Genomic DNA, 72089 nt, shown 5'->3' with positions numbered 1-72089 from the left:
AAAAACAAGTTAGGCCAGTGTTGCATTCAGCCATCGCCATGTGTGTAATGATATTTTATAAAGGATTTGAAGCATATTCAGAAGAAAAAATGTTTCATGTAGGCACTGGACCTGTGATGTGAAATAATTGTGTCATAAAGTTTACAGCCTGGTATTTTAATTTGACATCTAGACAAAATACTAAATAACAATCACTATATTACTAGCCAAAAGGCAATATGAACAACTGCTGGGTCATTTATTATTGTTAACATTATAACCAGTGGGTTCCTTTATCATAAACTGTGACAGTATATCAGAAAAGAGGAGAAATGAAATGAATAGCATTTCAGGGGGCTTTATGGGTCTTTCACCTTTGAATAATTTACGTATATGGTCAACATTGTCAATATTTACCGCATGCTAAAGGCGCTAATGATGCACTTAGAGTTTCTGTATTAAAGTATAATTAAGAATCATATTGTGAACCCTTCAAATGTACAAGTGGTGATTACAGACTAGTGTGCCTCTGTCATAGAACCAGACCAAGCTGTACATACGTAGTCTGCTTGCTCAATTCAATTCTTATTTCAGAATTTTAATACTGAGTAAACATTTGTCAAGGAACTCAGACCACTGAGGTTGAAATGCCTAAAAACATTTAATTTGAAAATCTTATATTGATCAACTGTGACATTAAAACAGAAAAAAATACGATATTCTTGAAAAAGTATTTATTTAGGAGGAAGCAAATTATCTGGAATTTTGCACACAAGTTTCTGTTATAGACTAACTTCAAATGGTATGAGAATTCTAAAAGTCAGGTGTAAAAATGTCAAAGTGGTATAAAAATCTAAAAGTGGTATAAAAATCTAAAAGTGGTACAAAATGTAATTGTGGTATAAAAATCTAAAAGTAGTATAAAAATGTAATCGTGGTATAAAAAAACCTCAGTGGAGTCCCTTTAATTTAAACCAAAAAATTGAATGTTTCATAAATGTTAACCTTAATTCAAAAAGAAAAAAACATATCTTAGATTATTTTTGATTTTATATACAGCATACAGAGGAGAAAATAAAGAAGAAGAAGAAAGATACGTTCAGTGTAAATATACAGCTAGATGTGGTTCAAGTTGGGCTGTTTCTTGCTGCATTGTTCACACGCACATGGCAGCTAGGATCTCCTAAATCTGTTGTGTAAGTTATAATTCCACGTGTGACTGCTAAACTTGTCTGTTCTCCCACGAATTTCACTTGTTGAAGTCTTTTTTTGTAACTTTGTTAACTAAAGCTGGTATTTAAATTGTATTTTAACATGAACTTAAAGTCAGAAAGTTATTTATTTGTTATAAATGGTCTTTATAATAATAAACACAATTAGAATAGACTTTGAATTAATTTCTAACTTTTGAATTTCTTTTGACGCTATCAAACACTAGGTTTAATAACATTCAATGAGCCGTACTGACCTGCGCTAACTTTCAGAATGCAAGATATAAAAAATGACATCGTTATACCAAAAGGAAGGCATAATGGGCATTATAGAGTTGAACAATCAATTTTACGTTAAATTTGAAGATTTGTTGTATTTTGTATTATTTATGTTTGTAGATTTGATGAGTTACATTTTGCTAAGTATGTTTCCTTATACATGAAACAAATCTTCTTCTTTGATGTTCATCCGCCACTGGGCAAGCTCATTCTAGCATTTATAGGTAAATATTTACATTCTATTTATAGAGTGATCTGAAAATTTGATTGATGTATATCTGTTTGAAGATGTATTATGATGATCCTTGTGTGATTAAATTTTTTATATGAGAACTGATGGTTTTATGTGGAGGTACTTAAGTCTCAAAATTAATATTTGTGATATAGTTACTCTGTGATACCCTTGTGTATTAATCTGGCCGGAAGTTATAAAACCTTTTTTTCTGAGTGTTGTCTCAAATCACAGGATTTTCATTGGTCAATGTACATTCTGTGGAAGTTTCTGACCAATCAGATACTGGAGATATGAGCTTGAGCTTAGAGATTTTTATAATCTCTGATCCTGGTATCAAAAACTAAGATAAAAATTCAGATTATAATAGATATTCTTCAAGCATGACATATAAAGTCAGCATTTCTTTTTAAGGTTTGCACTTTCTTTTTACTGTTTTTTTAACAAAGACTAATGACACAGTTCTGTATGTGAATTCAACAATCCTGTGTTATTAAACGAATTTGTCATATGTTTTAGCATATAATTCCTAATTAAGATTCATAATGGTAAATTTTAATTGTAAAATCTAATATTTCTTTAAGGTACTGGCCCTTTTAGATCTTTTTATATTGCCATGTAATCAGGTGAATCTGTACCAAGAAAATGAAACATAACAATGGAGCCATAGAAATTTTTTTTATATATTGTATAAATAAAAAGATCATACATTGTTTGCATCTGGTATAATGTTTCATCATGTACAGGTAGTTATCAAGGGTTTGAGGGTCATCTGGGATTTGAGAGAATAGGCGCAGGTAAGTTGTTATTTTAACAAATTGTTTTATTTAACTTAATATATACTTGCCTATAAAAGGAAATAGAGGATATTAATTGAGTGTAGATTTAATACTAAATTTATTGAGCAAGTTTGATAAAATCATATTATGCAAGCCTCTGGTGGGCACAATATTGTTTTATTCAATGAGTTTAATCAATTTTGTATTGAATTTACATGAATATAATATTCTTTTTATCATATATATAAAATTAGAACAGTAAACTGTCAAAAAGAGTCATTTTTGTGTCGCCTCTACGGAGTAGTGGCGACATATAGGGATCACTTCTCCGTCGTCTGTCCGTCCGTCTGTCTGTCCGTCCCTCCGTCACAAAACTTGTCCGGACTACTCCTCATAAACTACTGGTGCAATTTCATCCAAACTTTACAAGAATGATAAGTACCAAGTCTAGTTGTGCATATTGTCAGCATTTTCCGGTTCAATGATTTTGGTCAGAGTTATGGCCCTTTAATAATTTTTATACGCCCGTTTGAAAAACGGGACGTATTATGGGAACGCCCCTGGCGGGCGGGCGGTCGGGCGGGCGGGCGGGCGGCGTCCAATTTTGTCCGGAGCATATCTCCTACATGTATGGAGGGATTTTAATGAAACTTCATATAAATGTTCACCACTATAAGGAGCAGTGTCGCGCACATGAACCAGGTCTCTAGGTCAAAGGTCAAGGTCACACTTAGAGCTCATTGAAAAATGCTTGTCCGGAGCAAAACTTCCACATGTATAGAGGGATTTCAATATTACTTGGCACAAATGTTCACCATTGTGAGGCGGAGTGTCGCGTGCAAGATTCAGGTCCTTGCGGCCAAGGTCAAGGTCACACATAGAGGTCAAAGTTCAGATAAAAATATGAAGATGTGTATATGGACCATTTAGTCATCATTTATTGAGGGATTGTAACACAAATGGTCATTATCAAGACTATGGCTGTGATACATATAATTTAGGTCAATATATACAAGGTCAAGGTCACTAAAGATGATGAAATATCCAGATTTTGTAAATAGAATTTAATCAAAGGGAGACAACAAAGTTATTACTTTGTTCATAAATGACTTACACAATTACTCCCCTTGATCTATTTTCACTTTCAATTCTAAAAATAGAATTTAATCAAAGGGCATGAAATAATCCTCTTTCTTGGACTTGAGTATGTTCTAAAGAATGTAACATTTATTTACACATGTTTCATTCATTGGTCAAGATTCTTAACTGTGATAACTATGGTGTTCTGTAGACTTGGTATTTGTTCATAAAGATCATACAGTAATTACCTTATCAAATGTAAATACTTTCTCATAGAAATTTAATTATATTTTAATTTTCAAGTAAATATCAGTTCAGCTCATTCAAAGATTAAGAATTGTAATGAAATGTATTTCCCTAGAATAAAATCTTAAATCAGAATTTTTTAGTTATTAAATTACATGTACTTTTTATACGCCCGTTTAAAAAAAGATAAAAATATGAAGATGTGTATAGGGACGATTTAATCATCATTTATTGAGGGATTGTAACACAAATGGTCATTATAATGACTACGGCTGTGACACATGTACTTTAGGTCAATATATGCAAGGTCAAGGTCACTAAAGATGGTGAAATATCCAGATTTTGTCTGGAGCATATCTCCTACATGTATGGAAGAATTTTTATAATACTTTATGGAAATGTTCACCACCATGATATGTATTGCTCCATGCATGATCCAGGTCTCCAGGTCAAAGGTCAAGGTCACACTTAGAGCTCATTGAAAAACGCTTGTCCGGAGCAAAACTTCTACATTCATAGGGTTTTTCAATATAACTTGGCACAAATGTTCACCATTGTGAGGCTGAGTGTCGCATGCAAAATTCAGATCCCTGCGACCAAAGTCAAGGTTACACATAGAGGTCAAAGTTCAGATAAAAATTTGAAGATGGTTATAGGGACCATTTAGTCATCATTTATTGATGGATTGTAGCACAAATGGTAACTATCATGACTACAGGTGTTACACATTTAATTTAGGTTAATATTTGCAAGGTCAAGGTCACTGGAGATGATTAAATATCCAGATGTTGTCCGGAGCATATTTTCTACATGCATGGAGGAATTTTAATGTTACTTTTATAGAATTGTTCACCACCATGAGACGTAGTGCCCTGCACATAAACCAAGTCTCCAGGTCAAAGGTGAAGGTCACAGTTAGAGCTCATAGAAAAACACTTGTCTGGAGCAAAACTTCTACATGCATAGAGGGATTTCAATATAATTTGGCACAAATGTTCATCATTGTGAGGCTGAGTGCCGTGCATAAAATTCAGGTCCCTGCGACCAAGGTCAAGGTCACACATTCTGTGCATATCTTCCCTATTGATTTGTTTTAAGGTTCATTTAACAACACAGTGCCAAGAATAAAAACTTGCTTGCTAGATAACACTTATCCATAATGCCCCCATCTCCATCTAAAGCTTTTTCGTAAACGGGCGTATTTTGTGACTATGGCACCCTTGTTAATTTTAAAGTTTGTCCGGACTACTTCTCTTATACCACTAATGCAATTTCAATGAAACTTTACAGGATTGATCTGTAGCTCAAGTCCTTGTGCATATTGCACGAGTTTTCTGGTTGAATGATTTTTGGCCGAGTTATGGCCCTTTGATAAAAAGGTGTTTTTTTCTGTGTGTTGCCAGATACGCAAAAGCTTGTCCGGACTACTCCTCATAAACTACTGGTTCAATTTCATCCAAACTTTACAGGAATGATCAGTATCAAGTCTAGTTGTGCATATTGTCAGCATTTTCCGGTTCAATGATTTTTGTCAGAGTTATGGCCCTTTAATAATTTTTATTTTTAAAGTTTGTCCCGACTACTTCTATTATATCACTAATGCAATTTCAATGAAACTTTACAGGATTTGATCGGTAGCTCAAGTACTTGAGCACTTTACACGGGTTTTATGGTTGAATGATTTTTGGTCGAGTTATGGCCCTTTGATAAAAAGGTGTTTTTTCTGTGTGTTGCCAGATACGCAAAAGCTTGTCCGGACTAACTCCTCATAAAAACTACTGGCGTGCAATTTTATCCAAAATTTACAGGAATGATCAGTACCAAGTCTAGTTGTGCACTGTCCGTCTGTCTGTTCGTCTGTCACAAAATTTGTCCCAACATGAAATTGGCCATCATGAGGCGACACATGTGATTACTGATCGCTCTTGTTCATTGACACGCCTATAGTGTAGCGCAAATACTAGCGCGCTTTAACGCTTTGTTTATATGAAACGCAAATGACATCATGTCAAAGTGTTATTACACTAGTGTAATATTGTTTTTATCCATTGGCGTTATTACACTCCTGCACCATGGTTTATGTGATAAAGGGTGTCATGTGGGGCAGATATATATGGGTCAGTAGACTCTTGCTTTTTGTTGTACTGGTCAAATATTAAACATCACCTTGGTCTGGTGAATGGTTGCATGGATATATTCTGTCACTGCCAGCATGGTAACTGCAGTTAAGCTTGATAATCATTACATACTGGTTATACAATGAATATGTAAATGATTTTTGTTAAAATTGCTCATGCCGTTATCATTCATAGAAATTTTCTTTCAAACTTTCTAAATTTCACGATCATTTTAGGTTACAGGTGTCAAACTTTTACTGCATTTATTTCTGTGCTGTTAGACACAAATTTTATGAAAGTATTTGCATGAAAAAGAATAATTCAATTATCTAATCATTATCTATTGGATGAAGAAATTATCAATTATCTATTTATTGATGAAGAAATTGTCAATTATCTCTTTATCAAAGAGATTATCAAATATGATTATTTATTGATGATTATCAATTATGATAATGAAATTATCAATTATCTATTTTTTGATGAAAAAATTATCATTTATCTACCGGTATATTATGTTTATTGAAAGAAGAAAAAAACAAAACAATTATCTATTGATTTATTGAGAAATTATCAGTAATCTATTCATTGAAAAAGTAACAAATATTTATTTGTTGATGAAGACATCATTAATTATTGTTAATACTAAAATTCTCAATTTTCTGTTAAAGAAATTATCTATTTTCTGTTTATTGAAGGAATTATCTACATGTATTATGTATTGATTTATTACAGATTATCCCAGTGATTTCCCGTTGAAAAGTTTACGTTTAATACCAGCATTATGTGGCAGTCTGATAGTACCGATGGTATATCAAATAGCTGTAGAACTTGGCTTCACCAGATGGTCCGCACTATTAGCTGGTGCTTTTCTATTACTAGGTTTGCTATTTTATTGTATTTTATTGTATTTAATCAAGTAAACCCAAAGACGAAAAAAGGGCTATTAGATTGGTGTATGTCAGCAAGCGGGCGGCTTGAAAGGGAATAAGCAATTTTTTTTTGTGCTATGATTTGCGTCTTAATAACTCTGGGGATATTTAGTAACTTTCATAGAAATAAAGTCACAAAGTGCCTTAATGCATATTGTTGGAGTTTGTGTGATTTGATCATTTTTGTAAGAGTTTGTACCTTTTTTTTCACACATGTGTTTTGACCTCATGTAAATTCCTAAATTAAATTGTGATAATGTTTTGTACATTAATATAATTATTCACTGTTCGTTTGTTGTAAATATGATGTTATTATGATTATGTCATCAGAGGCTTATAGGCATTATTTGATTGAAATGAATTTTCTGTCTATCTGTTATTGGCAGAAAAATTTGTTTTGACACAATGTCTTGTCACTTGTCTTCTATATTTTTAGCTTGACTATTCGATAAGAATAAGTAGAGCTATTGTAGTCACCCGAGCGTCGGCGTAACCACTTATGTTAAAGTTTTTGTAATAGTTCAAATATTTTCAAAGTCAATTGACATATGGTTTTGAAACTTTGCACACTTGTTCACCATCATTACCCCAACCAGTAAACAGGAGGAGGTAACTGTATCAAGCATTTTGACAGAATTATGCCCCTTTTTCGACTTAGAATTTACGTTAAAGTTTTTGTAATAGTTCAAATATTTTCAAAGTCCATTGAAATATGGCTTTGAAACTTTGCACACTTGTTCACCATCATGACCCCAACCTGTAGACAGGAGGAGGCAACTCTATCAAGCATTTTGACAGAATTATGCCCCTTTTTCGACTTAGAATTTATGTTAAAGTTTTTGTAATAGTTCAAATATTTTCAAAGTCCATTGAAATATGGCTTTGAAACTTGGCACACTTGTTCACCATCATGACCCCAACCCGTAGACAGGAGGAGGTAATTCTATCAAGCATTCTGACAGAATTATGCCCCTTTTTCCACTTAGAATTTACGTTAAAGTTTTTGTAATAGTTCAAATATTTTCAAAGTCCATTGACATATGGCTTTGAAACTTTGCACACTTGTTCACCATCATGACCCCAACCTGTAAACAGGAGGAGGTAACTGTATCAAGCATTTTTTTTACTATCAAGCACTAAGAATAGTCGAGCGTTGCTGTCCTACTGACAGCTCTTGTTTGTTGTGTTAACAACTAACCTCCATATTTTATAGCTTAATTCCTCATTTGGTGCCATTTAGTGCGCCCTGTGTGTTGGAATAATGTAGGGGAAAGTCGCTTTCCTTGCTGATCGTAAGTCCACGAGAAACACTGTCTGTTAATTGTGTAAAATAATGTAATTAGTCTGTATGGCAGTGTTATTTTTGTGTATAATAGTGTAATTATTGTGTATGATAATAATGATAGTGTACTTAGTGTGTATTATAGTAAAATTATTGTGTATTACAGTGAAATCATTGTGTATTATAGTGAAATTATTGTGTATTATAGTGAAATTATTGTGTATTACAGTGAAATCATTGTGTATTATAGTGAAATTATTGTGTATTATAGTGAAATTATTGTGTATTATAGTGAAATTATTGTGTATTATAGTGAAATTATTGTGTATAATAGTGAAATAATTGTGTATTATATTGAAATTATTGTGTATTATAGTGAAATTATTGTGTATTACAGTGAAATTATTGTGTATTACAGTGAAATTATTGTGTATTACAGTGAAATTATTGTGTTTTATAGTGAAATTATTGTGTATTATAGTGAAATTATTGTGTTTTATAGTGAAATTATTGCGTATAATAGTGAAATCATTGTGTATTATAGTGAAATTATTGCGTATAATAGTGAAATCATTGTGTATTATAGTGAAATTATCGTGTATTTATTATAGTGACATTATTGTGTATAATACTGAAATTATTGTGTACTATAGTAAAATTATTACGTATAATAGTGAAATCATTGTGTATAATAATAAAATTATTGTGTATTATAGTGAAATTATCGTGTATAATAATAAAATTATTGTGTATTATAGTGAAATTATCGTGTCTTATAGTGAAATTATTGTGTAATATAATGTAAGTGTTGTGTATATTAGTGAAAGAACCATTAACATCTCTCTTGGTAAAGTCAATATTATGACGCAATTGAAAATAGATATTTTTCTTTCCATTACAGACAATGCTCTATTGGTGCAATGCAGATTTATACTGATGGAAGGGATGTTGCTGTTTTTCATGTGCCTTTCTTTATTAAGTTACCTCAAATTTAGATCACTATGTCATAGGTAAGAAATAAAAGTTTTACTATCAGCCATGCAGCCATTGTTTACTTTTACAACTTGTACATATTTGTTATTAATTTTGTAGAAAAAAAAGCCAGAAACAAAAAAAAACATTTTTTGTGTGTTTGTGTAAAGATGGGTAGGAGTTGTTTTGAATTAATATTATCTTATTTCTATGGATACTGATTGCGTTTGAAAAAACAACAAGAAACACAAATCTAAATTTTAATCATTTACCACTACATATTTATTTCTTATATATCTTAACTCAGATATTTTAAAGTATTAAATTTGATTGCTAATTTAATTTTTAACAACCTAATGATTATATATTGTGGGTCTATTTTATGTAAGATAAGATAATGTGTGTATAGAAAAAGGAGACAGTTTAATTTTCAGGGATTTAATTTCATTAATCAACAAATTTTGATTAAAATAAGTTAATGCTTACAATAACATATCAAAAGATATTTTTTTCTGTTCTTAGGTCATTTTCTCTACAGTGGTTTTTCTGGTTGTCATTGACCGGTGTGTCTTTTACTTGTACCCTCAGGTCAGTACTTACAGTTCTCATATTTATCTAGCTTAGCACTTAACATGCTTGAATCTGTAAATGGTGAGCTTTTGCCAACTTATATACCAACTTGTACTTTTGAACAGTTAAATACATTGAAACAAGAGGTTTTGAAAATATTTTACTTTGTTAGGTTAAGGAAAGATTTTATGTCATATGCTCAAATATTCATAAGTCAGCTATTTTGCAAATGTTGGGCCTTTGTGGCAGAGTGGTTTAGGTCACTGAATCCAAACCACTTGCAATTTAAACATTGTGAGTTTGAATCCTGCCACTTACATTAAACTTTATCATGTTTGCAAAGTATGCAGCTATCCTTGTTACTGGCTCTACTTGGGTAGGCGCGTCCATGGCCCAAGTGATTAAGGTCATTGACTTCAAACCAATTGTCCCTCACTGCTGTGGAGTTGGAATTCCGCCAAGGGCTTTGAATTCTTTCTTGTGAGGAAACTATGCAACAATCTTACAGAGGGTCCGTGGTTTTACTTATGTGCCTTTTTATGCCTAAAATATTTGGCAGAGGGGACCTGAGGTCTTCCTCCACCAGTAAAGCTGGAAAGTTGCCATATGACCTATACTGTGTTGATGCAATATAACTCCACTAAAAAAATATATGTAAAGCGAATAAATGTATAGGAAAAAATGGATTGAAAATTATGGATTTAGTGGTGTACATGTATACATTTTAATTTACAGTGTCAAATATGTTGGGCTGTTCACTGCAATATTAGTTCTGTATCTGATTTGGAGGGATTACTGGAAATTACTGTCGGACTTCACAAAATCTGATGTAAGTGTTACATTTCTATTTACATGTAGCTTATATAATGATCAGACTAACAATCTAATTGATATGAAAAGAAGCTGGAAATTTTTCGGATATTTTTTTTATTTGACTATTTATTATTACTATTGTATGCAGACTAGTGATGATAGATAGATACAGGTGAAAAAAAGGCGCCACCTCTTAGATAAGAAGAGTCCTATAGATATATTTAAATCAAGTTACCATAAATATTTTACTTTAACCCTTTCCCTGCTTATTTGATGGAAAAGACTTGTCCCATTTTGATTTTATATTATATCCATGGTGATTTTGTATGGTTATGATAAAGGGATAAAGGGATCAGTACTGGTCAAACTTCACAAATAGCCTGACATGAATATCCAGCACAAGGGTAACTGTACAAGGCAGTAATTAAGCTCTGACCAGCAACCTCTAATAGAACTAAACGTTCTTATCTATACCAGCACCTAATGTTTGATGCTTGCTTGCAAATTAAATATATACTGTATCATAGATGAAAATGAAATAAAGGAAAAAAATTTCCTTCACCATCGTTTTCTTGAATGTATTTAGTTGGAAAAGAATAAACAAGAATTTCTGCTTAGCTTCATTTTTTATATGAATATACAGCCTCAGATATAAATGGGGGAATGTCATTATTCCAAACATACAACTCACTTAAAGGAGTATTTGCTGGCATTTTCCTAAACCACTGAAAATGCAAGGATATTTAGTAAGCTCTTGGATAGTCTTCACTAGTACTGGGGTATACTTTATTTTTCTGGCAAATTATAAAAAAGGTCTTAATGTATCATACTGCTATGTATCCAAATAAGCAAAATTTTGAATAACTTTGGTATCATCCTTGAGTAGGTTCAAACCAGGATGAGTATTGCATGCTTAAGGAAGAAAGCATCCATAGATTTCCCTCATACATTGTATTTTGTTTTACATTGTTTTCCTCTACAGTTATGTTTACTGTATCACATGGTGGCAAGAGGTGTCTTCCTTTTGGTGGTTCCAGCAGTCCTGTATGTGTACATATTCTATATACATCTTAGTGTACTCACCAAGGCTGGACCTCATGACAATATTATGACTAGTGCATTCCAAGCTAGCCTAGAGGTAAGACATAATATACAATCAAGGCAAATAAAGAAGACACATATAATTTTATATCTATAGTGATGAGAGCTAAAACTTACTTAAACCATTCACAAAATGCAAAATGTGAGAACTGGTGTCATAAGAGAAAACATGAACATGTAGGCCTCACAATACTTTCATTTACAATCAAGAATCATATCTTAATCACTAGGCCATCTCTCCAAAGGATCAAGCTTTCTTTATGACAGTTGATGTTAGATATTGAGTCTTATTGAAGTTATTGTCGTTTCTATCTAGTCACTGATTCCACAATCACATGAGATTGTTTGTCCATTACTTGCAGAGAAATTGTTAATTACTGGTTAGTTATTCAGGAAAGCTGGTGAAGTGGACTGACCAGTGTTATATGACCAAAAACTATGTTTAAATCTGTGTAAAAAAAACAACTCGACAAACATTTGAGCCCCGTCATGACAAAACCAACATAATGGGTTTGCGACCAGCATGGATCCAGACCAGCCTGCGCATCCGTGCAGTCTGATCAGGATGCATGCTGTTCGCTTACAAACCATATTACAAGTAGAGAAACTGATAGCGAATAGCATGGATCCTGATCAGACTGCGCGGATGCGCAGGCTGGTCTGGATCCATGCTGGTCGCAAACCCATTATATTGGTTTTGTCGTGACGGGGCTCATCTCTCCTGTAAATGAAGATATATTGACCTTTAGGAAGTGAGTGACATGTCATAACTGTTAAAGGAAGCCATATATATACGTTGGCATGGTAACCAGAAGAAAATTAGACAATTCTTATAATACTTGAATATTCTTGTAAATAATACTACTCATGGCCTTATATTTCCATGGAAAAATTTAGATACTGTTGGCTACTCAAGTTTAGTTCTGTTTTTTATCAAAATCCCTTCAATTTGTAATGAACAGTAACTGCTCCAAAGAAGAAGTAAATCAAATTCATTATTTTCCAAAAGTAAGCAGGGCAATAGTGATATCTAATTATAGAGCAAATACATTTGATAATTACAGGGTGGATTAGCAACTCTGACAAAAGGCCAGCCTTTACACATTGCATATGGTTCCCAGATTACACTAAAGCACACATACGACCCGGCACCAGGTCATCCTTGCTGGCTCCACTCTCACGCCACGCCTTACCCAGTCAAGTACAAGGACGGACGGGGATCCAGTCATCAGCAACAAGTCACTTGTTACTCCTATAAAGATGTTAACAACTGGTGGATAGTGAAACGTCCAAATCAGTGAGTATCTCTTAAAAAAAAAAAAAAATTAAATATAAATGATATCAAGTCAGTAGTTGAATAAAAATGATACTGGTCAATAATTGCTTAAAATAATAAAAGATATAACTAGAATGTAATTGAAAAAAATGTATACATACATACAGTTATTATATGAATAAATGATATGAAGTAGAAATTATATTAAAAACACTATCTAGTTTGTTATTACAATATTAATAATTAATTAGTTATAAAAATGGTATGTTTCAGGCTCTGTTTTATTAGGCTGTGGTAAATTCAAGCTTATGTCAACACTCCTGGTACAGGTGTCTGTGACTGAGTGGTTAAAGTCAACGACTTCAAAAAAAGACTTCAAACCACATGCCCTACAACAGATGCCCCAACAGTCAGGGTTCGAATCCTGACATGGACTTTTGATTGTGTCATGTGAGAAATCTATCCAGCTAGCTTACAAAACGTTGGTGGCTCTACTCAGGTGCCAGTTTATGGCTAAAATAATGCACGGGAGGGGCACCTGACGTCTTCCTCCATCAGTGAAGCTGGAAAGTTGCCATATGACCTGTACTGTGTTAGTGTGACAAAAAAAACAACAAAAAAAACCCAGGCACTGGCTTACACAAATTTCAATATTCAAATTATGTTTGCCAATGAGTGATATAATTGATATTTAACTGTTTAAATCTTTTTATGGAAAAGTATATATTTTATTTAATGGGGATATTATTACAGGGACTCTATGCTGGTTGATGACCCACCAGAGGCTGTGAAGAATGGGGACATTATACAGTTAGTACATGGTATAACAGGCAGAGCACTTAACAGGTTTGTCAGTGTTGGTCTTAACTGTTACTCAAATATTTATGATACCATTTCACAGAAGTGATTCTTGAAATCAAGATCAGTCTGATATGAAGTAAGTTTAAAAGATTTTTTGACAGGTTATATGGTAGAGTAGCAACAGTTATAGGAAAGAGTTATAAAATATATAGGAAAATATAGTATACAAATCTCGGGGGTGGGGGGTGGGGGGGAAGTGATCCATGGAAGCATTAAAATCGACAAATTACATGAAAATTGCAACTCAAGTTTGATTGAGGAATAATTAATGAAAAAGTGCAACATTCCTCACGCCCCTAAGTACGGGCTTGAGTGGTACTCAATTTTCAACACTTTCAAGGCCATTTAACCTGTCAAAAGTCATTTTAACAAATTTATAATAAGTATTTTTGTAATTAGAGTAAAAAATAACAAAAATAAGGTCATTACAAATATCCTGAGCTATCTCACAAATTTAATCATCACAAATGAAAATTTACATTTCAGATCAGCAATATTGTAAATGTTCATAGAAATACGGCTTCATGTTTCTGGAAAGGCATTATTTCCTGAAAAATCTTCCATAAAAAATCTTCTACTTAATTTTTGCCTTCAAAGATTGCAAGAATTCTTTGAAAAATTTACTGGAAACCTACTCCTGAACCCTCTTCTCAACCCACTTAAAAAAAATATGAAATTAAAAAGAAATACAGTAAAATCTCTGAAAACCGGACCCTCCAAAAATCGGAATCCTCTGAAAACCGGACCATTTCAAAAGTCCCGTATTTTCTCCTTATATGTTCATTGAAAAAAATCCTCTAAATACCGGAACCTCTGAATTCCGAAAACCGGACGCTTTTCCGTGGCTTCTAATGCTAAACATGCATAAAAAATCCTCTGGAATCCGGACAGCAATTTTAAGTGTCAACTTTCTGTGTATTTTAAAGTATATTAAAACATAATCTCAACAGGTGACATGTTCAATTACCAGTTAATGATCACCATTTTTATCTATGCAGGTGTGAAAACACTTGTTAGTGTGTGTTAATTTCTTATTGGCAATTAAATTGAGCTCTTTCATTATAATTGTGCCTTTCCCTGTATAGGTATGATTTTTCTAAATGTTTTTAATTTGTTGTGTGTTTTTTTCTTCTTTAAATATAAAATGTCTAAAAGAATAAGAAACTTTTGTAAAATGATTCCTGTTTTGCTAAAAATTTTGATCTTTGTTTGGATATTTATTACATGCAAAAATAGTTATACTAAGTTCCATTAATTACATATTTCAAAAGCCAATTAAAAAGATAAATTTCAGACAATGTGTTGTTTTAATTTCTGATTATCTGAATTATATTCATGGATTTGCATAATAAAATTACTTAAGACATTAATGCTAAAAGAAATTAAAATATGACTTAGTCAAAAATGTTAAAAAGTAAATACAAAATGTTTTAACAAAGTCAATGTTCAAACACATTATAATTATCAATAAATGTATAAAACCTCTGAAATCTGGAATCCTCTGAAAACCGGACTTTTGGTCAAGTCCGGAGAGGGTCCGGTTTTCAGAGTTTTTACTGTATATATATAAAGAAAGAAATGATTAAAAATTATAATATCTTGACATTAAAAAAAAATGTTAAAAAAGTTTGAATATTGTATTTTTTTCATGCTTATTTCAGTCATGATGTTGCGGCACCTGTGAGTCCTCAGCACCAGGAAGTCTCCTGCTATATTGATTATAATGTTTCAATGCCAGCACAAAGTCTCTGGAAACTCGTAAGTATAAAAAAAATGAGCTGCGTCATGACAAAACCAACATAGTGGGTATGCGACCAGCATGGATCCAGACCAGCCTGCGCCTCCGCGCAGTCTGATCAGGATCCATGCTGTTCGCTTTCTGTTTCTCTACTTGTTATAGGGTTTGTAAGCGAACAGCATGGATCCTGATCAGGCTGGTCTGGCTCAAATGTGTTTCATTCAACTTGTCTGATATGAATGGCTGACTAACACATAGTTTTTACCACTATCTGATTGTTTAATTTCCTTGGATTTAAACAATTATTTGATCAAGACTGACTTACTTCACATTGATTGTTACAGGATTATGTTACTAACTTGTGAAACTGCCAACTCAGGGATTTTTTTTGGCGTATTTTATAGCTAATATTCGGTCATCTTTCCAATTAAAAAAAGGATATTATTTTCCCAATCCACAGGAAAAAATTCCCAATTGAAAGTTACAAAATGAAAATATTGAATAACAAATTCTAAAATCTTGGAAAATAAGGGCTTCTTCAATGCTATGGTGCCAAAGTGTTTGAAGATGTTTTCCTAGACAGTGACTTTGCATTCATTTAATCCCTGCAAAATTTAAGTCATGCATTTTTCCCAATTTTTCACAAAACAGCACTGAAATTCCCAATTCAATGGGTAAGGGTCATGTTGAACAAAACCCTGTTTGAACTTCTCTGCAAAGATTTTTGAAGACAATCTTTGGCATTAAACATTCTTTTTTCTATCAATAAATATAGATTAATCATTCATGTGTGATATTGTATTTTCTATATTTAGGATATTTTGAATAATGGTGTGTATGGTGGTGAGAAGTGGGAAACTATAAATAGCCAAGTTCGTCTAGTGCACGTCAACACCTCACAAGCTGTCAAGGTAAACTCTAAGCATCGTGGGATACTTTTATGTCTATAAATAAACATGATAAGGTGTAGGTAAACAGTGCTGTAATAAACAAAAGTTGAATAAGGAAATAATGTTAAAATATAAGATCTAAAAGCTTGTTGGGATATTTTTTAGGACAGAGGTGGGGCATAGAAATTACCCCTTGTCCATCTGTTCCGCTGTCGTAGGGACTGTCTGTAGAATGACAAAACAGTGAAATGGGGCGTGTGTGTCCTATGAAAACATTGCTAGTTTTGTCTAAAAATAAACATGGTTAAATAAAGGAAAATGGTATTGTAAGGAACAGTTTAATATTTTTAAGATGATGTTTAAAAAGTGAAAACAACACAATAATTAAAGGATGAAGAACTTGTTTCATAAGCAAAGGTGGCTGGATCAATTATCAGATAAACCACTAGCAATCAGAAAGCCAAGCTTACAGAGTTTTGACAGTATTGTGTTAAAGTCTCTAGCTATATGTATGACCTGTTTCAGATAACTGGTAAATTTTTACCAGAGTGGGGATTTAACCAGTTAGAAGTGGCCACAGACAGAGTTGTACAGCAAGAGGCAACCATCTGGAATGTTGAGGAGCACAGATATACCAAAAGTATGAGTATATAGTTTAGTTTATCACATAGAGGTTATTGAATGTGTGCATGATCAATACTAAATTTATTGAATTAGTTGAATAAAACTTTCTTATTCGAGTCTTTGTCAATTTTTAAATTATTTCATTCCATGAGTTGAATAAATTCTGTAATACATAAGCTCCACAAATATAGTTTTCTATTTATCACATAACCAAAATAGGAATTTTATACAGTAAAAAAGTGTCACTATCTTGTTAAAGTGTGTGAGTAGCAAAATCTGTGTTTGCCTTTTCTCAGAGATAAAAATATTCATTTTTCATGGTAGGGAATGTGTCACAGTGTTGTGCTTTTGGGCTCAATGCTAACTATATTTTTTCTCATCCACTTAATACAAAAAGAGTTTATTTCTCAGTTATTAACACATCATTTTAATATCCAGGCGATAATGCGCAGGAAGAAGTAGGTCGTCATGAAATGATCCCGTTAAATCCCACATATCTCTCGTTCTGGCAGAAATTCTCTGAGCTTCAGTACCGGATGATTATGATGGGACAGGACAAGGATATGGAACATAAATACAGTTCTAGTCCACTCGACTGGCCATTTATGAAGAAGAACGTGGCCTACTGGCTCAGCGATAATAGTAATGTAAGTACAATTGAATTCATTTTTACGAAAGACCGGTGGGGACATTTCATATCCATGAATTCCCGATTTTATCGTATTGAATTTACAATTTTAACTTCATGAATTCACGTTTTCAACTTCACAAATTCACGATTTCAACTTCACGAATTCACGATTTCAACTTCACGAATTCACGATTTCAACTACATGAATTCAAGATTATTTTTTTGCCTTATTTGTTTTATAACATTAGTTTATATGTCATTGACAGGCCCAGATCCATCTGGTAGGAAATGTTGTAGTTTGGTTCACTGGTACTATATCTATTATATCATACAGCGGACTTCTGGTTTTCTATCTGTTGAGGAGGAGACGAGAATGCTACGATCTTACCCAAGGTAAACATCTGTGATTCTCTTCATGCTTAATGTAATTGATGTAAATAATGACAAATATTAAGATGGTCCTAATTTGATCTTGATGATGCGGTTGTCATAAATTTTCAATCTCATTACCTTAAACTGAAAATAAGAACAATTGTTTATATGGAATTCCATAAACTATGAATAACCAAGAATAAAATGAAAAAGATTAGCCAAAAGTTAAAATAAGATTCTTTCAGGCTTATTGTTTAGTTATCTGCCCTTGAACTAACAGAAATCTAGCATAAATAAAACTCATTGGCTTATAACTCAAAAACAAGACCCTGATTTTTTTTTGCTTAACCCTTTACCTCACATAGACGTGATTTTACACACTTTTGACCCCATCCCCCTATTGAGGCCTCAAATAGTGTAAAAATGTCATATTTAGACCCCACTTGTTTTCGTTTGAGAAATGTTGTTTCAAAAAGTGATCACTTTTTTCGGCGCCGCCTCCTATCTGAAAGATACATAGGGTGTGACAGAGGGGGGGTTGTGCCCTCTTTTGCTAGGGGGTAAGGTGTAACCAACACAGAAAAGCCTTTGACTCTATCTCAATCCAAAGAGAAGTTGCAGCACTTTAAAATCAGTTTTAATGGGGGAAAAAAACATTGCAAAATGGTAATTTTGGCAATTTTGAGATGTCTACTTGTGGCCATGGTAACAGGAAATTTACGACTGAGCATGTCTTAACAAAGGCAATAGTCCAGTCAGCATTTGTGCCAGGTTTGATCAGTATTAAAGCATTTTGTATAGTTTCATAGCAATTTGAACTTGTAACAGTAGGCTTTTCAATGAAAACAGCCATTTTTCACAATATGCTCATGGAGTAATGGGTTAAAATGATTTGTTGTTTTCAAAGATTCAAATAGATACTCTTTAATAGCTTTATTCTGCCTGAATATTCTTGGTGGCCATGAAACTGTGGTCTTTATATACATGTGTATAGTATTCTAGTTTCCTGTGTAAAAGTGGTTCTCATGAAAACTTATATATTTGTAGATGATTGGACACACTTCCTCTTTGTGTTTGATATTGTTGTCGTGGGATATTTCATACATTACATTCCACATTTCCTGACGGACAAAACGTTATTTCTACACCACTACCTTCCTTGTGTAATCTTCAAAGTACTAGCGCTATCTGCTGTAGTAAACCATATAGATATGTGGCTATCACAGTAAGTGTTTTCATTTGAGCCGCGCCATGACAAAACCAACATAATGGGTTTGCGACCAGCATGGATCCAGACCAGCAATGCGCATCCGCGCAGTCTATTCAGGATCCATGCTGTTCGCTTACAAACCCTATTACAAGTAGAGAAACTGATAGTGAACAGCATGGATCCTGATCAGACTGTGCAGAGGCGCAGGCTGGTCTGGATCCATGTTGGTTGCAAACGCACGATGTTAGTTTTGTTATGGCGCAACTCAATTATGTTTTAATTATGTTGATGGATTTAACTCATTACAATTTTGCAGCAGTACCTATACATGCTTGACAGAAATCTTGATCACAAAATAGAAAACTATGGCTTTTTTTTCAGCGATTCTTACATTTTCATTCATAATTGTTACGGTATATAAAGGGGTGTGACGAGATGAATTAGCTGTCTTAAAGTGTGTTTTTGCAGGTGAAAAGGCAAGATTTTAGCGTTTCATAATCTGGTATATACCAGAATATGGTAGTTAGTGTGCTGCTCCAACACTTTGTTTTAGTCTCGCTCAATGTTGATATACTATCAATGAATAAGTTGATATTGTAGAATCAAATTATTCTGGAATAGTAAAAAAACCAACAATTTTAGAGAATTACGGTACTTGTAAATGAACAAATTTTAGCAGTCATTGATAAAAGTTAAACATTTTATTTCAGGATACGTTATGGGACAAAGATTATGACCAATGTGATAGTTATATTGATAGCTGCGGCATTATGGGTATTCCAAGAACTGCTAATTGTTACCTATGGCAACACAAACCTAAACGCTGAGCAAGTGGAAAAACTGACCTGGATGGAATCCTGGGACTTTCTCCTCCATAAATAGCACTATTCTAGAATTTTTCTACAAATACTTTATTAGTCCCCTACCGGTTTACCGGAGGGGACTTTAGGTTTACCCTCCGTCCGTCTGTCCGTCCGTCCGTACGAACCCAGAGGTACTTGTGTGACTTGGAGAACAATGGGTAACAGTAAATTCTCTTTGATCCTATTCATTCCGTTTTACTTGTGTGTCTTTTTTTTTAAGGCTTGTGTGACCAAAAATGGCCAAAAAGATCAAAGGAAAAGTCACACAAGTACCATTTTGTGAGTCCGGGCGTCCGTCCGTCCGTCTGTCCGTCCGTCCGTCAGTCCACAAAACTGGATCCCGCAATAACGCAAAAAGTACTGAAAATATTTTAATGAAACTTGATATATGGATAGATGGCAGTATGGAGATTATGCACATCTTTTTCTTTTCTTCCTATGTTGAAAATTCTGGTTGCTATGGCAACAAATAGACTGAAAATATGGCAAATTTTACACATAACCTGGATCCAGTGATAACACAAAAAGTACTGAAAATATGTTTATGAAACTTGAAATATGGGTAGATGGCAGTATGGAGATTATGCACATCTTTTTCTTTTCTTCCTATGTTGAAAATTCTGGTTGCTATGGCAACAAATAGACTGAAAATATGACAAATTTTACACATAAACTGGATCCCGTGATAACGCAAAAACTACTGAAAATATTTTTATGAAACTTGATATATGGATAGATGGCAGTATGGAGATTATGCACATCTTTTTCTTTTCTTCCTATGTTGAAAATTCTGGTTGCTATGGCAACAAATAGACTGAAAATATGGCAAATTTTACACATAACCTGGATCCAGTGATAACACAAAAAGTACTGAAAATATGTTTATGAAAACTTGACATATGGGTAGATGGCAGTATGGAAATTATTCACATCCTTTTCTTATCTTCCTATGTTGAAAATTCTGGTTGCTATGGCAACAAATAGACTGAATTTCAAGATTTCTGATTCTAGTTTTTAAGTTTTTTTCACTATAAGTTCTTTATTTCTTAAGGTATTTTCTTCAAACTTTAAATATAAGTTGCTTGTCATCAACCACACATCATATGTGACAAGGTTTACAACTCTAGCACAAAATTTATCAGAATAACCTCCCTTGAACTTGAAATTTTCATGGAAAAAACATTGTTTTTTTTAATAACTTCTTTTTCTGAATGTATCTACTTCAAACTTCATATAAATGTTTCTTATTGTCACTCAACATTTGTGAGTGTTCAATACTCTAGCAAGACTATTTCCAGAATTATGCCCCTTTTGAACTTAGACTTTTTTTTGAGAAATTGGTAATTTTTACTCCAACTTCTTCAATCATGATAGGATTTTAAAAATGTTATATTTTGATAACAGGGATCTTTAAAAAATAACTTTAGAGTGTCTTTCAGTCTGTCTGTACATAAAAACTATTTCCTGTGATCACTTTTAAAGAACTTTTTCAACAAATTTACTTTAAATAGGAACCTAAGTGAATGGCCAATGGCCCATAGAATGTTGCTTGGGCTCTTACCGGTAGGGGACTTATGGATTGCTTGCAATACTATGATAATTGCTTGTTATTATTATTTTTTACATAATATATACTGTATATATTTTATATGAAAACCATCGTGCCAATATATGTATCATTTTGTGAGACTCAAAAAACAGAACTTGTGGTTTTATGTTGCTGTTATGTGTAACATTGCCGAAGTGACATGTTAATGAATGATTCTGTGGAAGTATATAAATTCTGTAGAAAATCTTAGCCTGCTTTGATCTATTTGACAAATAAAAGTGTCGAGTCTGAAATGAACAGAAGCCTGTGAAATGCTTAATACTATTTTTATTGTGTCTTGTATTGCTTAAAAATAGTGTTCAAACAAACTGTATTGTACATAATCATTTTACATATAAATCATCATTGCCTTTGCAAGATGTTTTATCTGATTGTATTTTTGCCCCTGAATTGATTAAAAATAGCATTTATTTAGAAAATAACATTTATGTAGAAGAAAGATATGAAATTATAAAATTTGCTCGTCTCATAATTGATTTGTAACTCTCTGATTTTTTTTTCAAAACTGTCCATAATCAATATGAGGGATTTATAGATGAAACTTTCGTCAGATAACATTGTATAGGTTTGCCAGACTGCACAGAAATGCGGACCTGGTCTGACTCTATACCAATGTCAAAGGCTAATTGATTTCATTACTAGGAGTTTAAGTGTTAACGATTTGTTGTCATTTTATGAGATTCAAAAAAAGTTTTTACTTGATGATGGTTATTTGTCTCTGACAACTGAATCAGTTGTCAGAGACAAATAACCATCATCAAGTAAAAACTTACGCTATAGAAAAAAATGTACTTCTACGCACAATAAGGTATACACTGGTTTGTGTAAAACTTAAAAATTCTTTGAAATCATTTAATACATGTATTTATTTCCTTGATGTTTTTTTTTATCATTTATGCAACAGCTTGATCTTTGTATTCAAGAATTGTTTTTATATATATATTATAATAGGATTAATTGATTATTGAATCTCAAATTTGTTCCTATGTTAATGTTTTGTTTGAATTGCTATGTCAAAATTTAAGTTTACTTTTTCATTTTTCATTTTAAGTTTGCTATGTCATGTATGTCAAAACTTATTCATTGCAATGTCAAAGTATTTAGTTTGCTAAGTCAAAACTTGTTTGTTATTATGTCAAATTATTTACTGTGCTATGTCAATTTATTCAAAATGTGTTTATATTCATAATTATATTATATGTTCAAGTTTGCTTATATCAGTAAGTGAATATTAAATGAGCAGCGCCATAACAAAACCAACATAGTAGAGAAACTGATAGCGACCAGCATGGATCCTGATCAGACTGTGTGGATGCTCAGGCTGGTCTGGATCCATGCTGGTCGCAAACGCACTATATTGGTTTTGTCATGATGTGGCTTAAATGTTTTATTTATGCAGGTTTATAAGTAATACATGCAGACCTTTAAAGAATTGATCGATATTTATGGTATCCCACTTGTCCACAATTACTATTTATAGAAATTCTGTTTCAATTTGAGTTCTTCAAACTTCTTCTTTGAATATAGGTTCACATTGAATTTGAGCCGCGTCATGACAAAACCAACATAATAGGTTTGCGACCAGCATGGATCAAGACCAGCCTGCCCATCCGCGCAGTCTGGTCAGGATCCATGCTGTTCGCTATCAGTTTCTCTACTTGTAATAGGGTTTGTAAGCGAACAGCATGGATCCTGATCAGACTGCGCGGATGCGCAGGCTGGTCTGGATCCATGCTGGTCACAAAGGCACTATGTTGGTTTTGTCGTGACGCGGCTCATTTGATGTATTTTGAGAAAGAGTACCAAGAAAAGGTCGTGTTTTAATTTGTTTTGAAGTTTCTGAAAATCTGCTGGTCTGATTTGGACAGGACTTCATACAAATTCCCACAACCAAAATTTTTTATATGTTTATTCTTAAGTGCTCTGTTATAAAATTTTATAGAAAATCAGTTGCTTTATTTTGAAAAGTAGACAAGAATCTGCATTTATAAAGATTGGTATTGTTTTTTTGGGTTTTTTTTTTTTAAGAGTGTACTTGCTGACAATAGCAAAAAATACAGTAAATTTGAGATATTGTTTGTTTGTGAAAGTCTATGAACAAATTGTTCTATACTATACATTTATACATGAATTAATAAAGGGCTATGGTTGCTAGTTCTTATCTTTTTGTTATATTTTATTTCCCCCCAAGCACCCCCCCCCCCAGAACTAAGTAAGTAAGTACATCACAGTAAAAAATTTACACAAATGGAAGGCTAGCTATGTCTTGGCTAAGTATTAACCCTTAAACTTCTGGAACCAAAAGTGATTAGCCTTTGCCACCAGTATAGAGCCAGGCCAGCCTACACCAAGTGCAGTCTGACCAGGCTCTATACTGGTGGCAGCTCAATTTTTGGGTATTTTAATATTGAAATCCCTTGAGCATGTTGAACTTTGAATGGACTGTTTCAAATTCAAAACTGGACAGATCCATTATAGAAATATAGCAGGTTAAAGGTTAATAAAGTGAAGTGAAAAAAGAATGTATATAACTCCTCATTCATGAAAGAATGCTGTCTACAGATTTTGTAACTAAATCTGCTGAATTTTAGTAATAGATTTGCCCTGATTTGAGGGATTTAAAAATCAAAATACGAAAAACTGCCAAGTGTATAATGCCAGGTAAAACTACATGGACGCTCTTTACTGGTGACAAAGCCTGATCACTTTCTGTTCTAACAGGTCAATTACGGGTTCAAACTGGTAATTTACATTAAGACAAGATTTAGAATAAAAATAACAGAGTTTCTTAAGTATAAGCTTTTATTAAGATCTGTTAGCTGTCTCCAGAAAAGAGTATAATTACTAAGAAACATTATAGTAAACTAGAGATTGTCTGCAGTACAGATATTTTTCTATACCTCTAACTTAAGGTTTTCAATCAATGCATGGTTCATATTCTGAATTCAACTTATCATTTATCTTCAAAGTTTGCATATGTTTGGAATGTTGAGTGTCATATTAAAGGAGGATTTTATCCTGGTTATATCACTACTGACCTTGTCTAGGGGTGCAATGATACAGCAAAACCCATATTGCGATAAAGTCATATTGTATTACAATACAAATATTATGATATAAAAAACATTAGAAAACCAAAGCTGCTTTTATTCTAGAAAATAATTATAAAAGCTCAATAAACTTCATGAAAAGCTTTTATATTCAAATATGGAAATAGTTATATCAAACTATTGAACAAATTTAAAATAAACACCAACCTTGTGACCAGATCATTTGATATAGAGTTTGTCTCAAGGAAGAGACTGATTGATACTGTAATTTGCAGTGCAATTTCATAAAGGTGTCAACATACGGAAATATCGCAGTACGATGGGTATGTCCAGGGTTACAAAGTGCCTAACGCTGCATAGCAGCATACCGGAAAATCATTGCACCTCTACCTGTCAAGGACAGCAACAATCTGTTTTGAAATAATCTGAATTTCTGATGGAAATAGCACCATTAAACTTAAGATAAGATCATATACATAAAGCTGCTATTATGTAGACGGTATTTGTAAAGTATTTGCATTCATAGCATTGCATTGGCATATACTGTAAAATTCCTATTTAACACCCCCCTGGGGGCCTAACATTTTCCAAAGATGGGGTGTTTTTCCTAAATGTAAATATGTTTGGTATTGGACAAGTTTTCGTAATAACATTAAAAAGTTTAAATGAAACATTTTTGTGAGAACTGTAAAATAAAATAGATTCTGAAGGATTTGGATCAAATTACGGCTTTATTGAGTTCAGCATTTTGTGACTAGATTTTTCCTTTGGGGCCTTTATAAAGGGAGGGATGTTTAATAGGAATTTTATGGTAATTATGCAAGGGTTGCACATGTAGAACTGATTATATAGCAGAATGAAAACAGTATAATAGAATGTACTCCATAATCTTATATGATTATAGAAAGTTACAAACGAAAATCAATTAGGTCTTTGACCAACCTCTTTTCGAGTTATTATTCTGCTTTGGAAATTTTAAATTTTGCTGATCTAAACATCATGCAAAGTTAAAAAAAATAAAAAAAATTATATTTTTTCATCCTGCTATGTCAACTAAAAGTCTAAGCCTTAGCATACACCATAAAGAAATATTGAGTTTTATAAACCAGAGAAAAGACTCAATTTATACCTTTTTTTATTACAAAATAACACATTAAATTTTCTGTGTAACGGCGACAACGACGCCACCGTAATTATCATAATAACTACACTTTTACTTCGAAAAACAGATGAGCTAATATCGGAAGCATCACCGTCTAAAAAACTATATTAATAAGTAAACTTAACTCCCCGTCAATGCTACAGATTAATTTCTAAAAAAAGATTACCTACACTCTAGTGTCATAACAAATAGCATTCATAGTATGAGCGAGACTATGATGTCATTATTTATATCAATATAAAATAACATAATCCAGTAACAATATTTCCCGTAGTAATCGTCTAATCGTTATTATTATAATTTACAAATTATTTACATTTTCTTCCACCCAAAACCTTCTAAATTTCTAATATAAGACTTTTCCAGCTCCCATTATCAATTGATGAAAATTTAAAGCCTATAAAATAGAGGCTGGTCCATAGCCTTGAGATGGCAAAAAAGTTTTTTTATCGACTACCCTTTGTGACCGACCACCCGCTGTGAGTTTTATAATTTTTTATCTATAACACGCACACTTATCAATTATTTAAAAATCTACTGGCAAAAGGTCTTTTTTAAAAATAGATATATCTACTGTGTACATATAAAGTAGTAATTTATATACACAGTGCAGTAAATATATCAATTTTTGCAGAACAATTATAATTCATGGTTCAGCCTTGTAATTAATAATACAGGCCTTCTGTCAGTTCTGAACTGCTGAATGTCTGAACACGAATCGCCCATTGTTTTAGAAATCACTCAAAATTGATAACTATTTATTTAAGAACAGTATAATGTAATGTAAGTAAATTACTGGCTACATCATCAACTTCATACAGAATACCACAGGTTGAGGTGTATACGTAAAATCAAAGTGTATGAGGGATGATCCAAATTTTTAACTACGTAGACTTTTGCTGTAACCATTATTGTTTACAAAATATCATCAACATGATTGCGAATAATTATTTCATAAACAAGAGGGCCATGATGGCCCTAGATCGCTCACCTGACTTATCAAACTCATCCAAACAATTACCTAGACAAGCATTCTGACCAAGTCTCATGACAGGTGAGTCAAAAATGTGACCACTACAGTGTTAACAAGGATAATCCATATTTGAGCAGTGCGACCTAGTTTTTTACCCAGGTGACACATATTCAAACTTGACCTAGAAATCATCAAAACAAACTTTCAGACCAATTTCCAGGATACTTGGATCAAAACAGTAGCAACTAGAGTGTTAACAAGATTTTTCTATTTTTAGCTCCGGTGACCTAGTTCCACATGCGATTTCGAACTCATCCAAGCAATTACCTAGACAAGCATCCTGACCAAGTTTGATGATAATTGATTAGAAAATGTGACCACTAGAATGTTAACAAGGTTTTTCCATATTTGGGCGGCGTGACCTAGTTTTTCATCCAAGATGACCCATGTTCGAACTTGACTTAGAAATCATCAAAACAAACTTTCAGACCAATTAACAGAATATTTGGATCACAACAGTAGCCACTAGAGTGTTAACAAGATTTTTCTATTTTTAGCTCCGGTGACCTACTTTTTCATCCGAGATGACTCATGTTCAATTTATTCCCAGCAATGACCTAGACAAGTTTACTGACCAAGTTTGATGACAATTGAGTCAAAATTGTGACCACTAGAGTGTTAACAAGGTTTTTCTATTTTTAGCTCCTGTGACCTAGTTTTTCATCCGAGATGACCCATGTTCGAACTCATCCGAGCTATTACCAAGACAAGCATCTTGATCAAGTTTGATGATGATTGATGCAAAAATGTGACCGCTAGAGTGTTAACAAGGTTTTTCTATTTTTAGCTCCGGTGACCTACTTTTCATCCGAGATGACCTATGTTCGAACTCATCCGAGCTATCACCTAGACAAGCATCCTAACCAAGTTTGATGATGATTGAGGCAAAATTGTGACCTCTAGAGTGTTAACAAGGTTTTTCTATTTTTAGCTCCTGTGACCTAGTTTTTCATCCGAGATGACCCATCTTCGAACTCATCCGAGCTTTCACCTAGACAAGCATCTTGACCAAGTTTGATGATGACTGATGCAAAAATGTGACCGCTAGAGTGTTAACAAGGTTTTTCTATTTTTAGCTCCGGTGACCTACTTTTTCATCCGAGATGACCCATGTTCGAACTCATCCGAGCTATCACCTAGACAAGCATCTTGACAAAGTTTGGTGATGATTGATGCAAAAATGTGACCGCTAGAGTGTTTACAAGGTTTTTCTATTTTTAGCTCCTGTGACCTAGTTTTTCATCAGAGATGACCCATGTTCGAACTCATTCAAGCAATTGACTAGACAAGCATTCTGACCAAGTTTGATGATGATTGGTTCAAAAATGTGACCGCTAGAGTGTTCACAAGGGTTTTCTATTTATAGCTCTTGTGACCTAGATTTTCATCGGAGATGACCCATGTTCGAACTCATCCAAGCAATTGACTAAACAAGCATCCTGACAATGTTGGATGATGATTGGTTCAAAAATGTGACCGCTAGAGTGTTCACAAGCAATTGTGGACGGACGACGGACATTCACCGATCCTAAAAGGTCACCCTGAGCAAGCTCAGGTGAGCTAAAAAATCTTATTAATTAAATGAATGCTTTACTGCAATATACAATTTACTAAATTTTTAATAACCATGTTTAAGCAATAGCAAAAGTCTACGAAATTTTCGATAACCTCTTAATTAGCAAGATTATGCACTAACAAATATAATAAATATTGCTATGCTGATATATTGCAGGCTCCAAAATAAATTGTCTTCCACAAATCATCAATGACTTTTGGCACTTATAATTAGTGAATTTTCCCCTCAATACTGACAATATTTACAAATAGACATGTATAAGCTGATCTATATTATCGTTTTATCAATGTATTTCAAACCTGAAATATTAATTTACCTTAAAATTACAAAGATAACAAGTTGTAGTCTGCTAATTTATTACACTGTTCAACATAATACATTTTGTAATAAGCTTGCAATACCATGAAAATTTTCACCCTCATATTAATTATTATTATCTAACATTAAAAATACTTAAAGCTGCACGCCTCCAGATGAGCCAAAATATTTCAAGAGATTCAATCTATAGAAAAATGTATACAGATCTTAAGAAAGTAAAATGATTCAGAATTAAATTAATTATTAACATGTTATGTGCGATTAATGTAAAGGTAACGTTGCAGTATCAGTCACTATATTTTACTGCGTTACTTTAAACGCAGTAAGAGGTATTTATTTTGACTTCTTTTTGGTAATTAACGTGGATTGTTAGTGCCATTTGCAATGAGTAAATTACTTTCTTTATTTACTTCACAATATTTTACTTTTAAATACATTTTCAAAATTTTCATGAAAATTAGCATGAATCTGGAGGCATACTGCTTTAAATTACCCACATTATAAAGATAAATGAAACCAGGAGGAGATGATGCTGTGATTAACTTACATGAAACTTAAAGTGAAAGTATTTTCATAAACAAGAGCTGTCGGAAGGACAGCACGCTCGACTATTCTAAGTGCTTGATAGTAAAAGAGCCTTGATAATGTTAAATTTTTTAAGTTCACAAAAGGGCTAATTTTTTTTTATAAATTCAAGTTATAGGCCTTGAAGAGAGTCTAATTATACAGTATTGGCTTGACTATTCGGAAGGTAATGTCACAAGGGTGTTTTATTGAGTATAATAATACTAATTACCTATGAATACATAAATTTGACAGAAAAGGTACAAAGGCTTGTTATTAAGATGTTTTATTAAGTAAATCACAGCTTTATTATTATTAATGCTTAAATTGTCCCAAAAAAGGCACAAACCCTTCAGTAGTTATTGAGATAACAGCTTACAAGCAAAACTTTACCATGAATTTCTAAGTTAAAAAAGGGGAGAAAAATCAGCCTAAATGCAAGATAGAATTATGGATCTTTGTCAGTGAACTACAATTATGACTCTAAATGCATATGTGAAGTTTTAAATAAATATCTTTAATAGTTATTGAGATATGTAAAACTTGCATGTAAACATTAACCAAGAGACTAAGTAGAAAAGGGGATATGAATCAGCCTTAATGCAAGATAGAGTTATGGAACTTGGTCAGTGACATACAATTATGACCCTCCAATTATGACCCTACGTGCATGTGTAAAGTTTCAAGTAAATATCTTTGAAGACCTTTAACCTTTAACCAAAATTTCTTAGTTCCAAAGGGGCATAATTCTGTCAATATTGTAGGCAGAGTTATCCAACTTGTCAATCTGATGTACCTTGTTACTATAAATAAGTATTGTAAGTTTCAATTGAATATCTCAAGCAATAATTGAGATATTTGACTTTACAAAAAACTTAAACCAAAATTTCTAAGTTAAAAAGGGGCATAATTCTGTCAATATTGTAGGCAGAGTTATCCAACTTGTCAAACTGATGTACCTTGTTTCTATAAATAAGTATTGTAAGTTTCAATTGAATATCTCAAGCAATAATTGAAATATTTGACTTTACAAAAAAACTTTAACCAAAATTTCTAAGTTAAAAAGGGGCATAATTCTGTCAATATTGTAGGCAGAGTTATCCAACTTGTCAATCTGATGTACCTTGTTACTATAAATAAGTATTGTAAGTTTCAATTGAATATCTCAAGCAATAATTGAGATATTTGACTTTACAAAAAACTTTAACCAAAATTTCTAAGTTAAAAAGGGGCATAATTCTGTCAATATTGTAGGCAGAGTTATCCAACTTGTCAATCTGATGTACCTTGTTACTATAAATAACTATTGTAAGTTTCAATTGAATATCACAAGTAATAATTGAGATATTTGACTTTACAAAAAACTTTAACCAACGCCGACGCGGACGCTGACGCCGACGCCGGGGCGACTACAATAGCTCTCATATTCTTCGAATAGTCGAGCTAAAAATACTTTTCTGTGATTAAATAAATTTTGTACAGTTAATGATAACTTAAAAATTTAAAACATAACATTTATCATATTGCAACAAATAACAAACTACAAAATGTAGTATTAAACAAGAGAACTATTTTTATCTGGTCCATGATCAACGTATATAACCAAGCTGTACTTGTTACATTATGCACTTCATTCGTGAAATCAGTATTTGTAAGATTGGCTGATGACCCGTTGTATAAAACATGTAAAACTTGACCTTTCAGCACTTGAATTTTGCTTTCCTCACGTGTTCCGCATTATACAATGTCCTTGTTTCCATACTTGATACATTTAATTTTTGTTCATGTTTAATAGTGTTTATTACACTAGAACATAGTGAGTTTTTTTAACCCTGAACATGCTGAATATTTTAAATGGACTTGTCCCACTTCCATTTTTGGGACTGTCCATTATCAATTTTAGGGATATCAATTTGAATATTTAAGGTTTGTCAGCCAACAGTATAGAGCCTGGTCAGACTGCACGGATGTGCAGGCTGGCCTGGCTCTATACTGGTGGCAAAGACTTAATGCTTTCGGGTCCAGCGCTTAAAGGGTTAAGGATCAAATAAATTTTTATATTTTGGATTTTTTTTTTCAAACAAGTCTAAACAAGTAAAAAATATAGTACAATACAAACATAATATTTTCACTGCAAAAATATAATATAGGCTTTGAATCATGGTCACCAGAGCGTAAATATTTCTAAAATTTGAGAAAAAAAATTGAACATACATGTACAAAAATCAGTTCATATGATTTAGTAACTTGATTTAAAAAAAAAACATTGTTAACAATGAATGCTTTATATTATCAATTTAACATGTATAATTACTATCAAACCCCTAATTTTTGTCCTGTATCCCCCCCATCCCTCTGAGCACTATGATGGGGGGGGGAGAGAATTATGAATGTGGGAGTGGGGGGAGGGGAGGGGAGAATTTTCAAAGACAGATGTGATGTGTAGATTGTGTAGATCAATAAATGAATTGGATGAGATTAATCCAATGGCACTTTAAGTATCAACAGTAATAGCACTGTAACACGGACATCTCTAAATGTGGGTACTGTAGGTTACAAGTTCCACATAACATTTTACCTATACTTTACTTTGATTTCATGTAATGCCTTTTTTTATGGATTTGCAACAGTTCAATACTATTTTTATCTCCAACCTACATATGGCAACTTATTCTACCTTAATGCAACAAAAGCAGACCAAGATCAGCTGGCACATCTGTCCTGTCTGATCATCCTAAATCTAAAACTGTTTGCCATTCAAGTCAGTACATATTTTGAAATTTCCCAATGAAAATATAGAATAGCAGGCCTTTTTTCCTCTATTTTGGGAACACGCCACATGGTAAAATTGCGGAATTTGTGTCGTAAAATTTTCCAATTTGGGAAAAGGGTTATCGTGAAATTTGCCAATTTGGGAAAATATGCTAGCACTGAAGGTGTTACAATTGTTAAAATAAATCTAAATAAATCTTACTTAAACTGTTCAGCTTTTTCTGTAATATCAAAAATACACAATGTACGAGGACAGGCTAAAGTGTGTACAAATGTAAAACTGTTATCAATTAACTAGAACTGTCACTGTCATGGCGTGAATACCCCCGCATACCACTTTAACAGAATCAACAGTGGCCATTTAGAGGTCAAGGACAACCTCCCTGCCAAATCTGAGGTTACTAAGCCAGTGCATTGCTAAGTTATGCATTCTACCTGCTTCAAATGTGAAAATGTCAAAAACAATACACTGCGGACAGGCATTCTTAAGCAATTGAGGGGAAAAGATTTTTTTGTCAAGGTCCCTGTGACCTTGACCTTTTACCCAGTGACCTCAAAATCAATAGGGGTCACCTTATGGTCATGATCAACATCCATGCCAAATACGAAGACTATGGGTCAAAGGAATCTTAAGAAAATGGGTGGACAATCTTTCTTAGTCAAGGCCCCTGTGACCTTGACCTTTGACCAAGTGACCTAAAAATCAAAAGGGGTCACCTATTAATCATGACTAACCTCCATGCCAAATATGAAGACTGTGGGTCAAAGGAATCTAAAGTTATTGGGCAGACAAACTTATTGAAGTCAAAGTGACCTGGTGACCTCAAAGTCAATAGGGGTCATCTACTAATCATGACTAACCTCCATGCCAAACATGAAGACTGTGGGTCAAAGGAATCTTAAGTAATTGGGCGGACAAGCTTTTTGAAGTCAAGGCCCCCGTGACCTTGACCTTTGACCTGGTGACCTCAAAGTCAATAGGGGTCATCCACTAATCATGACTAACCTCCATGCCAAACATGAAGACTGTGGGTCAAAGGAATCTTAAGTAATTGGGCGGACAAACTTTTTGAAGTCAAGGCCCCTGTGACCTTGACCTTTGACCAGGTGACCTCAAAGTCAATAGGGGTCATCTACTAATTATGACTAACCTCCATGCCAAACATGAAGACTGTGGGCCAAAGGAATCTAAAGTAATTGGGCGGACAAGCTTTTTGAAGTCAAGGCCCCTGTGACCTTGACCTTTGACCTGGTGACCTCAAAGTTAATAGGGGTCATCTACTAATCATGACTAACCTCCATGCCAAATATGAAGACTGTGGGTCAAAGGAATCTTAAGTTATTGGGCGGACAAGCTTTTTGAAGTCAAGGCCCCTGTGACTTTGACCTGGTGACCTCAAAATCAATAGGGGTCATCTACTAATCATGACTAACCTCCATGCCAAATATGAAGACTGTGGGTCACAGGAATCTTAAGTTATTGGGCAGACAAGCTTTTTGAAGTCAAGGCCCCTGTGACCTTGACCTTTGACCCAGTGACCTCAAAATCTATAGGGATCATCTACTTTTCATGACCAATCTTAATACCAAATATGAAGACTGTAGGTCAAAGGAATTTTAAGTTATTGGGCGGACAAGCTTTTTGAAGTCAAGGCCCCTGTGACCTTAACCTTTGACCCAGCAACCTCAAAATCAAAAGGGATCATCTACTATTAATGACCAATCTTAATACCAAATATGAAGACTGTGGGTCAATGGAACCTTTAGTTATTGGGCGGACAAACTTTTAGAAGTCAAGGCCCCTGTGACCTTGACCTTTGACCCAGCAACCTCAAGATCAAAAGGGATCATCTACTATTAATGACCAATCTTAATACCAAATATGAAGACTGTGGGTCAAAGGAATCTTAAGTTATTGGGCTGACAAGGAAAAACCGACGGACGGCCGCACGGCCAGACGGGGCGACGGCTGGACGGACAAGCTTATTCCAGTATACCCCCCTTACAACTTCGTTGTGCGGGGGTATAAAAATCCTGTTTTTATTCACAAAACATGAATATATTCAGTAACACTATTTAGTGACACCAAAATTGAAAATGCAGTGCTTCTTCTTTCAAATAATTGACTTCTAGATTGGGAACATTTTTTTGGATTGGGAAAAAAAACATAATTATGATGGGGAATGGGACCCTTTTTGGACCCGTGGGATAGGGGAACAAGCAATTATCATAGTATTGCAAGCAATCCATAAGTCCCCTACCGGTTAGAACCCATCAACATTCTGAAGGGCCATTGGCCATTCACTTATGTTTCAATTTTTCTCTATTTTAAGTAAACTTGTTGGAAAAGTTCTTTAAAAGTGATCACAGGAAACAGTTTTTATGAACAGACAGACAGACGGACTGAAGGACACTCTAAAGTTAATATTTGAAACATCCCTGTTACCAAAATATAACATTTTAAAAGCAGAATTCTTAAAGAGGAGATAACTCTTGAATAAAAGATGCAATTTCATAAAAATTTTCAGCTCTTTTTGACTAATCACAAATATTGTTATATTTGCCATGTTTTAAGCCTATTTGTTGCCAAGGCAACCGATATTTTTTCAAAATAGGAAGAACAGATAAGACATGCATAATCTCAACACTGCTATCTACCCATATGTCAAGTTTCATAAAAATATTTCCAGTACTTTTTGAGTTATCACTGGATTCAGTTTATGTGTAAATTTGCCATATTTTCAGTCTATGTGTTGCCATAGCAACCAGAATTTTCAACATAGGAAGAAAAGAAAAAGACGTGCATAATCTCAAGACTGCCATCTACCCATGTCAAGTTTCATAAAAATATTTCCAGTACTTTTTGCTTTATCACTGGATCCAGTTTATGTGTAAAATTTGCCATATTTTCAGCCTATTTGTTGTCATAGCAACCAGAATTTTCAACATAAGAAGAAAAGAAAAAGACGTGCATAATTCCAAGACTGCCATCTACCCATATGTCAAGTTTCATAAAAATATTTCCAGTACTTTTTGCTTTATCACTGGATCCAGTTTATGTGTAAAATTTGCCATATTTTTTAGCCTATTTGTTGCCATAGCAACCAGAATTTTCAACATAGGAAGAAAAGAAAAAGACGTGCATAATCTCCATACTGCCATCTATCCATATACCAAGTTTCATAAAAATATTTTCAGTAAGTTATCGCGGGATCCACTTTTGTGGACGGACTGACAGACAGACGGACGGACAGACGGACGGAGGGTAAACCTAAAGTCCCCTCCGGTAAACCGGTAGGGGACTAAAAAGGCTTGAATAGTCTTGTCCAGATTGTAAGATGGCCAAGTCCATATAAGATTTGTAGCGGGGGTAAAAATGTTAATTGATTAATTTCAAGCAATTGAAATTAATGCAGTATCAAGTGTAAATGTGCAGACTGGCTGGCCTGGCTCTATACTGGCGACAAATGTTTATCACTTGTTTTCACAAAGATGGATTCATGGAACATTTGTTATTTGTTGTGCATGTATATAAAACATTTAAAAAAGACTCTTTTAAACAAATTTATAATTAAGTATTCTTAAATATTATTTTGACTAGAAAAGGACATACAGATTTGACAGGTCTTGGTGGAGAATAAATATCAAGTAGAGCTCTAACCCTAACTTGTCCTTGAAAGGCCTTTCTGGAAATGATTAAAAAAAACCAAACTTGAAATTGAAGGCTTTTGTGGAGAATAAATATCATATAAACAAAATTGCCCTTGAAAAACTTTGCTGGAAATAAGTAAAAAATAACCCAAACTTGTCACTGAAAGGCTTTGTGGAGAATAAATATCAAATAACCCAATCTTGTCCATCAAATCTAAAGAGATATTAATTTATATTAGGATATATATACATTTTACAGAATATTCATTGCACTTGGAGCAAGAGGTACCCTTAACAGTCATGTAAAATAAATTCTAACATCATTTTAGTAGATCATATTTTTTTACTTCTAACACTGGTAACCATACATCTTCACTATTGTTCCGAAGCTGTAGCTTTTATTATAATATTAGACAATCTAGAAATAAACAAATACCATATATGTCCTTCTAAACACCCCTTGTGTGGTATGGTTTTTTGACCCATGCATGTTTAATGATAATGAACCCCATTGAATCAGTCAATATTGAATATTGTTCGATTATATCAAAATTACAAGTTTACAAAGTTTGCCTCCTTTCAACGACAAATACGGTAACTGTTGTAACTATAATTAAAAATATGTTTCAAATATTTTTTTTTTTCAGATAAAGTTATAAGTTATCTAGAAATCTAAGATATAATTTATCGTTGAAGAGAATTGCACATCCCAGGTTACCAATCATCATCATCTCCCCAGCCACCACCATCATCACTATCCTGAAAATAACAGTTTAACATGAAATATAACTCTCACATACAGTACGCTCACCGCGGTTTTTGCTTTTTCCGCGATACCACCGCGGACGATTTTTTTCTATCGCGGACAAACGCGGGGGCTCGTCCGCGATGAGAAGCCTAATTTCCCCGCGATCCCCGGTGTTCAGTTGTTTCCACCGCGGACAAAATTCTGACGACCGTTCTTCATTTATCGATAAAATCAGTCACCCGTTTCCCGCGGGGGAACGCCATGGTCAGTTGGTCAGTATTAATTAACCTCCAAAAATAATAGACGTTTTATTATTGTTTAACGTCATCTTTTTTTGCACAATGACTTGAAAATTGACCACAATCGTTTCCTTAAATGTTATTATACGTTAAATTATTTGAACGGAATTTGAAATAAAAATAATTACAGCTGTACCAGTGTTTTTGTTGTTGTTTATTATTATTCATTATTTGACTTCAAGTTTCTCACTACCATGAAGTTGCGACGACAATGATTTATCTTGATGTCGAATACATATTATACATTACCCAACACAATAACAAGAAGAAGAACAAGAAAATCATTGCATTTGTACATGTACCTTTATTACAACAAAAAAGAAAGAACACAAAAAAAGTTTACATATAGTTACATATAGTTACATGTATATGTACAGTACATGTACGTACGTATAATGATGTTTAAATACAGTAATTAATTTTTACAATTTCAGGTTTCCACCGCGTTGACCGGTGTTTGACCGCCGCGTTCCTCCGCAATTTACCACTGCGTTCCGCGGGGGAAACGGTTTCAGCTGCCGATTTATGTCCGCGGTGGTGAAAATTTTCTGAGCAAATTTTCGTCCGCGGTAAACCTCATTCGCGGGGTCACGCGGGTTTTGAAAAAGTCGCGCTGAGCGTACTGTACTGTTAGTTACAAAATATTCAAATCTATTCACCAAAATAATCCCAGTATATGTTTTTGGTCAAGCTTCAAACCATTACCTCAATCAGTCAATGATATAATAAAAAAATTTGTGAACCTAAACTACCCAAACAATATTAAGGAATTGCCAATTAAGGAAATCACTTTTAATTACTCTATGAATTACTGAAGTCAGAAGCATAATTTAATAGGTTTATGACTGTCACAAAGAAAATAATGTACTCAAAGACCATGTGTTTTCCCTTTTGTTCTCGAAATCATGAAATTTACATACTCAGTTTTGGTTTTCTTAGGGTTAAAATTTGCTTTCAAAATAATGAAAGCTCGCCAATGATTGCTTGTTTCAAAGACCACGAGAAGGTGACTACCTATGGGTGAATGTCAGATCCTAATGCGTAGCGTTATTTAGGATCTGAATCTAATCAGATTGAATTAGTTTTCAAGTCAACTGATTTTGATAAAAAATTAATGAGGCAAGGCACAACTGCACTGACATTTAATTTTAGCAGCCAACAGAATAGCCTTATACAAATACAGCTGTTCACAATAAAAGGTAAATAGTATTATTTACACTGAACATTACCTCTATAGTGAATAATAATTCGTGATTTAAAGAGAAATGATTCAGGGGTAAAAAAAACAAATCTACTTACACCAGCATTGGCATCCTGTACATCTAGACTGAACTTATTGTGCACTTCTTTTGACTGGAAACTGCTTTCTAATTTATCACTTGTCAATTCTTCAAGTAATTTTGTCTTTTTAATTTCTATTTTTGGAGACATGTCCGAGAAAAAATCGAATGGGTCACTTTTCTCACTGGATACCTTCACTTCGAGATTCTTGATATCGAATTCTGAACCAAGTTCCTTTTTATTGTTTGAATGAACAGTTCTTTTAGAAGACAAGTTGATGTTCTTAAATTCTTCTGATAACTCTATATCATTCAACTTTTTATCATTTACACTATTTGTTTCCTTATGTTTCTTTGTCCCTATTTTCATTGCATGTCCTGTAGATCGAGGAATTGAATGGTCCTGATTGGATGATGGGGAGGAGGTACTGGTGGTTTTTAACCCCTCCTCTTTAGTAAGCCCCTCCTCTATTGATAGCTCCTCCCCTATTGCTTCACTATTATCAGAATGGCCCGCCTCATCACTCCAGTCTGACCAATCACCAGTCACATCCTCTACACTATTTGTCTTTGAGAAATCATTGTTTATGGAATGTTTAACATGGGTATCTGGTATAGTAGTAAAATCTGTCTCATCTTCAGTGGTAGGTAGCGTGTCTTCAGATTGTAAATTATCAACTATTTCAGATACCTTCTCAGACATCAAAACTGGTACAGCACTTTCATTGACGTCTATACATGTTTCTAAAATAAAGCAGTTTAAGGGATCGTATACACATTTGCAAATCAACAAAAACTATTACAGTATTTTAGTTATATTCTTTTAAAATTTCAGTACCTTGTATATTGAAAACAGCTATCTAACCAAGAAAATACTGCTGTTGTTAAAAAGTTTCTATAAACATGTACTAACAATTTTTATAATACAAGCAAACATAATACCGGTATTAGAAACTGTCCACTTATTAACAGTATATTAAACTTACCAAGTTTTCCTTGATTGAATTCAAGCACCAACCCATTTTTAAATATTCCTTGAATAATTACCTGTGGCTACCTACTTTACTAAATCTAATTTACTTTAATAAATACCAGTGGCTACCTACTTTACCAAATACATGTATACCAAGAATCCGTGTGTATCTATTTTATTTATATTCCAATAAACAGACTTCTTACAGCAACACAAGCTGCCTGTAACATAGGGCACATGACCTCAGTAGTTTTGAGATACTAACTTGCATGCAGGGGTTTTTTTTTAGGAAAAGGGGAAGACGCTGGACGCTGGTAAGGAGGGGAAAAATATATGAAAAAAGTCAATTTGGGGGAAAATTAAAATGTAAACAGAAAATACTGTTATACATACTGTATACTAAACTACATAGTAGAGAATCACAACAATATCTGGTTTTCCTTAAATACTTTATCATCATGCAAAGTATTATTATTTGCAGTACAACATCTTAATAATGGGGAAAAAACTTGGCTATTTTCCGAGGGGAAGACGCTGACTATCGGTGTCAATTTGTAAAAAAAAAACTCTGGCACGCAAAAGCTTAACTAAAGTACTTCCCAAACACACTGGTGAATACAACAGCTGTCCCTATTCTTAGACTAGTCTAGCAAAAATCTATTTTGAGTTTTGCCCAGGGGTCATAAAATCCTCACTGTACTACCCCTAGAAATTTTGATTTTTTACACCAGTATCATCAGATACATGTAGATACCTTTTCTCTTCTCCTTTAATGCTTTCTTTTCTTCCCTTTTCCTTCTCCACTCTTCCCTCTTTAATTCTTTTTCTTTCCTCTTTTCTGCTGAATCCTCTTTATTGACCTTTGTGGGACTGGTTTGTAATATACAGAGATGAGAGTTACAAAGCTATTGAATAAATTTAAACAGCTTCATCACTCTTAATAAATTTCTTAAAAGGACTTGTCCAGCTTCCATTTTTTTGAAAGTGTCCATTATCAATTTTGGGTATATCAAGATGAAAAATTGAAACAGCATACATCAAGATTGATGGTGACTGTCATAAAATATTTTATTTTAAAATGAATTAAAAATTTACATGCTTTATAGATGGAGGAAGAACTCAGCAGGTACCCCGAGTAGAAACCACTGACCTGTGACCTAGCTGATCACTCCCTGACTAAATTTTTTTAAGGATTATCATTTTTATTGCCCAAAATGATCCAAAAACGCTTTTTACTCTTTACTCAAGTGGTGCTAAGAATCATGTGAAAATAATTACTTGAGAACATTTCTTTAATATCATATTTCGCATATTTCTTGTTCAAAGTACGCCAGATGATCTGTCCAAAAATAGAGAAATCTGATTTTATTTTGTTTTTAAGCTTTGGGACCTGAGTAAAAATCGTACACTTACATACATGAGGTTTGAAGCACAAAAATTAATGTACATGTACCTGTGTTTCACCAAGTCAATCAGTTTCATTTTCCCACTATTTAACTGCTGATTGTTTAACGGAGAGTTTAAAAAGTTGCCATGCCCCTGAAACATAGCAAAGGAACATAGACCATTAAATTAAACAATGGTTAAGGTGGAAGAACTCTGACAAAAATCCTCATAAATTATGGCATTTGATTTCTATTCTTCTTAAGTTGTTTTAAATAAGAGTACAACTTTAATAAGAGCCTCCAAGATATGAAGTTGTTGAAACTCATCTTTTACCACTTTTCACAAAAAAAACTTTTGAGTAAAAATGGGCCACAACTCCAAATAATATACCTTTCAGAATGACGTCCCTTGTCTAAAATAACTGCAACTTGTCAAGATAACCAAATATTTTAAGTTTCAAGATGGTAACTTTAAAAATACTTGAATTATGGTTTACATTTAGATTTTGTTGCAAATGATGAAAGCACCTGTTCCTGGAACCAACCAGTACTGAGCAATGAGTGTAAAGTTTCTTGCTCAAGGAAACAACGACTTGCTCCTGTCAGGGTTTGAACCCATGCGGCTAGCGATCTTAAGATAACTAGTCGGAAGCGTTTACTACTCGGCCATGCCGCCACCCAAAGATTACTAAAGCTCTTCCTATAATATATAATTTTTTTTTTAAACATATTTACATGTAATGGAAGCTTATCTTATAAGTGTAATGCAATGTAAAAAAGAGAATACCTTAGGTTGCCTTTCTTTGAAAAATGTCTTTGATTTCCCACCTATGACAATCTCTCGGCCTAGAATAGGAACCATTTCTGCGAGGGCGTGTAAACTAAGTGCTGCTATTTGCTCGCTGCTATCTCTCAATCCAAGTAGTATCTGGAATATCAACAAATTATTTCTTATGGCTAACATCTAATAAATTCTAATATATTATACTCACTACTCAGAATAACCTTTTAAACTGAGTCTGCGATTTTCAACTTTTTGTTATCACCTTTGCAGAACGTTTGCATTCACAAAAGCAGATATAAAAGTGCTGAGTGAATTGCCCCATCTCAGTGAATTTTCTTCTATAAAAATAGGATTTATTTTCATCGAGTGGTATGCAAGTATTTCACGAGTGGCAGTATCCATGAGTGAAATATAAAATAATTTTCATACCACAAGATGAAAATAAATCCTGTATTGATATTAAAAAAAAACTTGTATTTTTTGTTTATTACATACTTTTTCTCTATTTTAACCTTATACATAGGAAGAATTTCCTTTAAATTTCGTTTATTGGCTGAATTTAGAAGAAAGTAGTCCAACAAGAGACTAGTGAAAATATGGAAAATATGTTTCAATGCAGTGAAAAATAAATTTTCACAGTGAAAATACAGAAAGTAAAAATATGCACCTTATTTCATCAATATTTCTTAATATTTCATAATTATATAAGTATATAATAAATGTTGTTATATTCTCCGGGTCCCTTGGGATCATTACCAGTACTTTTAATATCAAAGATTAAGTATTGCTAAAAGTATATAGGGCATGAGAATTATTGCACTGTTCTTGTCTGTCATAAATAGACTTGCAGGACTGAGCCTGCTATTTTCACATATTTGTTGATGTTTTCAGCTGCTTTCAAGGGATTTCCTTTTTTTTATGAATTTCTAACCCAAATTTGTATGCTACTTTCCACATAAAACATATTCAAATAGATTATTGTAAAATATAATAGAAATTTATTGTAAAATATAATAGAAAATTGAAGGTTATCAATATTAAATAAGACTATGATCTGTATAACTTTGTATCAAATATATACACATACAGCTCAATCTACTAAGACAGCAGCTCTACTCATACCATTCAAAGTTGTATCAGGATTTCTTTCCAAGATTATGGGGACATGACCCATACCCATGGAATTGGGAATTTCAGCGATGTTTTAATAAAAATCGGAAAAAATGCATGACTGAAATTTTGCAGTGATTAAATGAATGCAAAGAATCACTGTATAGGATGGCATCTTCAAACATTTAAGCACTATAACAGAAGTAGCCCTTATTTTCAAAGATTTTAAGGGACGTCCGTGGCCGAGTGGTTAAGGTTGTTGACTTCAAACCACTTGCCCCTCACCGCTATGGGTTCGAATCCCCGACAGGGACTTTGGATTCTTTCATGTGAGGAAGCTATCAAGCTAGCTTACGGAACGACGTTGGTTCTACTCAGGTGCCTGTTCAATTAATTTGATCTTGGGTCATGCACTGGTTGCATGGGTACAAGCAGTTGCCACCAGAGTGCTGTAAGTTATTATAAAATATACCATGAGATGCGAGTGCGTACATGTAAATAGGAGTACCTGAGGAAAGACTTCAAACTCGAGGTCTTCCATGTCTATCAGATGAACAAACTTCGGGAAATACTGTAGTAGAAGTATGTGGATATGACAATCATGAACAGCTAAAATCTTCACCAATTTTGGCACAACATACTGCTTAAAGAGATCGTCCGACAACAACGGTTGAATTGCCCCATGCTGTGTATTACCACCTGCAATTACAACAGTTAATAATATATTGTTAGAGTAACCAGATCAGGTTTAAAAGAATATACTTCTTATGGTGTTCAAAATACTTTTTTTATGTCATCCAAAGCTAAAAAAAACGTTTTACTGACAGTAAATTACATCAAGAATTTGAACACTTTGTGAAAATGACCAAAAAAAATATCACCCATTTAAAGTGACATTATGCTCATATTTTCATAATCAAGTTGAGCTGAATAGACTTTTTATTTCAAAAGATTGACTGTTAAAATGGTGTTTGACCAACAGTTTATTTTGTAAAATGTTTAGGATAAAATTTAAAATCTGCCTAAAATATAAAAAGACTGCCCCACTCTTTTTATAAACTAAACGTTTCAGGTAAGTTCTAATTGATATGAACAGAAATTCCGTTTTGATCCGGGATTTATTTTTTGTTTATATGAAGAAAATTACTGAATTAAAAGGAATCATGGCTCTATATAAACTTATTCTGACTTTCACCTGTTCACTCACTGTATACCCTCGAATGAGCATAATGTCACTTTAACTTATATCGAAACGAAAATAGGAATTTCAATTAAATTCAGAGTGTATATCTTTACTATTTGTATTCATCTTTACAATTTTAGTGTATGTGAAATATGTGGGCTCATGCCTAAAATAATGCATGGAAGGGCACCCAAGCTCTTTTTTATGAGTAAATCTAGATTAAGACCGTTACAGTGTTGGTAAGAATTAATACCCAACCTAAAAAATTAAAATATTATTTACATTATTATTAAAGTGTTTAAATCTATGTCTTATGAAAATTTTTTTATAAAATTTATCAACAGTAAAATTATATAGGTTCCATTATTATATGGTTGATTCCAAAAAAAGTTGTAACATAGAATGTCTCTGTTATTTAGCACACATGAATATTGTATGTAAACAGTATAAAATGTTTCAGAACAAAATATTTTTTGCTACTGTATTGTAGGGTTTTTATCTGTTTAGCTATGGTTTTGTGCATGCACCATTCGCTTTTTTAAGGCTATTATCTACCATGTTTATTTCATACAAGCATTTTGGAAGTATTCTTTTTTTAAAATTCAAACAATAATTTTTGAAGCAGATATATAGCTTTAAACACCTTGAAGCTGCACGCCTCCAGATGAGCCAAATTATTTCAAGAAATTCGATCTTTAGAAAAAATGTATTAAGATCTTAAGAATAGTAAAAATATTCAATTTTTAATTAATTATCTACATGTTATGTGCGATTAATGACTAATTTTGCAGTATCAATCACTATAATTCTACTGCGTTACTAAGGCTGCAAGAGGTATTTATGTATATTTTGACCTCTTTTGGTAATTAACGTGAATTGTAAGTGCTGTTTGCAATGTGTAAGTTACTTTCTTTTTTTACTTCACATTATTTTACTTTTAAATACATTTTTAAATTTTTCATGAAAATTAGCATTAATCTGGAGGCATGCTGCTTTAACATAATTAACATTATTTTACCTCTCTGAGGGGTGAGTAGACTGGGTAAAACATATTTCACAGCAGTCTGGTCCATGAACACAAATCTAGAAAGTAGCCCCGGTACCAGTCTACGTGCTACCAATTCTTTCGGTAGACTGTGTAACATTTGCAACAGATTTCTGAAACACGCACAGACAAAAAAGAACTACATAAATCATAAATATATGTCAATTACTTCCTTTAAAGGAACTCCACAGAGTTGGGTGTGGGGGGTGTGGAATAGAGCCAAATACTTTGTTACAAAATGATATTTCACCACTATTTCACTACCACTTTCACAAAAAAAAATTATCACCTCTTTTCACCACTATTTTACAACTTTACATCTATATTTACCACCACATTCATATCTTATTTCACCATCAATTTCCCCACTTCCACTATTTTTATTACAACTTCACTTTCATCATTACTATTTCCACCACTGTCACCACAATTTTTTTTCCAGATATTTTTTGCCACTTTATTAATGACCACTATATTTGTCACCACTTTCAGCACTATTTTACCACACTTTCATACCACTTTTTACCACCACTATTTTTACCACCACCGAGCATTTACTCCTGAATTTAATACTTAAATACTACATAAAATTGATAATTCTTTATAATAAACTTGTGTAGAAATTTTACAAAGCAGAATCTTACTTGAAAAATGATTTCCTTTCTGCCTCACTTTTCAGCGTTATGTTCTTCAAAAACAGGGAAATCTCCAAAAAAGTTGTGCTGCAAAAAAAATAAATAAACAGATAATTAAATAATAAAATTTAAAGACACAGCTTTACAAAAAAAATATAGTCAAGTTCTCTTAAAAAAAGTAAGCAAATGATGAACACCTAAAACAAGAGGGCCATGATGGCCCAAAGTCGCTCACCTGTATATAGGCCCCTGGAGCGGGCCAGTTTTTAACCCCAGGGCTTTTATTTGAACAAACTTGGTTGTATATGTATGCATGTATATATATATATATATACATACATATATATATATATATATATACATAATATGTATATATATATATGTATATATATATATATATATATATATATATATATATATATATATATATATATATATATATATATATATATATATATATATATATATATATATACATTATATATATATATATGTGTATATATATAATATGTATATATCTAAAAAAAAAAAGTCATGCTAATGAATGACCCCGGGGCGGGGCCAATTTTGACCCCAGGGCTTTTATTTGAACAAACTTGGTAGACACCCATGAGAACATGTTTCATGCTAAATATCTTAGCTCTACTCTTTGGGTTCTTTAAAAGAAGATTTTTTAAGTTTTTAACTATATGCATATAGGGAAAATCAATGACCCCCCGGGGCGGGGCCAATTTTGACCCTAGGGCTTTTATTTGAACAAACTTGGTAGACACTCACTAGAAGATGTTTCATGCTTTATATCTAAACACTAGCTATCTGGGTTTTTTCAAAGAAGATTTTTAAGTTTTTGCTATACACAGTCATATATTAATAAAGGAAAATCAATGACCCCCGGGGCGGGGCCAATTTTGACCCCAGGGCTTTGATTTGAACAAACTTTGTAGACACTCACTAGAAGATGTTTCATGCTTAATAGCTAAACTCCAGCTATTTGGGTTTTTTTAAAGAAGATTTTTTAAGTTTTTGCTATACACATATAAGGAAAATCAATGACCCCCGGGGGAGCCAATTTTGACCCCAGGGCTTTTATTTGAACAAACTTGGTAGACACCTATTAGAACATGTTTCATGCTAAATATCTTAGCTCTAGCTCTTTGAGTTCTTTAAAAGAAGATTTTTTAAGTTTTTACTATATGCATATAGGGAAAATCAATGACCCCCTGGGGCGGGGCCAATTTTGACCCTAGGGCTTTGATTTGAACAAACTTGGTAGGCACTCATTAGAAGATGTTTCATGCCAAATATCTAAGCTCTAGCTCTTACGGTTTTTTAGAAGAAGATTTTTTAAGTTTTTCTTATTGGTTGCCATGGCAACCAGAGTTTTTAATGGAATTTAAATTTTTGAACAACTTTGAAAGGGGTCCACCTAAGGATCATTTCTGTAAAGTTTGGTTGCAATTGGCCATGTAGTTTAGGAGGAGATGTTGTTTGAAAAGTTTGACGCCATTTTTTGAAGGACGCACGACGCACGACGCACGCAGAGTGATGACAAAAGCTCACCTTTGAGCACTTCGTGCTCAGGTGAGCTAAAAATCAAAAGGTAACCATAAATTATATATGTCTAACAGTTGAACAATTTGAAAAACCCAAAACGCAGATAAAATGTTAGTTTATACAAATAATTAATAGTTTAAAATTATAGTTTAATACAAATTGGCCATCCTTAAAAATTCTTTTTTCCCCCACTTCTGAGCACGACCTGTGAAATTGTTGGCCGGTAAATTCTTGTTTTATTTTTCCTGCCTGTGCCAGATAAATTTGTGAAAAAATACCAAAAATTATATTCTATACCTTTACATTAAAAAGCAGTTTAATATTTCAACGGATTTTAAAAACCATTATGATAAAAATTGAAAAATAACAAAATTATTATAAATGCACTCACTTAAAAATCCTATCAGTAAGTAACGAGGATACAGAAGGTCTGTGTTTAGGGTTTTTATGCAGACATTCCTCTTGTATTCTTTGCTCAAAACTCTTCGTTAAATCCCCTACAATAAAATAAAAATACACAATCATATATGTGTTATAACTATACCATGTATACATCACCGGCATCTTAAAGGGACTCCCCTCACTGAAGTTTTTGGGCATAACAGGACTGGAATTATTTTTTGAAGTTTTTGTCCCATTTGATGGAGGTCTGGACCAATAATAACCTTTGTTCAGCTCTAACTGTTTATTTTAAGTGTGTAAAATGACTCAAAAATGAAAAACATGTATACACTTTTAACACAAATTTGGCAAAGAATCAAACAAAATATTGTTGTTTGATTTTATTTTGAACATATTTTTTATTATCATATACTTTTTTTTTTTACAGATTTAAGTGTCCAAGTTGATCATTGTAAGAATTTGATTTTTTTTTACTTCATAATTTTAGGCCTTTTTAGACCCCAAGTGCAGCCCCTTTAACATTGAAATCTCACATATATTCACAATGTCGGAATTAAGTTCAGCATAAGAATATATTACCATTTAAACTCAATCAAGTTAAAACCACAAAGCAAGTGATAGACTTATAAATCTTTATTTTTTGGCATAACTGGCTAAGAAACATCAGACAAAATGAATGAAAATATGATATACAGGTATATAACTAACACTGGAAATAAGACATATTCATGTTAAAACCATAAAGTCTGGTGTAGTTCGAGCTAGTATGCCTCCTTCTTTCTTGGTTTTGGCTTACTAGCCTAATCCCCAAAAAGAACATGGATTATAGCAAAACGTTTGCAACCATCCAGTGTTTATATTATAGCTTATTCTCTAACTATGTATATGCCAAAATGTCAATATATCATTATATAACCTGCTTGGAACAACAATGATAGGTTTAGAGCACGGCCAGTCCGCACAGTCTGACCAGGACAGGTCCAACACTGTTGACAGCTCATTTTTTGTGCATGTATTTTCTTGTTAAAATTCAAATGGACTGTTCTATATTCTGTATTTGAATACAGTACTGCTAAATGAGAAATTATTTGTCATAAAAGAAGCAAAATAAATTCAACAAAGTAGTACAGTCTAATGTGTATTTAGTGACCGCGCAAGGGAAACACCCAAAATGGTCACTTAATGAAACGGTCTCTTATTAAGGCAAAGCATGATAAAAAGTCAAAATTTATACATGACATCTTTCTTTTGTAGTGGGAATGTTTATGTTTTCAACTTAATTTATATAAATGTTTAATAATTAGAACGGTCCGATAATCTAAATGGGTGCTAATGTAAAAAAATAACTTTCTGACATTCATTGACAATACAGTTTTGATCAATTACATAAATGTTTGACATTTTTCCAGAGTTCGTAAACTTCTCCGTTGAATTTCCGCGTCTCCTACATGAAAACCTTAAGTGAAGTTTTTTTCTGTTGTGCATTTTTCATTTGAAATAATCTACATCTAATTGTAGCGATTAATTTAATTGCTGAAGTTCAAGGTAAATTCAATGCAGTCTAATTATCAACAGCAAAGCGTATACACCATCTCAGTTGGGACGGACTGTTGCATTGTTTTATCGATATTATTGGATAAATCACATCATGCATATACTAAACTTCATTTGCATACGCTAAAACGGTTTGGGAAATAGAGTTTTTCACACATTTATATATTTTGTCTTGTTACATTACGAGGCGGGGTTCTCTTAAAACACAATTAGTGGTCGTTAAATGAAAAGTTTGATCTCAATTAGCTGACAAATTAGCGGTCATTGGTCGCGTTGAGCAAAAGAAGATTAATACATTAAAGATATAGAGAGAAAATGATCGGTAGGAATTTATAGACTGTATTTTGACATCTACAAACTATAACTATTCTAATTGCCAAAACAGAAACAAAAGTCAATGGTTCAGTTAATTGGCCAATGAGTAACATTTCAAAGACATCATAAATAAAAAGGTTCTGAATAATAAAAAAAAACATTTTTGGTGCATATTTGGCCTTAAATGGAAAATTGCAAGTATTTTTTTTTCTTAAATGCAAAAAAAACACGACAATAAAGTAAAAGCAATGTTAAAAACAAAATACAGTACCTAAATCATGCATGCCTTCAAGTAGAGATTCTGTCATAACAGCAAAGGTATACACATCCCTGGCATGGCCAACTGTGGATTCAGTACACACTTTCCCTTCCTAAAATAACACCTTGTTAATATAGCACAGCACGAATTGATAAATAATGGACGAATATTTGATTTTTGATCCTGATTTTGATACCGATCCTTTAAAGGCACATAATGCCTCAGAAATGAATGCATATTTACTTCTTTAGAAAGGTCAAACATGATTTTATACCTTAAAAATAATGGTTTTAGAGCATGTTAGAAGCTTGTGACCTGAAGAAAGTAGTGCCCAATGTGAAATAATATGTCATAAAGTAGCAAAATGTAAACAAAGTAATATTTTTACTAGAGCTGTCATTGATTCATTGCAAAGCATGTTGATGATACATCAATATCGGATGACAAATATCGGTGAAACACCAGTATATTGATATATACTCCTATTTTCTAGTACCGTATAAGTACTTATTTCTGCGGTCTTAATATTCTGCGATTTTGGTTAAAATAAGGGGTTTTAAATTTCTGCGTATCTTAATTCTGCAGTGTCATCATTCTCGCATTGATGTTTTTTTATTTCTGCTTTTTAATTTAAATATTTTTACAAAATTAACCGATACAATCATGATATTTTTTAAACAAAAAAAAACAAGTTAAGTTACTTTTTTTCTAATATTTTATTCATAATGGATACATAAGGAAAAATTCCCATCTACAAAAGCTGATAACGGTACATGGTAATATAATTATACAATACAGGTAGTTGACATATTCCGACATACATGTAGACATAGTGAAAGAAATAGCAGAAATAAAGTTCCCGCAGCAAAAGTACTTATACGGTATATAATTCACTTTTATACCTGTTTAAATGATTTCAGTAAATAATGTTCTGTTCATACAAAGATGTTGTGTCCTGTTTATAAATGTCCTTTGCATGATTTGATTTTTTTCCTAACTATTTTTTGTCATCACTGCTATGAAATGTGTCAATTATGTAAAGATTTTTTCAAATGTGTATCAATTATTGATCGACAGAAAAATATCAACGATACATCAATATCCTCTCTATGATGACAGCTCTTAATTTTACTTCCATACAAAATACTAAATCACTCTAATTTTTTATAAATGTACTAATTGCCAAAAAAAGCAACACAAGAAGACAGTTCAGGTAATTGGAAGCATAATGAGTAACTTTTTCGAAATTATAAAATTTAAAAAAAGTACAAAAAATAAATTATTATGAGAAATAAAAATCATTTTCAGGGCATAAGTGGCCTTAGTTTGAGGTCAGATGATGTATAATAATTATTGTATTCTTGAACAGCTTTTATCATGTCTTATACTTTGAACAATTTACCAAATCAGAGATTATATAGTTCTTACTTTCATTGAATGCAATTAGAAACCAATCATAATTTAACTGTCATCTTCATTCACAGTCGAGCCTTATTAATCAGAAATTAAATAAATAGAGGATATTGAATGAGTGTAAGTTCAATACTGAATTTATTGAACGAGTTGAATAAAAGTTATATTATGTGAGCCTTTTCGAAGTCGCAAAATCGGCACAGGTATGTGAAACTTGAAGCTGTTCTTATTTATAGCCTAGCATTATTTAACAGAAATTAAATGATTGTGCATATGAAACTTAAAGCTAACTTCACATGGACGGGAAATCATGCGTGACTGTATCATAAACAAGTCACATAACATATTACCTTTTCCTCGGGTGTTACAGTACACTCATCCCTGTAGGCTTTGTTACCTTCAAGAAATGCTGGTGTTGCTTCTGAAAATTTACACAGATGTTGTAACGCACCAAGTCTCCAGCTTCCATCTACCGTTACATATATAGCACCTAGATGGAGGTTATTATGGCTAGCACCAACCTGTAATAACAAGGCAAACAATTATGTTATTATGGCTAGCACTGACCTGTAATAACAAGGCAAACAATTATGTTATTATGGCTAGCACCAACCTGTAATAACAAGGCAAAAAATTATGTTATTATGGCTAGCACCGACCTGTCATAACAAGGCAAACAATTATGTTATTTTGGCTAGCACCGACCTGTAATAACAAGGCAAACAATTATGTTACTATGGCTAGCACCGACCTGTAATAACAAGGCAAACAATTATGTTACTATGGCTAGCACCGACCTGTAATAACAAGGCAAACAATTGTGTTATTATGGCTAGCACCGACCTGTAATAACAAGGCAAACAATTATGTTATTATGGCTAGCACCGACCTGTAATAACAAGGCAAACAATTATGTTATTATGGCTAGCACCGCCCTGTAATAACAAGGCAAACAATTATGTTATTACGGCTAGCACCGCCCTGTAATAACAAAGCAAACAATTATGTTATTACGGCTAGCACCGACCTGTAATAACAAGGCAAACAATTATGTTATTATGGCTAGCACCGACCTGTAATAACAAGGCAAACAATTGTGTTATTATGGCTAGCACCGACCTGTAATAACAAGGCAAACAATTATGTTATTATGGCTAGCACCAACCTGTAATAACAAGGTAAACAATTATGTTATTATGGCTAGCACCGACCTGTAATAACAAGGCAAGCAATTATGTTATTATGGCTAGCACCGACCTGTAATAACGAGGCAAGCAATTATGTTATTATGGTTAGCACCGACCTGTAATAACGAGGCAAGCAATTATGTTATTATGGCTAGCACCGACCTGTAATAACGAGGCAAACAATTATGTTATTATGGCTAGCACCGACCTGTAATAACGAGGCAAATAATTATGTTATTATGGCTAGCACCAACCTGTTATAACAAGGAAAACAATTATGTTATTATGGCTAGCACAGTCCTGTAATAACAAGGCGAACAATTATGTTATTATGGCTAGCACAGTCCTGTAATAACAAGGCGAACAATTATGTTATTATGGCTAGCACAGTCCTGTAATAACAAGGCAAACAATTATGTTATTATGGCTAGCACAGTCCTGTAATAACAAGGCAAACAATTATGTTATTATGGCTAGCACAGTCCTATAATAAAAAGGCGAACAATTATGTTATTATTGCTAGCACCGACCTGTAATAACAAGGCAAACAATTATGTTATTATGGCTAGCACCGACCTGTAACAACAAGGCAAACAATTATGTTATTATGGCTAGCACCGACCTGTAATAACAAGGAAAACAATTATATCTTATTTGTTGTGATTGATCATGAAATCCTTTCTACAGTTATTTGCACAGTACCTCTGCTCTAGCGTGAACAGAAGTAATCAGTTCCTTGTGAAGGTGAAGGCAACTAATACTGGTAAACTGCTTGACAGCCTGCCCAGGAATGATGTGGTGGCTGAACTGTGCCCTGGTACATGTAAATGCAATGTGGCTTAATTAAGTGATCCGGAGTGAAAACTACCAACACCACCACCGCCATATCTTATTCCACTACAGTATTCTTAAATTTAAATTATTTAAACATTACACTTTACTCTTCATGATTCCCAAACCATTACACTTTACATGATTCTTTATAAAGGGACTCCACTGAGATTTTTTTGACATGATAGGACTTGAAATAAATTTTTTTCAAGATTAAAGTTCCATTTGTTGCAGGTCTATACATATAAGTTGTGTACAAAATTTCAGGTCATTTTCTCACTCTATTGTTCAAGACAAAATATTCGAGACTGATCTCTGACAAAAAGTTTTTTAATTTCAAGGCTAGGATATCATACAAACCTTTTCATGTAGAAACTGTAGAGCTTCAAGTATTGTGTGTAGTCCAGCACAAATTTCAGATGATGACAGGTTTGGTAATACTGTCTCTAAAGGTATAGCTTTTTCTGTAATAAGTTCTGGTCCATTTGCTCCTTCTTGGGAACATACGTAAGTCAAGACCGAAGGATGGCGTATAATTTTGAGATTCTGTTGGAAAAGTAAAAACACAAACTGCTCAATGGTATGGTGGCTGATTTGCTACGCTTTTGTGCATCCAGTTGCGCTAGCGACAACACGAGAACGCGCCAAATGGCGCGTGGTTGTACTTTCATCTTGTTGTCCTGTCGCTTACGATGCACGCCAAACCCCGTGTTGTCATGCTGCGTGTTGTCCCCATGTCACATTGTCGCTCAGTTCAAATCAAAGGATTGGCTTATAAGCCAAGCGACAGGGTGACATTGTGCCAGACAACAACGCGCCGTTAGGCGTGCTTTACTAGAGACAGGACGACAGTGATCACCTTGCGGTTTGGCACTTTGACGTGTTGTAGTTAGCGACAGGGCTAAAAGACTAAAGTCTTACAATGCACCCTTTAGCGCATTGTTGTGTTGTCACTAGCGCCAACTAGACGCACAAAAGCGTACCAAATCAGCCACTATACAATAGAGTAAAATCTCAGCATGTATCAATAGGATACAAACACTTTTATCTGAACATCTTGTTGATGTATTCATGATATATTAAGATAAAATAAGCAACAATTTTAGAATGTCTTAAGTTAAAATGAACCAATAAAAACTAGACATCTACCATTAACACTGATGTATTGTATATGACAAAATTCAAGAAGGAAGAAGATCAGCTTCATATACAACTAGTCTTCTCATCAAAATAATATACAAGTTTGCCAAGGTCTATTCATCATATCAGTAGTAATGACATGGAAAGAAAGGAATAAAATGTGCACCAACAGTACATGGAGTATCTAATACACATCTATGTGGCTCTGACAATAAATTTTAATTTACAAATAAAATCATTTAAGACTTTGTTTTTGTTTTTATTTACTTTCAATTCAACAATATTTCAGTCAACTTCTGACAGACAGTTGAAAAAAGAGTATCCCCGGATTCTAAAGTTATGATATATTTTTCAAAAGATACGTACCAACTTTGAAATCATTATAACCAGCACTGTATGATGAATGGTTTCAATCATTACCATAAATTAAATTCAAATCATCATGGTGAAAGGTTTTAATATCAAGAATCAGATTTTTGTTATGATTATGAAAGCCCTGTATACTGCCATTGCATAACCTACCTTGATATACTTTCTGAGAATATCTTGAAGATTTTTGTCTTGCTTCTTCAGTGAAAACTGACTAATCTCAGAGTCATCAGAAAGTTTCCCATGGGTCAACGTCCAGACACCATCTGTCGTTCCATCTTCCCACTGACAGTCTTCTAAAATACTGCTTTCTGCCCCCATTTTACCTTCAATAACAAAATATAAAATTATAATCACAAAAGAATGATTGGACAAATATATAAATAGTCTATATATACTAGATTGGTGACATTATTTTGAGGAAATGTGGTGCACAGCATCAGACTTCTTACCTAGAGATCATGGGTTCAAATTCAGACTTTCTTACAACTTCCTGACAATCAGTACCATTGCAGTTTCTGGTTATGACACCCTGGTGTTACTTAAAATGGATGGGTAGGCATACATGGGAAAACAAATCAACAAACAATCTTCCAATCACAATTGACACACACTGCTTAACTTATAAATTAATTCAAGAACTGTTTATTTTTACATACAAATGATACCAATGTGTCTAACCCTTAAGTTTAGAAATGTGTAGTTTGGAAAATATCACATTTATACTGGCATGCTAGCAGTTTTCGTACAGTAGCAGTACCTATATCTTTCGTTTAAATGCTAGATTTTTACTTAAATTCTTTAAAAAATGATATAAAATCAAGCAGTTGTATGAACAAGACAAAATCTAAGTGTCAGTTCAGCAATATGTTTAAAAAGTTTTCATTTTAAATAACTATCACCTGTGTGTTATCAAAAAGTGACTTTGTTGGGGGATTCTGTCCTTGTGTGGACGCGCAAACATACTAACAACTTACATATGACGCCTGTTAAAGGGTTTTTCACTAATACCACCTGAGTACAGATAAGTCTTAATGGGCAATGTATTGAAAACCTGTTTAATTATCAGAAGGTTTACTATATTACTATATTAAATTGTTTTATGGTTTTAATAAGTCAATTATCATGCATACAAGCACGCCATTGCATGTGAATTTGGTTAACAGTACCGGGTAATAGATACCAGCATTTAGTCTATGCTCCATTTCCAGAATTACATCTATTTACCTCTGGGAATATGGTCTCTCCAACAATTATAAATGAAAAATAGGTCTGATATAACAACACTGTACATATAATTATAATGGGTTATATTTTATGTACTGGAACTACTTCTGTTCTTACAAAATAATGGATAATTTCGGTATCCCATATCAGGCCTCATAACTAAGGGTTATTCGGTTATTCTATGTTTAGAACATAATGGAAATTCCAAAATTTGTGTGACCAGTAGAGAATTTAAACTGATACTGTCCAGGAAAGAATATTATAACGGTTTTAATTGGCGTGTAACATTCAATTTTTTGGTGAGTGAGAGTGATGAAAAATAATTTTTAACCAACTGCGATTTTTTTGTACGGGAACTGTTTGCATGCCAGTAGAGAATTTAAACTGATACTGTCCAGGAAAGAATATTATAACGGTTTTAACTAAGTTGAAATAGAGTGTGGTATTGAGTAGACGAAACTGGCGCTATCCGGAAACTAACCACTTAAGCATTATTATCCAGCTTCTACAAGAAAAAATATAAACGTGTATATGATACTCATTTATCTATACACGAAACTGTGACCATTTCTCTTACACCTAATGCTATGGTGTCCAAGGGACAGCTTTAACTATTTAAACACTTTTCTAAAAACTTCACAACAAAAATTTTGACAGCTCACGCGATCGCGAAAACTAATGATAAAAATGAACACATACCTACACAGCCTTAAGTTTGCAGCAAAGGCAAAAGGAATATAATATTGATTCTACATATCTATAAGTATAATAAATACTCAATTCATAAACACAAAATGATTATTTCAAAATCAAGCACTTTGTTTTAATAGGCTAACGACTACTAAATTATGAAGTGTCACGGTCAGACGATGCTATTGAAATTATTAAACATGCAGCACGGCCTTTTTTAAGAGCCGTGCATGCAGTCAGTGTGTCCGAGCAAATGTTTTATTAACCAACGTTGGGACTGAGTGTGTGATATAAAAAAAAGGCTGTCGTGTTTATCAAATTAATTTGAAAAATAAAGTAAAGTAAATAAAAAAATTTACAACCTGAAATAGAAAGGATTAAATCTCTATATATTTTTACCAATGTGACACACATACAGATGCAACAAAACTTTTGTGCAAAAATTTAGTTTTTTACGTATAGTAGAACATTTTACAAATTCATGCAAAAAGCAATAATAGTCCATTAAATGTGTGCATACGTCCTAAACAATCATGATTTTCTAATATTGTTCTTGTTTGTTGAAAAAAATAAGTTTTGAGTGACAAAGTAAAGATAGTTTTAATGTTTAAAATTGAGCAATGTAACATTTACAAATTTTTACTGAAACACGAAGCGAGGTGAAATCATGCGATACGGACTAATGACCGACGAATACGAAAACGAAAGTGGGTATGAGCATGTTTTTTCCCCCAAATATTTGTTGTCTATTGTAATTTCTAGAAGAATAGCATTGTGCATGATGATCAGAACTTCTAATTGTGCATGATCGTCAAAATAAAATACTAAATGTTATAGTATTGAGGAAGTTATTGGGGTATTTGTTACTGCAAATTCAACCGTCAACCTGATATACACATGCAAACGAATAATGTATCAGTAGTTTTAAAACGATATACTCGATTAGTTTAAGTCCCAACATGTTTATTTTTGATAACAAAACAATATACAAGAGTAGTTTTCCATATATCTATCCGAAAATATATACAATATTTCCAGTTTTCTTACTGTACGCCTAATATTTGGTCCGATAACCAACTGTACGCACAAATTTTGGTGTGCATTTCTGTAGCGACGGAGAATTACTCATTACAGTACATTGTTTTTCAATATTGAAGAAATATCAAGCTTTGTGTTTATATGCTAATCATACGCAAATCACAGTGTCAATTAAAACAACAGTGTCAATCAATGTATTATACTATGATATAGTTAATTTAAATATTCTTTTCTCTCAAGAGGTTAAATATTAAAATTAGATAAGTTATTGCACAGAAACTTAAAATTCTATCAAATAACCAATAGTAACGATAATATTCGTTTTGTTTAGTCCATTTATTCAGTAAAGGTTTTATCATTTAATAATATGTTTTCTATTATAAATTACATATTTATGTTGATGTGATGTCGATGTTTCAAGTTTTCTTTTACGTTGACATTTTTTATAAAGTCTCAAATGAGTTTTCTTCTTATATCGTGGCATCTTTAGACACTGAAAAGAAAAACAAATGAGTAAATGTAATGATGTGTAAAAATATAGACATTTAAGATAGGTAAAGCAAGATAAAAGTCAATTACGATTTCGCGAGGGGTAAAGAGAATATGTATTACTAATATCACAATAAGGTCTCTGTATTTGTACATTCTATACATGCAAGACAAGACAATACCAGTTAGGTATAGGTAAAAGTTATGAATTATTTAGCATAGTACTTCTTAATGACATGATGATAACTAAGGTACAAATGTTCGCGGATTTGTTACATGCAACTTATTCGCGGGTACAAATATTCACGGAAATGAATTCAGCGCGAAAAGCGCTAATATCTTAAGCGCGAAATAATTCAGTAATAATACAGTATTGCCTAATTAATATCAAGAGCAAAATCAAATGTCAGACATATCATAGATGAACGAAAGTGGAAAATAAACTACAAAATTAAATTGCATTGATTCTTCAGTTATAAATTAGGCTACAGAAAAAAACCCAACAAATTCCATGATCAAAAGAAAAAATAAATCACAAACAAGATAAAGTAAAAAAAGCAAGACTCTTGTTGTTGAAAAGGGCGACACATTTTTGGAATAAAGATACAGTAGCTATGAACGTTTTTAAAAAATTGAGAGATGACAAGAAATATAGTTATCTATGAGCTTAGAGTAAAGGTTACTTTTTCCAACTCACAGGTAGATATCTAATTATTAAAATTTAATTCAAATAGTAACACTTATATGGATGGTGATGGTGACGTTTTTTTATCCAGAAATCCGGAAACGAACACATACGAGGGCTGTCCGGAAAGTTCGTAGACAAGGCTATAAAATTATTATAAACAGTCATATCAATTTGATGATTGAATATTTTGCTAAAGTATTTATTTGCTACATATTTCTAAACTAAAAGTCATGATAAAATAAATATCTGTAAAGCGCAAATCACTATGGCAACATGATCAACGAATCACGAAGCACTTTGATTTCATAACTCTAGCTACTTGAATAATTAGTTGCTAAAAGTTGCAATTTTAACGCAAACTCTCCTTTTAATTGTGTGGCATCATAGGATACTATTACATGATATTTAGTGTAAATTATGACGTCATACTAAACAAACAGCTTGTAAAAGACAATTATAGGCAATGAAGGTGCGTAAATTTTGTGTTGCAAAAATGACATCAAATTCACAGACGGAGCAACGTAATGATGTTTAACTTCATAGCAACGCTAATATGGCGCCAAATGAGATTTTAATCTTTACTTTTAAAAACAAAATCAACCATAAAATGTTAAAGGCAACTTGTGTTTAAATGTCAAACAAGATTAAGAAGCGGTGATGACAGGATGTCGTATAAGAAACGCTCCAGACGACCAAAAGTAGCATGGCCAAATATCGTAGATTGCGTTACAATTTTTGAAAAAGGCAGACATCTCACATACTGTATGGGAACCAGTGACATCTTTGATTTTAAATAATAATTTTAAATATGAAATTCATGGCGTAATAGCAAAGGAACATTACATGTATTAAGTATATGCCAGACAGGTACCATGGCTATTGAAATCGGAAGAAATTGAATAGTAGGTAAACATTAAGTTAATTTGACGCCGTTGACGCTGTCAAAGTGCTCCATGACGATGTATATATGTTGTATGTAAATACTGTTAAAATACAAACGTAAGTCACAGTTCAATAATTTTTGATAAATGTGTTTGCTAGACATGTATATTTATGCTGACAAAATTTGAACAGCGTAGGCATTGTTATACAATACAAAATGAAGATGTATATGAACTTTCCGGACATACCTCGTACATGTATATGGTAGAACTATTCGTATAATCATAGGAAAACATGTACAACAGATGTGATGATGAAAAAATATCGAACCTTTAACAGCGTACAGCTATTTTATCGCACCAAAACCCAGCGTATACTTAAATATTTTGACCAGTTTTTGATTTAAACATATTTAATTGCCAAAAATAAGACATATACATACATGTAGACAGTTACAATACAATGACATGACATATTTGGCAAAAGGGTTGACCCACAAGTTCTCTCAACATTAGCAGCGGGTCTTCCCTGATGCAATAAATTAGAGTAACATATATTACAAGAATGACTATCAGTTAGATAGAAGTAACAAAACTCATACATATATAGAACTTGGCTTTAAAAAATGATTTTAGGTAAGAAAGAACAATAAAAATGATTGGGTGTACATGTTCTCTAGCTTGAATAGTATTTAACGATGTTAAGGCTATAGAAAATAAATTCCTAGATTCTCATCCCCGCCCGCCCGCCAAAAATTGCTCCGCCCGAACGATTTTTATTTTCAAAAAAAAAAAAAAAAAAAAAAAAGAAGAAGAGAAAGAAAAAAGAGAAAAAAAGTTAATATCTAGAACTTAACATTTGATTACCGTGTACAAATGCCGAGGACTGAATGTACGTATATAAGTGCATGATTATTATCTGTGCGGCCGAAAGTCCGTCCGTCTCGGTCCTGGCTAAATAAAAATCGGATCATGCGTTCCGAGATAATTTTCTTACTGCCAATCCTCGAGTTCTAATAAAATTTCAAAGAGCTAAAGATAACCAGTTTTGACAGTTAAATCGAAATTTGTTAAAGAACTTTAAAGGTATGGACCCACAGAAGACCAATTTTGGACAAGTCAAGATAAACAGCTGTGAGTTTGTCTTCATAAACAACATCGGTAAATTTTGCCGTAAATTACAAATTTGGATTTGTTTTTTACAATGCCTTTTTGAAATAGAAAATGAATAATCATAAAATATTTAATCTGATTAAATTAAAATCAACAACAACTAGAATTTTGAATGGTTATGCAGGAAACAGACATTTTTTTCATTTGTCACATATTTTCGCGATGCCGTTTTTTAATAGGTAAATCTCCGTACTTTCTTTGCCAAATTTTATTTATTTTTGCTATGTGATAAATAAATAGGATTTTCTTTTTGTGTAGCTTCATTGGTTAATTAATTAACTTTTAACAGACTTCACTCCAGAAAAAGTAATATTGATCGACATAGGCATAGTACATCTTTAATCAACTCTTTCATAAAATAAGGATATCTTATTTTGTAAATATACATGTATGTATTGGTTATTATTTTGTCCAAACATCAATTTGTTTGATGTCGGAATATGAAAGGTTCAATAAAACAGGTCATAACAATCAAGATATATTATCATGTAGCTTCTATTCTCAATCTGAATCTATACATACACATAATATAAGCACCTAACTAGCTTATAATTCCCAAATATTGACCTCCTCGCATGTAATATCCAGACCGAGAATGGAAAATAAAAAATAGAAAATAAAATCCACCCACCCGCCCCTTTTTTTCCAAAATTTGGATGAGAATCTAATTATTTATTTTCTATTGCCTAACTGATTTTTATATAATTTGCGTTACAATGACTTAGAAAACATGTACATTTGCCAAATATAACAAAAACAAATAGAATGCAAATAGATTTTGAGAAAATGAAATATAGAAGGAAAAAAAGAAGAAGAAGAAGAAAGGAAAGAATCTTGTCTGTTGTTTTGCAAAAATGAAAGAAAAATACATTAATATTTATCGGGATTGTGCTGGTTTGATTTCAAAATCAAAAGCGTTTGCTTACTTTTATGAAATGCTGACCAGTAAGCGTCTTTGTATGTCGGAGCACAAAGGTACTTACTATGCAACTCAATTATAGAATAAAAAAGAAAAAGAAATAAACTATATTAATATAAGCTTGTTTCACCAAAACAAAACCAGTTGTCGTCAGTTTTCTGACGTGTGTTTACACGAATAAATCCGCCATTAGTCCGTATCGCATGATTTCACTTCGCTTAAAGAAGTATCGCACCGCTATACGTTCGACCCCCTGTTGTCGCTCGGTTTGGCTTATAAGCCAAGCGACAAGGCGTGTGTCGTGTGGCGCGTTGTCGCCCTGACGCTTGGTTTATATTATTAGGTATAAAGATTTTTTTGATAGGTTATATCGCCTTATATAAACGGTTGTTTGAAAATATAATCTGAGCCGCTAGGCGAGGATTATATTGCAAACAAACGTTATATACGGCCATATAACATGTCAGAAATATTTATAACGAATTTATTATACAGCAAGCATCTTTTTAAGAGTAAAAAGTGAGATTTTTTCACAAGTTGACAACAGCCGTGTATATTAAACTTTATAAAAACTTTATAATACTGCACGTTTGTAACGTCATTTTTAATTGGATAATCGTTACGTTTATATAGTTTTATATACACGTTTTCTGTCGATTCATGACGAAATCTTACTTTTTTCTCTCTAAAAATGATGCTTGCTGTACAAGTAGCAAATCCTTCGATTTTAGGCTAGTGACAATGTAACAACTCGACAACGCGCCGTTTGGCGTACAGAACGACAAGACAATGCTTTGTCGTGCTGTCGCTAGCGACAACGCGAAGCACAAAAGTGTACCAAATTAGCCACCATGTCTAATAGTGGAAGTAATAGAATAAGTAAAAATAAAAGATTCTATAAGTCCAAAATCTTTTGGATACAAGTATACTTCAGTATATAAAGGCTTAAGCCTTAAGTTTTCCCTTTTTTGTATGAATATGTAAGGAGATATGTTTGTTTATTTCCTTAAAATTGGCGCATGCACAATTGCTTAACAGTTAAAAACGTACTAAAAATAATAGCATGATATTTTCTTTTCCGGAACCTTGTGTTAAATAAAAGAGACACCCTTACTTTCTATGTTAGTTTCTATTCTACTTTCTCTTTCGAGAATCGATCATACGATTATGGAAATAACATTTACATTAGCGTTTATATATTTTTTTTATTAATTCATTTGATATGTAGCTTTATTTATTTTCATCAAATATTTTCTCCTCCACTCAATACTATCATGCCATTTAAAAAAATAAATAAAATAAACTAAACAAAAATCGCGAATTGTGTAAAATTGCAATTAATTAAATAAACAGTAATATCACCTTTTCACAAATCCGGCTCACTTTGTCACACAAGCCGGAAAATGCAGAGGTGTAAAAATGACCGTATAACAATTGTAATTAAAGGAGCTGTAAATACAGGAAAACGGAAATGTTTTTCACAGCGTTTGTTCAATTTTTATTGCCTGGACAAAATCTGCTCAAAGCTATATCGGAAGCTAAATAATTAGTTAATAATTACGAGAACAGAGTATTATAGACACTGACCAATTAAAGAGTATATATAAGAAGAGATTTCTTAAATTCAGGCATTACAACTTCATCAGTTACTGAAACATCATACAAATTATATTAGCAAATTGTTAAAATTTACTTATATACAACGAAAAATGGCTTTACGGTAAGTACGTAATTTATATTGGGAATATAAATATATGATAATTTCATTTTATTACATGTTTCATGGGCGTAAGAAGAATAAATAAACCATTTCTGTTTTCATACACAATTTGTTTTATAATAACAAATATTCTGCAATTACAGTCAGCAGTTAAGTTCAATATAAAAACAGTCGTCTTCCTTTCTCTTTTTTTTTTTAAAGACAAAAGCGTTAAAATTAGTTTTTAATTTATCTTAAATTTATCTCATAAGAAATGTTAGTAATGTTTTATAACTTATCATATGATTTAATGGCATCAATCACTTTACTTTCAGACTTCGTTTGTTTGAGAACGCTGGGGAATCTCCGATGCAGACAACTTCCGGTGAAATCTGGGACGAGATCGAGGCTGTAATAACGCCGTATGGAAAGGACAAACTAGAAGATGATTCAGGGGCCGAGTTATCGGTAAGTCCTTTTTCTTAAATTGAAAAAAAACAAAAACAAAAAAAAAAACAAAAAAAAAACAACAAAAAAAACCCAAAAAAACAAAAAAAAAACAAACAAAAAAAAAAAACAAAACAAACAAAACATTTATATAATCCTTATGTTTTTGATAAGTTGTTTTACAATTATATAAGTCTACATGTTTATGGATTTATATGGAAATATTTATACTTCTTCAATGAAGTGATAGAAAAAAATCACGCAATCAAACGATTTAATTGGTACGCTCCAGATAAAAAAATCTGAAAAACTGCAGACATTGCCTGTCTGTTTACGAGAGGATGTAAAATGTAACACATTTTATGGCCACTGTCACTGGCATTTATAAGCGGTATTTAATATTGTATTCGATAATTAACTGACTTTAATTTAACTTAGATGCATGTTTTATGGGTTTATTATGGATAATGCATTTTTGTTTTATTTTACAGATAAAGATTCCGTCCCGTTTCACCAACACGCGCCATTCCGCCGACGCTAGAAGAAACTTGTTTTCTGGAAAACGACTTGCAGACGATAATCTTGAAGTAGAATCTCCTGCAGCGAAGAAATCAAAGGAAGGTGGCGACTATTTGGTAAGACGCGTAAAGTTATTTAAATGCAATGTATCGCAACCCCTCCACTCCCCTCCCCCCACACAAAAACCGGGCATATTCAAATCGTTGTGAAAACAATTGTTTGTACATATCTTGGTCAAAAAATTTGTTCCAGTGCGCATTACGGAAGCTGGAACTTGACCGAAATTGTTCCAATAGGAAAGACATTTTCGGGAACTTTTCACATAGAACAGAACAGAATTTTTATTTCTTTGATCCGTACATAGTACTTCATCATATACAGTATATTATTTCAGAGTAACACATTTCAATGCATTGATATAAAAGAAAAAAATATATATATAGACATAGGCTAAATTAAATGTGTCTGAATGAATGTCCTTAATTACGATTGACTTTGTTTCGGTATATACATGTATCAGTTTAACCGTATATTTGCATTTCAGAATTCCAACAACATCATCGAAGCCGTTGAGCGTTTAGAATCCCGTGAACTTGTCGCAGACGGAAGTCGTTGTTACACATTACCCACAATTCCTGGAAAACATGGCGATCTCAAATCAATCTCTTCGGAAACAATGGCGGACGTTCTAGAGGGGAAATACACTGAACAACTAGGGAACGTAACTGTTGTCGACTGTCGGTATCCTTACGAATTTGAGGGTGGTCATATCCGCGGGGCGGTGAACCTCTATACAAAAGACGCTGTAAACACATTGCTTCAAGGAACACCGACATCAGAGAAGCCGCGTGTACTGATCTTTCATTGTGAATTCTCGTCAGAGAGGGGTCCGAAAATGTAAGTTATTCTTTGAGACATTGTTGTACTTAATCAATCCTAAATAATTTTCATTAAAAAGATCGTTGCGTTTTGTCTAGAAATTGAATTGTATATCTACATTGAAAAAAATCATTGCGTTTTGTCTAAAATTAAAATCTAGCTAGCTAGTATCTACTTATTTTCTGTAACTATATGCTCAATCTATAGTTTTTCATGCATTTCAGGTATCGCTTCTTGAGAAGTCAGGATCGTGAGTTGAACAAAGACAGGTACCCACTTTTGAACTACCCTGAAATATATTTACTCGACAGTGGGTACAAGGCGTTCTTCTACAAATTTCAAGAATTGTGTGATCCAATCAGCTACAAGCCCATGCTACACGAGGACCATGCAGCCGATTTACGTCATTTCCGAGTCAAGTCTAAATCTTGGACGGCTGGAGAGAAACAGAAGACGAGTAGACGATCAAGAAGTAGACTTTCTTATGCAATAGACTTTTAACTATTTAGATAGATGTGACAAACCTGTGACTAAGTGCTTTCATTTCTAATGTGCTATTGTTATATTGTTTTAATTGTTAAGAATTTTGAAATAAATTAAAAAAATAGTTACTGTTTTGTTATGTATATTGTAGTTTTATTTTATTGATAACTCCAGCATGATATGGCCGAAGTTAATAGGATCTTTTTATTTTTTTTTTTACAGAGTGGGATTTGTTATAAGAAGAGTCCATGATGCAGATTTAATCCAAAATGGTTTAAATCCATTTTGTCGTAGTAAATATAAATTTTAATGTTTTCAATATAGTTATTTAGTAAACAGAAATCAGCCCAAAAAAATAGCAAGAAATACACAATTAATATTTAAAATATTCCGAGAGAATTCTCGCCATAAAACTAGTTTTAAATGAATGACTACTCGCAACAAAAATGACTGACACATTTTACAGTAACTTACAAAAACAAAACAAAAATAAGATGATGAAACAAATGAAAACGTAGGTTTCCTAAAGGGAAGTAAATACATTCAACATGAACGCAAATATTAGCCCGAGTTGTCTCCCTCATGTCATCAGTATTGAGGTGTTAGCTTTAGTTTGAAATTTAAGATGGTCGTTACGGTCTTTAAAATCTAAAAATGTCAACAATCTTTTTTATAATCGCGTCTTTTTTGGTTTGGTTTTTCAAAGAAAAATTATAGCTAGTTAAGCGTTGGTGATAAAATGAAAACCAATATAACGAAGTAAAAGAAATGAAAGAGAATGGGTGTGATGCTTAATTTTTTATTAGTTTGTTTTTTCACTCACACCTTACAAAGAAAACGGAAATCGGTTTAAATTTAAAATTTAATTAAATTTAATTTAAAATCTAAAATATCTCATAAATAGTAATTTCAACTTCATGAAATCACGATTAACCTTATGAAATCACGATTTCAACTTCATGAATTCACAATTTAATTTCACGAATTCACGATTTCAACTTCAATAATTCACGATTTCAATTTCATGAATTGAAATCGTGAATTCGTGAAGTATTAAAATCGTAAATTCGTGAAGTTGAAATGGTGAATTCGTAAAGTTCATGAAGATGAAATCGGGAATTCATGAAGTTGAAATGTCCCCACCGGTCTTTCGTATTATTTAGTTATACTGTTGTTCAATGAAAATGTTCATTAATTTTGCAGTTGTAGTAACTGTTTATGGTGGCTGATTTCTGTCATTTCGTGTTTTCGTGTTTCCCCTCTCAAAAGTCGAAGGCCGAGTAAAGACACGAACTCACGATAATACTCAGTAGTCTCACGTATCGGGTCTTCGCCTTCGACTTTTAAGGGTGCCGACACGAAGATAAGCTATATACTTAAGCCGAAATAATGATATTTCAAACCGGGAACACACGAGATTTTCTTTTGTAGAATGAGCGTGTCGGCGGACCCATTTATCGTGCTTTCGTGTGGTCTTCGCCCTGAAAGTCGGATGGGTTAAGATATTATATATATTTTTTAAATCTATCTTTATATTCAAGTTCATATATTCATAAAATCAGTATTAATTCAATGGAACAGCATTTTTAAAATTAAATAACTAAAGTTATGACATATTTTACCATAACAATCTCGTTAATATGTCTTCTTAAAGGATCAGTTATAGGCCTAACAATAAGAAGAAAATAGGTTCTGTTGAAACAATTCCTCGTTAAATCGAATCGCTGAAATAAGAAACAAATTGATTATACATTTTAAAAATAAAATAACTTTTGTTTTGCAGAAATTATTTGTGTTTGTATGGGAAAGGGTATAAACCACATTGCGACGTAAGGAAGCACATGGCAGGACATCTTGGAACGGCATAGCTGGAACAAATATTTTAGATACCAACTGTGGATATATCTCAGTGAGGAGGAATACTCAAGAAAACACAAGGATAATAGCTCTTTGAAGTAATTGTCTTTTGTTCAGTTTTTGCATTAAAAAAAGTCACTTTCGTATTTTAGGCATACCGCAATATGTCATGAAGGATCAATTTAGTTGAAACTTTGAACACTGGAGGATAGATTACAGTAAAGTAAAATACCACAAATTAAGCAGGATGACAACCCTCCTCCAGTTTTGGAGTTATTGCTCTTTTGTATTCACTATAATTAGTTTGCAAGGACCATACCTCTTAAGGTATTGGATACTTTATATTGGACATATTTAATAAAGGTGACTATTAGAGCATAAGGACCAGAAGTGTTCACTTAATGCTTGTTATTTTTTTTCTTTGTTTTTTATAGCAGTGTTATTATTGATTTATTATGTCTAGGCTATAATTTAAAACGTTTCATTAATTTTCACGAGTGTCATTACTTGGATTTTTAAATGTATGTAAAGGAAACTTCCCCTTTGAAATGTATTTCCTCCTTTTCGGCGGGGGATTGCAATAATTTTGAATCATCCCTTCGAATCCGATACCAACACAAGCCAAGTGCACTTTTTGTAAAGTGATCCTGTCAGTTGAATCTTTGCCATGGTGCATTGTTTTAAATAATTATGGATTTTTCACACATTTTTTGATAATTGTAACAATATAGACAAGGTTATGTTTTTATCAGAATTTAAATGTCGTCTTATTGATTCCTTCAAACAAGAATGGTTCAGTTATCTTGAAAAAATACCATTTTATTTGTATATGTAAATGCTATGACGTTATAAGACAACAACACTTAAAAACTTACTATCAGTATACAAATTTACTAAACTGTTAAACTAAAAAAAAAAAAAAAATGAGCTTGTACTTTTATCAAAATAAAATAAATAACACTTTTAACTAATAATGTCTGAATTGTTTGTTTTGTTTGTTTGTATTCGGGTATTACGTCACATCGACACAGTATAGGTCATTTGGCTTTACTGGTGGAGGAAGACCTCAGGTGCCCTTCCGTGCATTATTTCAGACACGAACGCGTACCTGAGTAGAACCACCGACTTTCCGCAAGCTAGCTGGATAGCTTCCTCACATTAAAGAATCCAAGTCCCTGTCGGGATTCGAACCCACAGTGGTGAGGGGCAAGTGGTTTGAAGTCAATGACCTTAACCACTCGGCTACAGACGTCCCGATGTCTGAATTGAATCAATGTTCATTCTCCAAATGATTTGTTTCCATTCCAATAATATTCATAATTAATCTTTTTCTATTTATAAAAGTATACAGTAAATGCACATCTTTTTTCCATAGCTATATGCATGTTGTTTGTTGTTTATTTGTTTATCTACTTATTTATTATCATGAAACTATTGATAACGTAAAATGTGATATCCAGATTTTGTTTGTAAATTTTCATGCACCTAAGATATATGTGAATATAATTTATGTAGATGATGTACTTTGTACAAGTCTTTATAAAATTTCTGTTCTGTTCTTGTTCCTGCCCAACGATGTCTTTCTTCAGAATCAAAGTAGTGATCTCTGTAAAAAGAAGGAAAAGTTAATGTCGCCAAACAAATATTAGTTACAGACAAAATTGTGTAGAATGTAAAATTAATCCATAAAAGCTTAACACAGAAATGTGTTTTCAAAATCTATATATATTTGAGTCCGAGTGGGAGCATCTCTGAAATCGAGTCCGAATGGGAGCATTTTCCATTTTTATAAAAAGAATTAAGAAAAACTGACTTTTGAATAGAAATGTTTAAAACCATTCTAGAAAAAAAAATGTAAACATGACTCGGTTTATATTCGGGTACGTTAAAAATAATATTTAAAAAGGTTTTCAACCTTAGTTCTTATATATATCGGAAAAGGGCGGAATGGAGCATTCAGAGAATAACACTTATTCCGTTTCAGGCCTTATTTAACCAGACAATAAATCTATAAACTTTTTTTTACAGTTATCTCAAGTTCTTTAGCCATTCTTTGATGCGCGTTTTTTGATATTGTTACGTTTTCTTATAATAAAATTGTATTTCACCTTCGAGTCGACGGATTTTCTGCAAAAAATGGTCGAGTGGGAGCATTCAGCAGGCGCGCGATAACGTAGTATTCTACCATTGATATAACCACTCTTTTGTTTGTGTTTAACGCCCCACACTGATCCCAGAATGTCACGTAGTGTACACATATATTGACACCTTGGTATTCAGAATTAAATATATTAAATTGATATTTATTGATGCTGTTGTTTTTTCTCTTATTTTCCAACTGATAGTGAAAACATATTTTTTATAAACGTTTTAACGTTTTTTTTCTCATAATTTTACTTGTTTTGTCAGTATCTACCATTTAATGACGCATTTTAAACACTTTGATCCTTAATCTCAGTTCGACTTATTTAATTACCCAAAGCCCGGTTTTTTAAATTAAAAGGGAAAAAAATTGGAAAATAAACCCTGTTTTATTTTTTTGAAAAAAAATTATTCCCAAAGGGGTTTTTTTCCCGAAAACCCCCTTTTAGATAAAAGGGCCAAAATTTTTTAATTTAACCCCAATCTTTTGAAAAAAATCATATTTTCCCTTTAATGTTTTTGGAAATTTCCCCCATGAGGTTTTACCGTGTTTTTTCCCCTTTGTTTGATGTTTTTTTTCTAATTTGGAGGTTTTAAAAGGAAACGAAAGCTGTTGCGGGACACTTTAATTAGTTTTGGCCCCGTTTTTTTACTTACAGAGAAAACCCCTTATGTAAAAAAAAAGCCGGGTTCCCTTTTTCATTTTTTTTCTGTATTTTAATATCACTGTGTTTTTCCCATTTCATCGGGGAAAAATTTTGTTCCGGTAAGGGGGTTTCCTGTTAAAATTGTTGGGGGAAATGATTGAACGGAAAACCACCCTGCAATCGTTGCCAATGGGCAACTTTTGGGCCCTTTTTCCGTCGGGTCTTTCGGTTTTAATGTTTGAAAAAGCCATGTTTTCCGATTGAAATCGTGAAAATTTTCGGGCGTTTCCCCTTTCATTAAAGGCGGGGTAATTTTACGGAAAATCTAATTTATTTTGGGTTCTTTGGGAAATTCCCATTTTTGGTGAAATATAAAAAAGGAAATTTTCTATTTTTATTTGATTTATCGGTTTTAAACCGTTAAAAAATTTTTAAAGAAATTGTTTCCGTTTCATTTGTTTTTTCAAGACGCAAAAGTTAGTTTCTTTTATAATTGTTTTTTGTCCTGTATTAGTTTTATTTAATAAGGATGGTGACTTTTAGTATATTATTTCCGTTTCTAAAGGGTGCATGGGTCCTGCTTTATACAAATCACGCCATGATCGAAGATTATATTCTAGATCTACTGAACGGCCAATTTCAACTTCTTTGTTGAGGTTAATTTAAAAATTACCCCAGCTAACATTAACCTGTGCCACGTTGCTGATCATAAATGTGTTACCACTAACGAAGTATTTTTAGTGCATTTACTTGGTCTATAAAAGCAAAGGAACTTGATTATGCATTTGCGATAAAGGGGAAATGAGATGTGCACACTTGTTTTTCCTTTATTTTTTTTTACGATTTGATCATTTCCTTTATTAGTTTTATACAATAGAGAATAGATCTAAATCGTTTTGACAAAAAATAAATTCTTTTTCCAAAAAAAAAAATACAAAACATAAATAAACCCTTAATGCATATACAAATTAACCGTAATTCAAAAAAGAAAATGTGATAATAAATTGAACCCCCCCCCCCCCCCCCCCCCCCCAAAAAAAAAAAAAAAAAAACAAAAAACAAATTTAAAGGGTTGGGATGACGGCACAACTGTGCAAGCCTATCCTTTTAAAAGGAAACTTTATTTTCTGGATAAGTTTGATATGTCGGAAATGTGAACGTAATAATGTAAATACATATCCACATTTTTACTACCATTGTGTACTGTGTAATTTTCTTCTCAGCATATCCAATATTTAAATAGAGGGATAGTGTTTTAATTTATATTTATCTTGTATATTTTTGTTTTATTCATTTAAAGAATTAATGGACATATTCTTTAATGTTTAATTTATTTATAAATATTAACTTCTAAGAGTTTTTTTCTTATCACAAGTTTAAATTTAAATCATCACTCATCCAGCATATCTCCAAAAAGGACGCGCATGCGTACGCCCCTATAACAAGTGATGGGTAACAGTGGTGGTCAATGTCAGATCCAGTCAACCAATACTACCTTTAAAGTGGAGAACCATCTTCATCTTCAGCTAATCTACTCCGACCTCCAAGGCGTAGCCAATAAAATATGTCTCTGCCAGCAGTCACAGATCCACCGGTAGCTGCTACATCATTAATCACAATATCTACGAGCATCTGAATAACTTTCCCCCTTCACAAAAATAAAAGCATTGAAACGTTGACTCCTGGCTTAAAAAAGTTAGAGCTGTTTGTCAGCGGAAAAATATTACACTGAGAAAATGTATAAGGGTTTACAATTTGCCCATCGATTAGCCCCAACATGGGTTAGTAACGTGGGTGTGAAAAGCCAAAATTAAAAAATTTGTCCCCTTTAAAAGGAATACGATGAAAAATGCTTCGGGCCTGTTTAGAATGAAGCAGAAACATAGCATAAATCATTCCAATACAAATCAGACGGAAACGCAAACAATTTTTAAAAAAACGAAAGAAAAAAAGAAACAACCACATAAATTTTCCCCCCCCCCCCCCAAAAAAAAAAGGGGGTCAAAATATTTAGCTCCCCTTTCTGCGTTAGTCATAAGAATTGCTTGGGTT

At 32.9% G+C, this 72089-nt stretch overlaps 3 protein-coding genes across 8 annotated transcripts in view; 2 read left to right on the top strand and 1 right to left on the bottom strand.

The window, feature by feature from the left end:
* LOC132737294 (protein O-mannosyl-transferase 1-like) overlaps positions 1-20130 on the top strand; it is a 22066-nt gene extending 1936 nt beyond the window's left edge. The window contains exons 2-18 of the mRNA XM_060724560.1: positions 1039-1175; positions 1590-1693; positions 2448-2498; positions 6659-6805; positions 9039-9147; positions 9632-9697; positions 10415-10508; positions 11475-11630; positions 12658-12890; positions 13623-13715; positions 15392-15488; positions 16284-16379; positions 16884-16998; positions 17421-17629; positions 17880-18006; positions 19033-19210; positions 19906-20130. Coding sequence (XP_060580543.1) covers positions 1039-1175; positions 1590-1693; positions 2448-2498; positions 6659-6805; positions 9039-9147; positions 9632-9697; positions 10415-10508; positions 11475-11630; positions 12658-12890; positions 13623-13715; positions 15392-15488; positions 16284-16379; positions 16884-16998; positions 17421-17629; positions 17880-18006; positions 19033-19210; positions 19906-20077 — 2184 coding nt within the window. The 3' untranslated portion in view covers positions 20078-20130. The remainder of the gene's footprint in view (positions 1-1038; positions 1176-1589; positions 1694-2447; positions 2499-6658; positions 6806-9038; positions 9148-9631; positions 9698-10414; positions 10509-11474; positions 11631-12657; positions 12891-13622; positions 13716-15391; positions 15489-16283; positions 16380-16883; positions 16999-17420; positions 17630-17879; positions 18007-19032; positions 19211-19905) is intronic.
* An 11276-nt stretch (positions 20131-31406) lies between these two features.
* LOC132737293 (protein-associating with the carboxyl-terminal domain of ezrin-like) lies at positions 31407-56335 on the bottom strand. 6 transcript variants are annotated; one of them, XM_060724555.1, is made up of 14 exons: positions 56186-56335; positions 54413-54585; positions 53111-53296; positions 51083-51253; positions 49332-49431; positions 47181-47286; positions 45245-45322; positions 44574-44713; positions 42881-43071; positions 41266-41406; positions 40547-40632; positions 39848-39963; positions 38140-38864; positions 31407-36552 (listed from the first exon to the last, which is right to left on the bottom strand). In XM_060724555.1, the coding sequence occupies exons 2-14, from the start codon at positions 54578-54580 to the stop codon at positions 36508-36510; spliced, it is 2253 nt and encodes a 750-aa protein (XP_060580538.1). In that variant the 5' UTR covers positions 54581-54585; positions 56186-56335; the 3' UTR covers positions 31407-36507. The 6 variants fall into 6 exon arrangements, with proteins under 6 accessions (XP_060580538.1, XP_060580537.1, XP_060580541.1 ...); XM_060724554.1 differs by lacking the exon at positions 56186-56335 and adding an exon at positions 55968-56165; XM_060724558.1 differs by lacking the exon at positions 56186-56335 and adding an exon at positions 55968-56165 and having other exon boundaries at positions 38140-38852.
* A 6738-nt stretch (positions 56336-63073) lies between these two features.
* On the top strand, positions 63074-65439 carry LOC132737292 (M-phase inducer phosphatase-like). The gene is made up of 5 exons (XM_060724553.1): positions 63074-63084; positions 63399-63531; positions 64002-64145; positions 64574-64926; positions 65133-65439. The coding sequence occupies exons 1-5, from the start codon at positions 63074-63076 to the stop codon at positions 65407-65409; spliced, it is 918 nt and encodes a 305-aa protein (XP_060580536.1). The 3' UTR covers positions 65410-65439.
* Positions 65440-72089: the final 6650 nt, after the last annotated feature.

Source organism: Ruditapes philippinarum, unplaced genomic scaffold, assembly GCF_026571515.1.
Source record: "Ruditapes philippinarum isolate M1 unplaced genomic scaffold, ASM2657151v2 ctg5661_1_1_1_1, whole genome shotgun sequence".
NCBI lineage: Eukaryota > Metazoa > Mollusca > Bivalvia > Venerida > Veneridae > Ruditapes > Ruditapes philippinarum.
Note: the sequence above shows the minus strand (reverse complement) of the source record. Positions and strands in the feature narration are given on the sequence as shown.

Excerpts from the sequence above, each read along its gene's own strand:
- LOC132737293 (XM_060724555.1), bottom strand. The coding sequence starts at position 54,580 with ATGGGGGCAGAAAGCAGTATTTTAGAAGACTGTCAGTGGGAAGATGGA. Across the intron at positions 44,714-45,244 it reads GAAAGGAAATCATTTTTCAA|AAATCTGTTGCAAATGTTAC; the intron begins GTAAGATTCTGC and ends TGCGTGTTTCAG. Across the intron at positions 40,633-41,265 it reads TCAAAGAAAGGCAACCTAAG|GGGCATGGCAACTTTTTAAA; the intron begins GTATTCTCTTTT and ends GCTATGTTTCAG.
- LOC132737292 (XM_060724553.1), top strand. Across the intron at positions 64,146-64,573 it reads AGGAAGGTGGCGACTATTTG|AATTCCAACAACATCATCGA; the intron begins GTAAGACGCGTA and ends TTTGCATTTCAG. Across the intron at positions 64,927-65,132 it reads TCAGAGAGGGGTCCGAAAAT|GTATCGCTTCTTGAGAAGTC; the intron begins GTAAGTTATTCT and ends CATGCATTTCAG.